Source organism: Saccostrea echinata, unplaced genomic scaffold (genome assembly GCF_033153115.1).
Source record: "Saccostrea echinata isolate AGI-Se365-2 ecotype Australia unplaced genomic scaffold, CSIRO_AGI_Sech_v1 ptg000023l, whole genome shotgun sequence".
NCBI lineage: Eukaryota > Metazoa > Mollusca > Bivalvia > Ostreida > Ostreidae > Saccostrea > Saccostrea echinata.
In genome coordinates, this window is record NW_026889772.1 from 3,476,028 (window position 1) to 3,548,116 (window position 72,089).

Here is a 72,089-nt window from a genome sequence, read left to right on the forward strand (position 1 = left end):
CTAAGACTGTTAAGAACTGCCTAAAAACTGCCAAAAAATTGACAGACTGCCTAATAACTGTTTATAAACTGCTAAAATAAGCAGTTCACTTTGACTTGGGAAATTACAAACTAATAGTGACCAACAACCCTATCTAGTATTGACTTATATTCATATCTAGTAAAAACTTGTATTCCTATCTAGTGTTGACTGACATCTCTATCAAGAAATGACCTGCATTCTTATTTTAATAGTAGTGACTTAAATTCCTATCTAGTAGTGACTTACATTCCTATCTAGTAGTGACTTACTCTCCTATCTTATAGTTACTTGCATTCCTATCAAGTAGTGACTTACATTCCTATATAGTAGTGACTTACATTCCTATCTTGTAGTGACTTAAATTCCTATCTAGTAGTGATTTACATTCCTATCAAGTAGTGACTTACATTCCTATATAGTAGTGACTTACATTCCTATCTAGTAATGATTTACATTCCTATCTAATAGTGACTTACATTCTTATCAAGTAACGACTTGCATTCCTATCTAGTAATGATTTACATTTCTATATAATAGCGACTTGCATTCTTATCAAGTAGTGACTTACATTCCTATTTATTGGTGACTTACATTCCTATCTAGAAGTGACTTACATTCCTATATAGTAATGACTTACATTCCTATATCGTAGTGACTTACATTCCTATCTAGTAATGACTTACATTCCTATCTAGTAGTGACTTACATTCCTGTATAGTAGTGACTTAAATTCCTATATAGTAGTGACGTACATTCCTATCTTCCAGTGACTTACATTCCTATCAAGTAGTGACTTACAATCCTATCTAGTAGTGACTTACATTCCTTTCAAGTAGTGACTTGCATTCCTATCTAGTAATGATTAACATTCCTTTATAGTAGTGACTTGCATTTCTATTTTGTCAATACGTACATTTCTATCTAGTAGTGACGTACAATCCTATCTAGTAGTGACTTACATTCCTATCTAGTAATGACTTACAATCCTATCTAGTAGTGACTGACATTCCTATCTAGTAGTGACTTACATTCCTATCTAGTAGTGACTTACATTCCTATCTAGTAGTGACTTACATTCCTATCTAGTAATGATTTACATTCCTTTATAATAGTGACTGGCATTTCTATCTTGTCAATACGTACATTTCTATCTAGTAGTGACTTACAATCCTATCTAGTAGTGACTTACATTCCTATCTAGTAATGACTTACAATCCTATCTAGTAGTGACTTACATTCCTATATAGTAGTGACTTACATTCCTATCTAGTAATGACTTACAATCCTATCTAGTAATGACTTGCATTGCTATCTAGTAGTGACTTACAATCCTATCTAGTAGTGACTTACATTCCTATCAAGTAGTGACTTACATTCCTATATAGTAGTGACTTACATTCCTTTCAAGTAGTGACTTACATTCCTATCTAGTAATGATTTACATTCCTTTATAGTAGTGACTTGCATTTCTATTTTGTCAATACGTACATTTCTATCTACCAGTGACTTACATTCCAATGTAGTGGTGACTTACATTCCTATCTAGTAGTGACTTACAATCCTATCTACTAGTGAGTTACATTCCTCATTGTCACCATAATCAGAACTATAAGTATAAACTGTATCACTTAATTTACAATGTTTGTTTCATAATTTAATTGGATAACTGCAGAAGATACACACACCAATTCACAGTGCCCAGCGGTGATTATTATCATTAAAGAGTTACAGGACAGTCGGAGTAACGACATGGTGTTTTAACAGTAATTTATACATCACAGACTGATCAATTACCCCACAATTTTTATCTGGAGAGCTATAATTACCTCCAAATCAGCTTAAATAAATATGTGAAAAGGCAAAAATTATCAACATGTAAGCAGGGATTTCTTTTTTAAAAAATGAATTTCAAGAAGATTGAGTTCAATTTTACATACTTTCAATTTTTTACGACAAACCGATTACAGATTTTCTTATCGATTGCCATCGTTCCGACCGAGTAATCGGTTAACCGGTTAGAAATTGCCATCCCTAATATATATATATAGAGAGAGATATATAGATATATACATACATATGTAAGACTCCAAACTCCGATGGTGACGCCAAAGTCCGATGGTCTCGCCAAACCCCGATGGTCTGCGCCAAACCCCGATGGTTTGATGTCGGTACGGACGCCAAAGTCCGATGGTCACGCCAAAGTCCGATGGCTCGTTTCCTATGAGACGAGCTGCGCCAAAGTGCGATGGTCTGACACGCCAAAGCCCGATGGTGCGGAGAAACAATTGAACGTTTATGACGTCACAATAATCCAACGTCAATCCTTGACGCCGTTGTCCTGCATTCAAAAGCCATCATTTCTGAATTCGTCCTCACATACAGTTTTATTGATTTTGCTTATTGCTTGCCCCTTCCAGAGATTTTTGGATTAGTCTCCGCACACCATTCGACTGATTAGGGTTAGTGCTTGCTTAGCACCAACCCGGAGATTTAGGGTTAGTCCTCGCACACTAGTCGAGTGATTAGGGTTAGTCTTGTAGTCTTGCACCTACCCAAGATATCTAGGTTATCGTTGTTACACATCTATCGGAGAGATTAGGGTTAGTTTTTGCATAATGACATTTTCTGTGAAGTTGATATACCTATGGATTGACAGAATCAAAGGGCTACATTTGTTATATTATTTTCTTTAGAAAAGGAAGAGACAAACAAATTCACTGTGTAGGAATTTGTAAGTTTTAAAGACCTTTGACCATTATAAGCAAATGTTTGGATTTTCCCTAAGTTACTTCTAGTAACTCAAGTCAATATCGTAAAATATAATTTTGCACGTGATAGCAAGCAAACAAATCAGATTTATTGAATTACATAGTAAAAATAATAATATGTACAGGGTGTTTCATAATAGATGTTACATTTTTAGATATAGATATTTTTCTTACCTTTCATATTTCTAATACCAACCATATATCATTTTAAACATCAAATCCTCCATTTTAATTCCACATGAAAAAGGTAAGGAAATCTTTGAATTATATTGTTTAGTTGTGACAGAAATGCCGCTGTCATTATTTGAATATTATTTTTTTTTTAAATGGACATAACTTATCTACATATTGCTGAATTGTAAAGATGTTTTATCAATACAAATAGCCAGAATTTATTCAGAAGTTGATGAAGGAAAATATTCCAAAAGAAAAGAAGCTTTCTAAGATGCTTATCAGAATGCTTGTAACAAAGTTTAGGACAGGGATGGCAATATGCTAGAAATGACACAATAACCAAGGAAGACTAAGGACTTCATGTGATCAAGAAGGGAAGATTTTCTTGTTGAATTGGGGACTTCAAATAATGCAGCAAACTCCATAGAAAAGTATCAGATAGATGTTTTCAGAAATTGAAGCCGGAAATATCAGCATTTTGTGTGTGTATTGAGCTTTGAAATATGATATGAAGTTATCAACATACAAATTCTCAATAATGCAAAGCCCCAAAGAAAGAGTTTGACCCCCTGCGTTTGCAATCCTTAAGCCTTCTTCTGTAAAGGTTTCTCAAGAACAGGGTCTTCAATCCTAGATCCTAAATACTAAATGAGCTCATAAAGAACATCACATAGAATATGAGGAGTGTCTTACCAAAAATCTGTGACAACAGTTTCATGAGCAACTTTCTTTTGTAGTTGAAATAGGCGGAGATGATAAGGAACATGTAATGTGAGGCTTTGACGTTGTGAAATTCAACGGAACAAAAATGACGCAATTTAGAAATTTTGCTTACTTTCATTAATGGTTGAGATTTTGTTCAGTGTCTAATATTTTGGTTGGTAATTTTACATAATGAATCTAATGGATACCTGCATTAAATTGATGTTAACACTTGTCTGTATCTTTTTCTTGTGTTTGATATTTTGAAGATTCAAAATGTAACATATATAATGAAACACCCTGTGTATATATATATATATATATATATATATATATATATATATATATATATATATATATATATATATATATATATATATATTACATTTGCAATTGTTTTCTTTTATATAACACTATTAAAAGCAACGCGTATCTATATCCGTATAAACACGGGTTCCCCGAGGCGAAGCCGAGGTCAATATTGATATTTTTCTGGTGAATAACAAACCATATTCACCACTGAAAGAGTCCATAACTGTTTTATTATATAGTCAGGATTTGAATGAATCAGACACTGAAGGCTGCATGACGATTCCATTTTCATTAACTACATGTAACTTCTGTCGTAGAAAAATTAAAAAAAAAAATAATGTCCAGATTACTACTTATAACTTGCGTGTTTCCCTTTTGTTGTGTGTAAGACATAGAATTAAATGTTTGGAAAATAATCCTGCGATAAACTTGCCTAAAAATATACAGCTGGCTCCGGCCGTTGCAACCATTGTTTTCAACGTTATTTGAGGTATTGATCGATTGTGACGTCACAATGCCGCTGCACGCGCACTGGTTCTCCGTTGAATACGGCTTCAAATCCAGTGAATATGTAGTATTATGAACTGTTTGCGTTTGTGTAGATTATATAGGGACTATTTATAGACTATATAATAATTGTCAATATTTGAAATAAATAATTGATTTAAATGTAGAAAAGTATAATTTTAACAAATGAAACGTGTATTTATAGTAGCTCCAACTGAGGAACCAGTCGTCTTACAAAAGGCAAGGTAGTCGTAACGGTATACTGTTCAGATTTCAATACGTGTAATAAATTACAATTATCTGCCTGTTAAGAGATATGATTATAATCTTTGATACAATGTAAACAAATATTTCCATAGACAATTTTCCTAGGTAATATTAACTAATTTCCCGATAATGAATATAAAATTCAGGATTATGTACAACCCGAGATAATCAAGTAATTTACACATTTATTCTGAAATAGACCCTTTACAATATTAATTACAGATTAATTCTATCGGACATTCATTCAATGGTCAATTACTTTTATTTTGATAAGTATACTCTTCAAGCCTTTTAGACATTCTTAGATTTCATTTTTGTCCTCGATTCTAGATCCGATCGTATCTAACTAATAAAAACTATGAAAGTACGTTTTGTATTATAAATTACTGAGCATTTTTGTACAATTCTTTAACACCTTACTCAAAACGAAATACATGTAATTTAGTAGATTTATAAGATAAGAAAGTAGTGAAAGAAATTGATCGCTATAGTAAATTAAACTTGGATAATTCCTGCACTGTTCTAATCAAAATTTCGCAGCTAGGTTAAGGACTCCCATATATACGTCAGTCTATGCAGAGGTTCGGTAAAGCTATTATGACGTCACGTTAAAACAATACAAATGAATCTCGATGAATAAATACTATATGTTCTTTTTAAAACACACTAAATACTTTCGTTTACCACAAATATTATAAAGATAAATGGATGTGCAACTTATCTTGCCATAATAGAACTTAGCGTATGTAGAATGAAAGCCAGCTTGATCTCGCTGTACTTACTGAGATGACGTCATTTCTTAGTTTGACACGCAGTTTCTCTGTACTTGAGGCGTGGATCAAGCTTTTATCGTAGCTTGTAAAAATAAAAATAAATACGAAACACGCGTAGTCGGACCAAAAGAGAGAAATATTCTGAAATATATTAATCCACATTTTATTGTCAAACTAAATCGATAATGTGTAGACTTTATATAAAGCCGTAGGGAGCACATTTCTACAGTATCGTGCTAGAATGACAGGTCCAGCCCCTCGAAAATATCAAAAGTTCAACGATATCCGCTTCACTATAAATTCTGAATTTTTAAACACATGTAGCTATTATTCCTACTATTCTGAAAAGTGCTGGGAGCTGGTTGTGCATTGTTTATTTATTCCGTAATGTAACATTATTCCAATGCAAATTACATTTTTGACTGGAGTTTATAGAAAGACGGCTAAGTTTTAAACAATTCCCGGGCATGAGGAAGTTGCTCCCAGCACTTTTCGTGTTAAGGAATTTGTCTCAAAGAAAACAGAACAAATTTTATAGTGTAAAAATGCCCGTATATCGTTGAACTTTTACGATCTTTGTAGTAGTACATATATGTTCTAATTTTAAACCTGTCACGTGACAAACAGCTGATGTAAGCGATGTCGCTTTGGCCGAACTCAGCAGAGACTCGATATATACAAGTGCAAACACCACAAATCACATTTATCAAAACTAATGCTGTTAAAAAAAAAATTAAAATTGTATTCATTTTCCCTGAATATATTACGGCGTATATTTCATGGGCGTCCTTAACCTAGCTGCGTTATTAATCACAGTACTTTTTTTTATGGAATTTGAAAAACACCGAATATTCGAATCTTAAATTCATATTCGAATATCAACTCATCGAATGAATATTCGAATGCATGTTCGAATATATATATATATATATATATATATATATATATATATATATATATATATATATATATATATATATATATATATATATATATATATACACACACACACACTCTTACCACTTTTTCAGGATATCTACCACTAACATAGTAACATAGTATTTATTTTTTCAAAAGATAGAAAACCGGATAATCAATTCAATCTTTATTCAATGACAGTTCTTAAGTTTACATAAAATTAAAGTTTAATAAGAATAACAAAAATCATCAATGCAGTACTCTTTATTATAATGCAACGTTCCAGTTCACCAAAATGACAAAGAAACAATGAAATAGACTGCAAATAAAGACGATCCGATCGTGGAAGAGGTGCTCAGAATGCGAGATCCTGATCCGCTCTGCTGTTGCTGGATACTGGGATTAACAGCATTTTCCCCCTGGGCCCCTTGTTGCCCCTTTTCTCCCTTTTCTCCTTTAGTACCTTTATCTCCGCTAGCTCCAGCAGCGCCCTTGGTTAGACCCCCTTTAGTCCCCTGAGACCCTTGAGCTCCCTTTTCTCCCTTATCTCCCGGACCTGTTGGTGGCTGTGGTCCCGTGATTCCAGCAGTTCCTTTATCCCCCTTTTGTCCTTTCGGTCCTCCATCAGGTATGCCCTTATCTCCTGAAGAACCAGTAGGCCCTAGAGGTCCAGCAGACCCTTTAGGACCGGTGGGTCCTGGTGAACCAGCTGGACCTGTGTCGCCTGTGTCCCCTACATTTCCCTTCGACCCTTTTGGTCCCACAGCGCCTTTTGGCCCTTGGTTGCCTGCCGGGCCTGTTCCACCAGCGGTTCCGATATCTCCTTTAGAGCCCTTTACACCTAAATGTGAACAATCATAATGTGCAGTTTAATTTCAGGTTACGAGAAGCTAGAAAAAGGTCGTCTGGAACGACTTATTAGAAAAGAAAACAAGTATCTCAAAGCGAACTATGTCTTGTTAAAATAGGCTAATGATTGATAAATTAATAAAATAAGAGTTTGAAGTGGGGGTGTCTGAAATTGAGTTAGTTACCTTGTGAACAGAAAAAGTAGGATGTGCCTTGTATACGAAACAAGTGCCTGTGTATTAAATTGCTCAATTCATTTTTTTTTTCAATTCTTAATTTACATCTGGTTTAGAGCTGCATATATACAAATATATACAAACGCAAATAACAGTTATGGTTCAAAATAGACAATATATAAAGAAAAAATGAAAAGATAAAAGTAAATATATAATCAGTTATACTGGAATCAAGAAGGACAGACAGTTTGAAAATTTTCTTAATAAATTTTGACAACGATCTTTGTATTTCTACATTGCTTGTGTTCATTAGTTCATTAAACTTGAAAACGTTAGGACTTTTACAATTTCTATTCTGGAGAAATATTTTTCTGTCGTTTGAGAAGTCCATCACCAAGACTTTAACAATTACAAATGGTGCATGTTAAAGATAACCTCTATTCGCTTAAGGTCATTGGATACCCAACCTCCGGAGAATGGTACACTGTTCCAAAAATGTTTAAATAATCAGTAGAGGGACAGATTCATTTACAATTAGACAGCTCTTGTGCTCGAATTTACTCGTCGGAGATAATTACCGTCTTCCATGGAAGACGGTATACAGAGTTAAAGTATTTTCCAGTCTTCGGACTTTGCACTTCCTCTCTTTTGTGATTGGTAGAAATTACATGATGTGAAAATTTCCAATTGTTTCATTGGTTAAAATGATGTTCAAGGCAAGGGAGATAATCTTCTGGTGATCTAATTTTCGTACGACTTAACAATTTTTCAAGATTTTCAATCTTTAAAAAATGGACAAAACAAACAGTTGAAAATGGCCATAAATAAATCTAAATAACACTTTAATTCTTTATAGCAATTACTAAAAGGCATTGCTATATTTTCAATCAGAAATGTTCTTTATTGCTTTTCAGCTTGTATTTATTTATTCTTGTTTTACACTGTCTTTCTAATCCCTCGACTTTCTCCGTAAACTCCGACCAGCAGCAGAGTCGAAGTTTACGGAGAAAGCCGAGCGTCTGGTTGAACTTTCACATACTAGTAGTAGAGCTAATGTCAATAAAAAGTTGGTGAAGAAATGCTCAAAAATAATACGGCCTAATAGGTGTTAGCCAGTTTACTGTTTAACGTTGTTACTAAAGACGGCCAAGCTTTTGAAAAAGCCCTACTTGTTTGACATTTTACAATTAGACAGCTCCAATGCTCGAATTAATCAACACTTACAATTAGCTCTGGGGCTCCAATTAACTTGTTGAAGATAGTTTTACTTATTGAAAATTAGATGAGATAAATTTAAGTATTTGAGGGAGACACCTTTCTACCTTTGATATTGTTGCAAGCATTACACGCAGTTATGGTGCTTTGTGATGTAGAAAGTGCCTGCTTCACCCCCTCTACTTCACCATTTAGGTAATCAAAGTAGGCGCGCCATTCACTTCCAAATAAAGCAGCTGAATAGAGCGTCATGGAAGCCAAGACCGCAAGGAAGAAAACCAACTTCATCTTATCTGCAAAATAAGATATAGATGTTATCAGCATTATCTAAATTAGAAATAAAAGTCATCATCATCAAAATCAGAAATAGAAGTCAGCCGCATCATCAAAATCAGAAACAGAAGTCGCCAACATCATCAAAATCAGAAATAGAAGTCACCAACATCATCAAAATCAGAAATAGAAGTCACCAACATCATCAAAATCAGAATTCAATGGTGTCATAGATAGCCCATATATTTCCAATAAAATGGAATGTTAATCAGTCCTGTAATTTTACTAAAAGCATGCGCGGATCTAGAGGGGGGGGGGGGTCCCCCTGGATTTGCATAGTAATGAAAAGTATATACTGAAGCAAAGAAAAAATGACTTTGGACCCCTCCCCCCTAGAAAACTTAGACCTCACCATCACTAGTATTGAAAAGTATATACTGAAGCAAAGAAAAAAATGACTTTGGACCCCTCCCCCCTAGAAAACGTAGACCTCACCATCACTACCACGAAAAAGGTGTTCTTTACGTTTGGGAAATAGATTTTAATTTTTTTTTCTTTGCTTGTCAAGGAATTTTTGGTTTGAAATTTTTTTTGACTGGGATGGACCCCCCTGGAAAAAATTCCAGGATCCGCGCCTGTAAATTGCATTAAATATGAAAGAACGGTATTAACTTGGATGTGGCGGGGGGGGGGGGGGTTAAAATTATTTTGGTAAGTAAATAAAAGGAACTATCACCTTTGTACCCAAACCTTTCTCTGCATTTATGATGAATGACGTCATAAATACTCTTTATCACATGACAAGCGCTGTTGTCTTTATAATATATCAAATATGATGCAGGGTTTCATTGGTAAAACAAATTCTGTAAGAAACATGCACTTGACGTTTTAAACATTTTCTTTATATATGAAAATATGCCATTCTATAATCAGAATGTTGTTATTACTCGTATAAAGAAAAGATTTAAAACCTCAAGTGTCTGTGGAAACAGCGCTATTTTGAAGGAAACTAGAAAGAAGGCAAATTCTTCATCTAGTTAAAAAGTTCATTTTACATTAATCGACCAAAGACAAAGGGCACCTCCGTTCTTCCTCAGAATGTATTTAACCAATGAGAGATATAATATTATTATGAATAAATTCAAAATCCCTTCTATATATCATGCTAAATATAATTTCAAAGAATTTGTCTTACTGAATTAGAATAGACTTCCCTTTCCGTGCTAACAGCTGATGTGGACAGAGCTGATGAACGCCTAGTGACTGGTTTTCTGAGGATTCGGATGTTATATTATCTTAGGTATGATGTAAGGATCGTCAGCCTCCGGCTCCTTGGCATGCTTTCATTGTGTAAACCCGACATGCTCTCTATACCGGAACCTGATGCAATCCGATAAATCTTATTCTCCGTTACGATTTAAAAACAAGCTCTCAATTACAAAAAAAAATATATCTATATATGCATGGTTTACCATTTACTTTATTTCTTAAAAAGTTAGAAAACTTCTCTCTGAAATCTGAAAATAAAGAAGTTAATGACAAGATTTGTTAAATACGTAATATATAAGATATAATTAACAGTCAAGATTATTCATTGGATTATTTAGATACCCAACATCCAGAGAAAGTGTGCTTTTATCACAGCTTCTTGTATTACGTGTTGTTTTTTAATTTTAATTTATTTGGTACATAGTAAAATTATATTTATGTTTAAAGTATTTTCAATTTTTTCATGCATACACTTTTAAAGTTATCCTCAATATCTGTCATTAGAATTTGATAAACCTTCAGTATCTGCTTAATTTTCTGTTTGTTCTGTTCAAGTCAAAGTCCATACCTGCATTTTCCTTTCCATTCCCCAAAATATCACTCACTAGATTGTATTATAATCCGATGTATTAAAGTGTACCTGATACTCTACCTGAGTGAAGTCATATATGACTTTAAAAGGCTTAATTTCAAATTCAATAAATTAGATATTAGTCGCTACTGTTCGTCTGAGGTCTGGAAAAAATAGTTGTGAATAACAGGTAAATTAATATAAGGAGATGTTTAGAAGCACTACAAAATAAAGATACGCATTTGTAAGCATTTCATGTTTGAAATCCTTCAGCAAAAGAAAACTCCTTTAAATTGTATTTGATTCCTCGTCTTTAAATAACATAATGTTAATTTTGGTTTTATATACACAATATCGTATCAATATAAAGATAAATATTAAACACTTATTTTGAAAGACATGAATCCTGTCACTTTGGAATTCAAATGCTTAGGAGTGTACTTCATTAAGAACGACTTAACGGGCATCAAACTGCATGGCTGATATTTTTTTTTCATACAGAAATGTATTTTTGCAAATATCGATTACACAAAGTGTGTTTAGACATCAGATATATGTTAAAAAATTAATTAAAATATAGATACATATTATATAGGTATTACAGTAGTTCGAAAAATCTGACGTTTTCAAGGTTTTTTTTCACGATTTTGATATTTTACGTGCCAGGAAAACGTCAAAACCGGCGCCATTACGAAAACTGGAAATTTCGTCGTCTCCAATAGGAGTTGATTTTTACGGAAGCCGGTAGGTACCAGGTAGAAAAATATTTTATCTGGCGGCCGCCAGATAACTTTCTGGCGGCCGCCAGATAACTTATCTGGCGGCCGCCAGAAAGTTATCTGGCGGCCGCCATATAATTTCTGGCGGCCGCCAGATAATTTATCTGGCGGCCGCCAGAAAATCATTTGGCGGCCGCCAGATAACTTTCTGGCGGCCGCCAGATAATTATTTGGCGGCCGCCAGAAAGTTATCTGGCGGCCGCCAGATAAAATATTTTTTCTTCCTGGCACCAACCGGCTTCCGTAGATTCTCCATACCTCGGAACCGAATTAAATGCCGTTGTCACAATTTATCAATAGCACAATGCTACTAGGACTCGACAATATCGATGAAAAGAAAACATCACTTATCATTTCGATGCAGGACTTGAAAACTTTTAAAATGCACGAAATGAAAACAAATCTCTACAGTCAAATAAAATGTTTCCATTGGATTGTATATTTTACAAACAAACCATAAAAACGATGTTGGTGAGTACTAGAAGCATTGTACTATCGATAAATTGTGAGTTTGACATTTCATTTGCTTTGCAAGTATCGAAAATCAACCTGAGAATGCCGCCTCTGGTTGGAGGCGGCGAATTCCCAGTTTTCGTAATTTCGCCGGTTCTGACGTTTTCCTGGCACGTAAAATATAAAAATGTAGTAAAAAAGCCAGGAAAACGTCAGATATTTCGGACTTGTATTACAGTAGTTACTTGCATTGAAAAATACACATGTACGTTATACACATGTAGTTTGTATGTTACGGTACATGTAGCTTCATATATATGAAAGGCTGATCCAGCATCGGCGCGCCGGTCGTACCCCCCCCCCTTTCCGTTAATTTAAACTAATATCGATCTTTCCATACTTAAGCCATATATCAGAGGAGATGTCTTAAAGATCGGTTAAATAAAATTTCCGTGAACATGTAAGTAGCATTCTTTCTTAAACAGGAAAAATCTATCGATCATATGTCATTTTAAATAAATTTTGCTTTAGATACTTTTAATTTAATTTAGTTTTAATCATCATTTCAAAGCATTAATTTTAAATATTATAACAATAAATAATTTCAAAATCTTTTTAAGTTTGTATCATAAAACTCAATCACAATATACATGTAATTTATTTTGGTAAAAAATCTATCAAGAAGAGTGAGATACGATTATATTTGAAAGAAAAATCATTTTGAATTTTACCCCCCCCCCCCTAACTTTAGATATTGCTTCCAAACAAAGAGGTAGCAATGGTTTAAACAGTGGGAGAAGGGGCAACCCCCAGAGAAATCTAACAAATAAAATTTAAATAATTAAAAAAAAACCTTGAAAATCCTATTTTGTGTGTTCGTGTGTGGGGAGGGGTGGACTTTCTCTGTTTGTAGATTTTTTTTTCAAGTGCTGGAATATTCGCCAGCGCTCGACCTTACAGCAAAGGAGTGTTAGAGGGGGCAACATCTAAATGAAAATTTACATATTAGATCTAGAGGAATAGACTATACTACAGGAAAAGAATGCCCCCTCCCCCCTTTTCGTTCTATGGACCTGTAAATGCGATGTGAAAAAAGTTCTCCATGTTTAATATAGATTAAACAAAGCTTAAAATGTTAAAATGTGGTGTAAGTGATGCTTCAATTAAGTGCCAAGTGTTAGGTTAAAAAAAGTTATGCTTAATTGAAAATAATTTATAATAAATTATTTATTACATGTACATGTACATGAAAAAATATTAAATTGTTTAGTGCCTTCAATTATAGCAAGTATTTAATCAATAAATCTATGCTTTAGTACACAGTTTTATCAGTAAATATTACATTTTTGATTTTGACTACTTTGTTCAATCAAGGTAACACAGGTAAACTCTACCTGGACCCCTTAGAGGGCCTCTTAATTGAGTGTGATAATTAAATAGTTGTTTTAGCCAGTAGACGTTCGGGGAATAAACCGTATATATATGTGATAACAGGCCCGTAGAACGCGAGGGGGCTGCCCCCTTTTTTCTGAGTATAGTATTTTGCTATAGTAAATTTTCCTTTAGATGCCCCCCCCCCGCACTTTTTGATAAAATTCCATATTTTTATTATTATTATTATTATTATTATTACTTATTTTTATTTTTTGTTTATCAGATTTTTTTTTTTGGTGGGGGGGGGGGGAGTTGCCCCATCCTCGCCCCCACCCACTTTTGAAACCGTTGCTACGGGCCTGTTTAATGATCTCAAGATTCATTTTGTTTTAACGTTTAATAATCTGGTTTTGATCGGGTATTAAGCATGTTTAATCCTCATGCTCTCCAAGATATTGATTGTTAAGATAACTAGTATGAAGTTTCCAAGATCGACTTTTACCACAGGCCATGACTAAAACCAAATCTAGTACTGTCTGACGCCGAAACGTCAGTCAACAACACGGATATCAAAGTACCACAGAACAAATAACGGGAAAATGGTTTAAAATGGTTTTTAACAAATTAAGAAGACGCTTGTAACTGAATAAATTTTCTTTTTTCAGCTTTAAATGTTCAAGTGAATTTTTTTTCCCATTCGATCATTCAGACAAATTGGTCCTTAACTATAAGAGGTAATCTGAAATCAAATTGATTTGAATAAACAGTATTAAACATTGGCATGTACATGTAGTATTTAACCTTGAATGCTGTTCAGTGAATCATCCTTACTGAAGAAAAACATCTCATATTACGTAAAATCTAAAGACAACAACAACAAAAAAAAAAAAAAAAAAAAAAAAGAAAAAGAAAAAAAGAGGAAGAAAAATACAGACTTAATTTTTCTATGTCTTGTGTGTAAAGTTCCTTGATTGATCACTTAAAAATGTATTGATACAAGGCTTGAAATTTTCAACTTTATTTCAACTTTTCGGATTTTTTTTTTTTTTTTTTTTTTGTCTTTTAAGCGCCCCTATTGTTCAATCTGAAAATTATGGATTTACATGTGAACTTAGAAAATTAATTTTAATTCAAGGCTATAACCATGTATATGTTTACTAAGTGATTCATTTTTTCTTTCTTTTTCAATCATTATAGATATCATTATTGTCATGGAACATTTAGTGTGTATATATACATTAATGAAGACATTTTTAAAAATCTACTACAAATGGGGGGGGGGGGCTCGTGTTTTTATTTCTAGAATGGATTCTTTTTATTTGTATATAACACGAAGTTATGTATAGCAAACATGGCTCAAATGAAGGTCGATTTGTTTTTTGTATGTAACGTTGTTATGGCAGAATTACAAGCTCCGGATCACGGTATCGTTATAGAGGAGACTTCCGGCGGGGCGGCCTCCAGACGGATTTCCACACACGATGATTACGTCCATCTTACTTTATCAGACTTTATTAATGCGGAGAACAATTATTCTCCCTTCAGTAATTTACTTCGATGTGTTGTCAAGTCCACGGATTTTCGTAGGTAAGTATTTTGTGCATAAAGGTACTTGTATCCGTAAGGGTATTTAGACAAAGTGAAATATGTGGAATACAGTTGCATGGCTCATATCAACCATACTTAATAATGTCTGCAAAACAGTAAATGAATGTTGAGGCAAACAAAATAAATCATTAAGAGTTTTCTTCGTAGGCTTTATTTTTACAGACTAAGTTGTATAAATACCAATTTTATTTTGTTTAATCCAGCAAACTCGCCGACAACATGAGAGTTATTCTAGCCGTGGTCCTGTTTGTGACTTTGATATATCCGGCAAGTGGGGGATGGTATGATTGGGTCGCGTTTTACAACTATCTGTACAACGAAATATCGGGAGTAAAAGCTGAAGTCATCACGCTTCAAAATTCTCACGCCACCTGTACATGTACCCCGCCGGCAGGTAATGGAAAAAGTTTAATCGACATAATATCATTTGGAGGCAGTACCTTTACTTTAAATAAATCTTTAACACTATATTGAAATGAAGTTTTGCGGGCATGACATGTTGCAGTCTTAACTTTCAAGACATGTATCATCCTCACAACCTCCGGGACCCTGTGTCAACTCGTCCCACGGCAACTTGTTGATACATGTATCTGAAACAAAGAAATTGAATTGCAAAACTATTTAAACTTGATTAACTGAGCCACAGGTATAGACTACGTATGGTAGCTTTTGTTTGGTTAAAATTAAAAAAGAATACAACTAGGTGACAGGGGCGTAGCTTGACTTAAAATTCTAGTGAGGCACAACTATTGTGGCCGGGGGTCTGGGGGCCGGTCCAGGGCGGAGCCCTGGTGGGAGGTTCGGGGGGGGGAGGGGCAAAACCCCCCGACGGAAAATGAATTTAGGAGTGTTGAATGTAAAAAACATACTTGTCCTGGACAGAAATTTCGTAATTTTACTGGTTTCATTATTGAAGACTTCAGCGTACATATGATGCTTCATATTTCAAAAGTATTTAGTAGAGTGCATAAAATTCTTTATTCAAACTTCTAAGGTTTTTATTTTTTCCACATAAACTACTTTGAAAGAGCCCGATCTCATGAATTTTGATCCCGAACATATTGATATGAAAGTACAACATTTTATAGATTTGTTTAAGGCGGATGTGCTGAAAAAATCTAGTGAGGCAGTTGCCTCATTGCCACAATGGAAGCTACGCCCCTGGGTGAGAGAGAGAGAGAAAGAGATTGGTTGCTTTTCTCATCACACGAATTCGTTTTTTCTTATTTTGGGATTTTTTTTAACCTCCAATAGCTTTTTTAAATCTGGGCATTCAAGCACTCTTGAAATTAGTATTAATCAAAGACAATCTTTTATTTTATTTTCTTATGTGTGTATTAATTGTGTTGTAGTTGAATTTTGGAGTTTGAATTGAAAGCTTCTATTAAATGTCAAACATTTCAATATATGAATTTAATTATTTCTCGGATTGTTTTGGTATATAAACGTGAATGAATTGTTAAACTTCTGCATTTAATGACATAAGCAACGTAGTTTGAACTTTATGGTCTTTTTCCCTGGAGTTGAAGAGTTCCGATACTTAAAGGAACTGTGTGCTACATTTTAATGTCTATATATGCTGTTGTACACATTTTCTAAAACAAGTTTGGATAAACAAAACATCTAGAATACATGTTTAGTAACTTTTGTATATTTTTCTTTGAATTATACAAGAATTTTCATCAATTGATATCTTTTCAAAACCCCTGGTAATTCATGCTGATTTTTTTGTCTACGAACATCTGATGACACTATAATCTTAAATTAAGATTATCTTGAAAATTATCATTAGGTAAGGTACGTTGCGCATGTCCTTAATTTTAAACAAAATTAGTTCAGGGTGCAAAGACCAGGTTACAACATCTATCTATTCATTTCACATTGATAGATTGGGCTCAATCTTCTTCACTTACTCCTTTTCAATAAAAATATTTATTTTTTTTTTTTTGATTTTTCTTTTCTCAATTGACAGCTGAGAAGGGGGACTTAGGTCCCACAGGGCCAGCTGGAGGCAACGGCCCACAAGGGGCGTCTGGGGATGTTGGTGCTCAAGGACCACAGGGAGATAAGGGTATAAAAGGAACTAAGGGATCGGCGGGGCCTAGTCTCCCGGGCCCTCCAGGTCCCCTAGGTCCTCCTGGTCCAAAAGGAAATAAAGGTACTAAAGGAGATCCCGGACCTCCGGCAGATAAAGGTGTCATGGGTCCTACCGGGCCAACAGGTGATACAGGAGACGCTGGAGAGAAGGGAGATAAAGGAGCAGTTGGTTCTGGAGGAGGTGTGGGTCCTGTAGGACCTGCAGGGGAGCCTGGTCCTGCAGGGGCTAAAGGAGACACCGGTGATAAGGGACAAAAGGGAGAACTAGGCCCTAAAGGCAACAAAGGCGAACCTGGAGTCATCAGTGGTTAATGAAATAGCGCCACTCACGTGCGCTCTCTGCGCCACTGATTTAACAATCCTTTTTTTTTTTAATATGTATATATTAGAGACGGATTTCAGATCAAAGGAGTATTTCTGCCGAGAGCACTACTTCATTTTGTTGTCTTATCAATAAAACAATCATTCCAAATGAATCGTTTATCCTTTTCTTTGAATAAAGGAATTGTGAGTATAGGAGGTGATCTCTGACCGACAGATGGTTAACGAGACTTTCCCAGATACATAGTTATGTATTATGTATTGCAGTTCGACAACAGCATTTACCTTCTGACATTGTCGATAGTATACTGTAAAATGTTTTATTGTTGTCATTTTATGAAGAAGAAAAAAGAACCACGGTGTCCAGAAATAAATATTTATGAAAAAAAGAAATACTAGTTGTAAAATGTTAACTCTTTCGTTTTAAACTCTTCTACTGATGAATTTAGAATGAAAGTGCTAACCTTTTACAAATAGCGTTGTCATATATATATATATATATATATATATATATATATATATATATATATATATATATATATATATATATATATATATATATATATATATATATTAGTGTTGTCAACGAGTACCCGGTTAACCGTCGAACGATGCGAGTATCGGTTAATAAAACTGCTACTCGGATATATAGTATTTTACATAGTAAATCAGCAGGATAAAATGTATTTTTGTTTATAAAGTCCAAATTTTATTTACCGTTATTCAACGTAAGTCTCCGATCTGATTAAAATCAGCTGTTCTGATACGCTACTGTAAGCGGTAGCGTATCAGAACAGCTGATTTTAATTAGATTGTGTAAGTCTCGATCTCGCATTTTGCAAATCGGTCTGTTTTGATTAGTATTTCACAGTTTATCTAATTGATGGCTTTGATTGCCAAGGATATAGTTTTGAGGACTTGAGTTCATTATTATTACCTCACATAAACCTATGCTTGTCCGCATTACAAGATTAAAGGAGATGCCGCCACATGCATCAAAAGCACGGAAATATTTTAAAAGAATGACTAAAATTACGTCTTTGAGGTGTAAAATATGTGAAATGGAATGAACATATAGGAATGGGGCAACAAATATGCTAAGCCACTTAAGACTGAATTTAACTCTGAAACTTATGAAAAGGACATCTCGCAAAACAACCATTTATTATGGGTATTCGAGAACGATTTTATTTAGAAGACAAGTCTGGCTTTCCAGAAAGCCTGAAATGTCATCTCTTTGGCTTCATTAATGTCACAGAATAAACAGTGGAATGTAACATTTTTTCCTCAGCTATTACAGACAGAAGAACTTTTTTCAAAGGGGGGGGGCACAGAATAAACAGTGGAATGTAACATTTTTTCCTCAGCGATTACAAGCAGAAGAACTTTTTTTCAAAAGGGGGGGGGGGGCACAGAATAAACAGTGGAATGTAACATTTTTTCCTCAGCTATTACAGACAGAAGAACTTTTTTTTCAAAAGGGGGGGGGGCACAGAATAAACAGTGGAATGTAACATTTTTTTCCTCAGCGATTACAAGCAGAACTTTTTTTCAAAAAGGGGGGGTAGTCAGAAAAAAAAAATACAACTTACCTGAATAATCTTTCACTAGGAAAAAAGGGGGTGTTCAAACTCGAAATTCTTATTTCGTGGATCGGAGGGAAGATTTAAACTTTTTGACTCTCTCGAAAACACATTTGGGGGGGGGGGGGGGAGTACATGTATGAATATGCTGCAACAAAAAAATGTGGGGAAGGTAGAGGCAAGCTGCCTTTCAGTAAATATTTGCAACAGTAATTTCAAATATTTTTTGTATATGTGTTTAAAAAATGTAACCACTGAGCAGTATTCGTAAAATTTGTAAACAATTGAACAATTGTTATACAAGAGGATGGGTAAAACCTTAGCGTTCTTATTGACTTTACATCACAGCAGCTTACTCGGACAACAGCCAAGAAGTTTAATGCGCTAACTTGAATTAGTACGGTGTCATATAGTGAGACTCCCACCCCCATAGTGAGATTTCCCCCGGAAATATGGCTATATATAGCGGTAAGACTCCCCGATGGGGGGGGGAGAATTACTATATAGTGAGTCTTCCCCCCTAAACGACCATAGTGAGGCTTCCCCCTTCCATGTTCAGTAGTATTTTATTTACATCGACGATGTATATATATTTGCATTTTGATAATGATCTTATAAAATAGATACATGTATGAATAAATATAGAAGTGCGCATTAAAAATTTATCGTGCACAGTAAATAATTGAATTGTTCCAAAATGATTCTTATCAAAAGAAATACATTTAACATTTAATAGATCATTACTCGTGGACTCTTGGAATTTGCTTATGTTAACCTTCATGGGGAATGCAATAAATACAATATAGAAAAGAAAGATGTATACTTGTAACAATAACGTACATTTTTCATTCAGTTATCTCACATCAATATACATGTGCATGTCATCCCATAATTATTTTTGGCTAACAAACTGTTAAAAGGCTATTAAGATGTTTTAATTATTAATTAACGGAGAGCTTTTATTCATATACTGAAAAATATTGTTTTACAATGAAATAAAATATTCCGGAAACTACATTTGAGGGGAAGTCTCACTATGAAAGGGGGGAGAGACTGGCTATATAGTGAGACTTCCCCGGGAGAAGTCTCACTCTATTGCCAGTCGATCTTCCGGGGGGAAGTCTCACTATATAGCCAGTCTTCCCGGGGTATATCTCACTATATAACCAGTCTTCCGGGGAAATCTCACTATGGGGAAGTCTCACTATACGACACTGACCCTCAATTGATTTCGAAAGATTTTCCACTTTTAAATATATGGTTTATCCAAAGAAATAACCCTCACATGCATCTAAATATAGGTCAGTAATAAAATTTACACGGTATAAGCTAAAATTAGGCATTTACAAATTATCTGAAAGAGTACCAATTTACCAACCCTGATATGTAATTAGGCTGTTCAAGGAAACAATCATTTTATATAATAATATTTCAAGAATAAGAGAAGTGACTTGATAGCTTTTTTGCCACTAACCAATAATGCAATTTAAAATTACACAAAGAAAATGATTGCAGATGCTATAATTATAAATTCTCAAAATACGAGTCGGGTAAAGAAATTGCGTCTTTTATACAAAGGTAACAATATTGTATTTCTGACATTTATTTTTTATAGAGCAAAAAACAAAGAATAGTGCAGACATGCGTAAAAATTCACAATGATTATATAATCTTTCTTCCAATGCCTGTAGTTTTAACATTAACTATTTGTTTTAAAAAAGATATTTTAAAAATGGCATCAGGTTATTTAATGACTAAGATACACATAAAAGTAAAATTTTCGACATAAGTTCACATCAATCGTATTTAAACTTTTAATGCGAGTATTTACTTTGATTTGTTTTTCTGTAAATTCTTAGATCCACGCCTTGGCTGATCTAATCGATGCCATGTAAAGTGTACTTTGATACACACGCACTGGCCATCATTTACCGTACGTAACAGCCTAGATAACTGCATGTTATTTGAAGACCCGCCACTTTGTTTTTCTGTAAATACTTTGATCCACTCCTTGGCCGTTCTAATCGATGTCATGTTTAGTGCATTCTGATACACACGCGCTGACCATGATTAGATAACTGCATGTATTTTGAAGACCCACCACTACCCAAGCGATATTGTCTCTGTATGGCATGTCAAATGTTGCAATATTCGATCTTTTCCATTTGTATTGTATAATTTTCTATTTGTATTGTATAATTTTCCATTTGTATTGTAAAAGTTTCCATTTGTATTCTATAATTTTTCATTTGTATTCTATAATTTTTCATTTGTATTCTATAATTTTTCATTTGCATTGTAAAATTTTTATTTGTATTCTATATTTTTCATTGGTATTCAATAATTCTTCATTTGTATTGTATATTTTTTTATTTGTATTGTATAATTTTTTATTTCCATTGTATAATCTTTATTTGTATTGTATAATTTTCAATTTGTATTCTTTAATTTTTCCTTTGTATTGTATAATTTTTATTTATATTGTATAATTTTCCATTTGTATTGTATAATTTTCCATTTGTATTGTATAATTTCTCATTTGTATTGTAAAATTATAGAATACAAAATGGAAATTTATAGAATACAAATGGAAAATTATACAATACAAATGGAAAATTATAGAATACAAATGGAAAATTATAGAATACAAATAAAAATTATACAATACAAATGAAAAACTATACAACATAAATGAAAAATTATTGAATACAAATGGAAAATTATACAATGCAAATAAAAATTATACAATACAAATGAAAAAATATACAATACAAATGAAATATTATAGAATACAAATAAAAATTTTACAATACAAATGAAAAATTATAGAATACAAATGGAAAATTAAAGAATACAAATAAACATTATACAATACAAATGGAAAATTATAGAATATAAATGGAGAATTATAGAATATAAATGGAAAATTATGCAATACAAATGGAAAAGATCGAATATTGCAACGTTTGACATGCCATAGTATGACTCTCTGATTTATGTGTAGTTTTTCTTTTTTAAGATGGCCTGTTTGACAGATCGTCCATTCTTTGTCATTGAGCAGTTTTGTTTACATCTCTATATTTAGAAATCGTGTCATTTGCCAGACCACCAGATTATCAATGGCAGCTTACACTGGGGCTTCATATCCGGGGTTACAAACTTAATGTGTCATCTCTCGAGAGAGATGACAATAATGTCTGCTCGTAATTATAAATAAAATTCATATGCAGTGCATTTGTGTTTTGTATACACATATTATACAAGTATTCAAAATGATGAGATAAATATAGAAAGTGTAACGACATTATATGCAATGTATATTATAGCTACTACCGCGAACAAAAATGTTCTAGATCAAAAGAAAATCCATCCGAGTAACCGGTTGCTCGATCGGAAAAGTAAGCGAGTAACCGTTACTAAAAATCGTCCGATTTGACAACACTAACATATATATATATATATATATATATTTGCAGTGATTTTTTTTGTATGTGTGTGGTTTTATTTATTTATTTATTTATTTATTTATTTATTTATTTATTTATTTATTTATTTATTTATTAATTCTTTTGAGACCTCTTACTTTTGGGGGGCGGGGGTTTGTTTTTAAGGATGAATTTTAAAGACAACAAGGTATTGATGAAAAGAAATTATTCTTGCTTACTTGTAAGGAGAAGTCTACAAGCAAACAGAGAATTGGTTTGAATCTATTTTACTGTAAATTCAAAGATACAATCATGGAATTGGACACAAGTTCTTATGACGTCATAATAAGGGTGTACTAACATGTCATTCGACATACCTCGGCCGATGTTTACCGAATGCTAACCTAATTGAAAACCAAACAGGAGTGATGAAACAGTGGTAGGCTAATGGAAAACTCATCAAAAAAGTAATGAAAATATAAGAAATGAATTTAATTTTTGAAAATTCATGAGGTACATGAACTACAACGCTTCGAGCCGGCATATGTCCTCATGAATCTTCAAAAATTAAATTTATTTCTTAAGTCAACTCATCATATCAGAAGTATGTTGCAGATATTGATTTCTATATTCTATTTTCATTTTTATTAATTACTTATAATAGTTTACCTAAAACATTTATACTCAGTTCTTTTAAATTAAATTGCTAAAATTGAGATATTTCTATCTCTTAACATAAAATTCTTCTGTTACAGAAATTTCAGAGCAGAATTTTTATAATCAATTAATTATTTTTTTTGCTAAAAAAATATTTTGAATAACGATAACTCCAATCTCGTGTGGCCACTGTAGCATAGGTGGGAGCTTAGTAAATATAGAGGGTCCAACTATATAGAATACACAGTGAATTTTTAAAACACATACGAGGTAATTGTGAAAACATTTTATCGCACATACCCTTATGTCGTTAGAGGGTTTTTATGTGACGAATGTTTCAAACAAGCAGCGTGTCCGTTGAGCTGTATTTTTTTTGTACAGATGGTCAATTGAAAGATCTAAGTATTATTTTAAAAACTTGTGTTTTACATACTATTAGAAGAGTTATTAAAATAGTCTATAAATTTTGTTTTAAGGAACCATGATTTAACAAGCATTGTAAGAGTATGGCATAAGCAATACTAGCCCCCTAACTAGCCCCCTACCGGCAAGTATAATATGGCTTCCCTTAAAGATTAAAAAGGCCCCAGTTTTGTCAAAAAGTATCGAGTCGGAATGAAATGATAATTTGATCTGTAACTCATAGACATTCACAGCGATAGGTACATGTATATGTCTTTGAACGTCTACATGAATTTTTGAAGAAACGGCAAAGGGGCAAAATTTGTTAATATTTCTTGTAATCGTTTAGCACACAGAGGTATTAAACAACCGAATGTACATACTAAAACCATAAACTTCAAAATACCATTTTCATGAAGGAAATGTTGTAGTCTGGTTAAATAAAGTAAAAATCAATTAAATAAAGAGGGCGTACAAATGCGAGGACAATCCCCCGCTCTGGGACAATATAAGTTATCTTTTTCTAAAATAATGTTTTCCGTAATGTCATCTTCAACACATAGTTGATTCAATCATTTTATTGAATGACTTTTTGATCTGAACCCATTCTATATGAAAATCGAATACTTCTGAAAAATTTTTATCCTTCAACAAACTCGTTAATTTAAATCACACTGATACACAACAAGACAAGCAGACATCAAACACTAAGGGAAAATATTAAGAAAATGAAAGTTCATATTTTTTATAATACCCTGACTTCATAATATATCCTGTTAAATCATCCAAAGATGATGTCATTTGACAACATTCTGATATTGAATTTTGATGTCCATATAAGTAAATATGCTTTTATATTATGTATGACTTTTTTCTTGACTATGTCGTCAAATATTTTTTCTGTGCAACAAGTTAATTTTTGAGCGTTCCTCGAGTATCTTTGAATATAGGGAAAAAAACATAAACAAATTCAATATAAATATATATTTTTGAAATAATTTCCTTTATGAACAATGAATTACATGGTTATTACCAAACAGCTGGAAATATAATGAAAAAAAATGCTGAATTACTGCAACTGTATAGAAATCAAAATAATTTGCCCTGTGAGTAGGTTTAAAGGTCACACATTTCAAACATAAGACAAGGCACGTGCTTATTCACACAATGTCAACACCATGCAAACACATCACTGAATTGTTTTATATATATATACTTATAAATTAATAAATTTTGCAAATAAACTCCGAAACGGATGCACCAGAGTTTTTACTTAATCCTCTAAGAATACGCTAGATACAATATGATGTCCGTAAACTATATTTAGATTTCACTCGCATTGTAAGTATCGTACATTAAATTAAAAGTCTACTTTTATTTTCTATTAACAGCCATGAAATAGCAAAAACGTGAGTACGGTGGCGTTTCCGGTTGGTGGATCTTAGTTTCTGGCAATTTTCAATTAAACTGACAACAAACAGTCGTTTATTTATTTCATATAACGTCATCACTGAATTATTCAATCAATACTTGATTAAAATGCCATAAAAGAAATAAGTTGTGATAACCAATTAAAAAGGGAAATGTGCAAATTATTTTTGTCATTCACCGATCTTAATATTGACGGAAGCTTCTAGAACATCATATAGCATCGAGCCCGATGTTAAAAAGAAAAACGAGACGATTATAGTTGCAGGAACATAAAAAAGCTTTTGTGTGAATGGTCATTGAAATAATGATAAATCATTGATAACACTATAAGTTGTAAATATATTTATATATCGAAAGACTATTACATATATGTAGTAGGTTTTCCTAATAAATTTATCGGTAAAATGTGTATATATTCCTCACTGAGAGCATCGTGGCAACGAACCCGAAGTACAATTTCTACTTCGTAATAAAATTGCTTACATGAAAAGAGAAAATTAATGAATAAGACATTGCTCAAATACAGTTAAATTTTTTTCCTAAATACAGTCTTTTGTATCAAATACTCGGCCTATTCATAGGGCGTTAAAAGCTAATTTTTACACAGGTACTTCCGTCTTGGTTTATATACATGTATGTACCTTATTGATATGTAAAAAACGTGAAGTACATTTTTTTTTTACATATCAATAAGGTACATATATATTTATAAACCAAGACCCAAGTACCTGTGAATTTTTACCCCCCCCCCCTTCAAAAAAAAAACAATCAATTTATCAGTAAAATGTGCATATTCGGTGCTTTTATCCTTACCGGAAATGAAATAAGAGCATCCGAAGTACAATATCCATAACATAGTATAACAGTTTTCACAATAAACATCAATTAATGAAATTTTTATTTTTTCAAGTTTTTACGAAAGGGATTTCGGGTTGGGGTTGGAGATGCACATGCGGGATTTTGGGCAAAGTATTTCTTCCTGCTATAAGCCTGTAGGCTTTCAGTAGAAACTACAATATATTTTCTGTCGGTAGTGGTATAAATTCAATTACCCGCGCTTGCGCGGGATTTCATCTAGTATATGTGTGTGTGTTATCTAATTAAGAGAATTTGTCATTGCAAGTTTCCTCACAAAAATTGAGGTACCTTACCAGGCATTTGTGCAAGATACCAGAGGGTGGTGTTTCCTTTATTAATATAGTTCTCTTTGGAAATCAAAATTACTTGAATTGCAATTTTTTGGTGTACTTATTTTTAAGACATTTTCAAAACAGTTTAGAAATCACAAGAGAATGACAATTATGAATTAATCTTGTTACATTATAAAGAGATACAAAACAGATATTTGAGGAACGTGTCATCAGACCTTAAATAAACTTCATCAATAAAAGAGGTAGATAATTTGTAGAAATGCTTTTTAATACATGTCTGTTAATGATTTGAAGAACAGTAAGACCCCGGGCTTCGATAATATTCTAAATGAGCATATAAGAACAACCTTACCAAACCTTTTACCAATTTATGAAAATCTTTTTAATCTTATTTTCGAAACTGGTATTGTACCAGAAAATTGGTTAATTGGTATTCTGAAACCAATCTACAAAAATAAGGGTAACCCAACCCATCCTGAGAATTATCGCCCAATTACCCTAAAAGCTGTCTGGGTAAACTTTTTACGAGAATCTTAAGTAATCGGCTAGAGAAGTATGCAGAAGATGTCACACTCATTAAAGAAAGCCAGACTGGGTTCAGAAAAGGTTACTCTACTTTGGACAATATCCTATTATTACAATTCTAATCACAGATACTAATTAACAGCAGAAGAAAATTGTTTTGTGCATTTATAGATTTCAAACAAGCCTTTGATACAGTATGGCGAGATGGTCTTTGGTGTAAACTTTTCAGAAGTGGGGTTAACGGTAAATGTTTTACTTTTATTAGAAATATGTATAATGGTATCAAATCTAAAATACAGATGAATGGTGTGTCATCAGAATTTTTTAACTGTAATGTTGGTGTACGACAAGGGGAAAACTTATCGCCCTTCTTATTCTCATTGTATATTAATGACTTGGAAGATTTTTTGTTAGAAAAGAATATTGTCGGTTTGTCTAGCATTAGCAAAGGTATAGAGGATGAGCTGTTTTTGTTTATGAAATTGTTTATCTTATTTTATGCCGACGATACTGTAATACTTGCGGAAACTGCTGACGATCTTCAAAGAGCATTAAATGAATTTTACGTATATTGTGAAAAATGGAAATTGTGTGTGAATATTAAGAAAACAAAGATACTTATTTTCTCAAAGGGTAGACAACCAAAAAATATTTTTACATATAACGGCAGTCTCATAGAAGTAGTCAAAGATTTTAATTATTTGGGGATTGTATTTTCTCGTACAGGCTCATGTAAAGCAAGAAAACACCTATGTGAACAAGCACAAAAGGCAATGTATGGTGTGATACGTAAAATTAGACAATTTAATCTACCCTTCGAATGTCAATTGGATCTGTTTGATAAAGTAGTTTTACCAGTATTGTTATATGGCTGTGAAATATGGGGTTATGAAAATATTGATATTATTGAACGAGTACATTTACGTTTTCTGAAACATATATTGAATTTAAAAAGTACCACTCCAAGTAATATGATTTATGGAGAAACTGGACGGTTTCCATTATATATAAATATTTACTCAAGAATGGTAAAATATTGGGCAAAACTTGTGTATGGGAAAGAAAACAAATTGTGCAAAATTGTATATATGTATTTACGTAAACAATATGATAAAGGAGAAATGATAAACTCCTGGATTTCATTTGTACAAAATATTTTGACAGATGTGGTTTATCAAATATATGGTATGAGCAATATTTCTATAATGTAGAATGGATAACTGCTACAGTCAAACAAAGATTAAAAGATCAATATATTCAAAAGTGGAATAGTGAAGTTCAAGAATCTTCAAAAAGTTTAAATTATAGAATTTTTAAAACCAATTTTGAGTGCGAAAAATATTTAATACTGTTATCATGTAAATTTAGAAAAACTTTAGTTAAATTTAGAACCACAAACCACCATCTTCCAATTGAAACATGTAGATGGAATGGTACTCAAAGAAGTGAAAGATTCTGTAGCTTATGTGATAGTAATCAGATAGGAGATGAATATCATTATATTTAAGAATGTAGTGCTTTAAATCAAGCGAGGAAAATTTTTTTGAACCCAAAATTTTGTTCTAAGCCAAACACTATGAAGTTTTGTGAAGTTATGTGCCAAAATGATGCTGATTCTTTGAAAAAATTATGTACATTTATTACTAAGATTAATAGTATGGTCTGTTCTCCCTAGCTAGCTTAATTAATCTCACCTTTTGCTTGACCCACTGTATTATATGTATATATGTTTTATATGTTTATGTACCTCATGTAACCATTTACATGGTTTTTGAGTGAATAAATTGAATTGAATTGAAAGTTACAGAAAAAAAGATACCGAAACAGCTATGGGAAGTATTTGCAGTATATCGAAGGAATTACAAAAAGGCAATAACTAATGTTTCTCCGTTCACGCATTTTTTAAAAAAACATATCTCTGTTAAATGTGAGTTCTTCAATATTCACTATTGCATACGTCTATATATTTTTTTATATCTAGCAATTATTTGAAACTGTAAAAAGTTTGTCATTAGAACCAAATTTCACATTGCTGTTTACCTCGAACCCATAAGTACGCGAGGACGGAAATACCTTAAATTTATTCTTTGGCTTAAACAGTGTTAAAGAGGAAAAAAAATGTGTGGCAAGGCCATCATTAAAAATATCTTTGTTTCTCCTAATCCGACCCTAAAATCTCAAGTTGGATAGGTAGGTAGGCAAATAAATTTTTTTTCTGACAGCAGCTTTGAAAATACATTTTGCAATTTAATGGAATGATACCTTTATAAATGAAAGAAAGTACAAAAGAAAGTAATTTGTAAACAGAATATCAAACAATTGCCGTTTAAAAGTAACATTTAAGGTAAATTTACAATTCACAACAATTATTCCTTGAAAAATATCTCAAGCAAGTATAAATCTATTGAAATCAAATATTAAAAAAGAAGACTTTAAAAATACTTAGATACGTAAAGACTGGACATCCAAGTATATTTTTCAAACCTACTATCAGCTTCAAATGCTTACGTTATGCAAAGTACTTTTTCAAGGGCCTCTAATTGTGAATTTCAATATGGGGTCCCGAACTAAGGAGCTACACTGTAATTCTAAGTCGCAGGTTCAAATCACATTGTGAGACGTTGACACCGGTCAGACTGTAAAATTTAGGTCCAGTGTCCCAGTAGATGCTGGAACAAAAACGATCCATCACTGCTCGATTGTAAAAAAGTGCCTGGTTCAAGTCTAAATTTGGAGCCCTTCACAGGGCAAATGTTCAAACAGTTCTCAAAGGAATTTAAAGTAAACAAAAAACCTAAGCACAGCCTACATAGTATAAATTTTATCCCATCAGTCCACGAACCAATCATACATGCTAGAGCTAAAAATACCTCTTTTTGGTACCGTCACAATGTTTGGAATCAATGCAAATTATTGTATAAATAAACATTGTTCTAACTTTACGTAAATCTGTTTATCAATATATAATTATTTAACATTTGTTTATTTATTTTCTTTGTCTAGTGTCTTAAGCGTAATTTTTAAAAGAAAAAAAGAAGATAATTCATTTTAATATTTGCAAAAGAAAAAAAAAACATCTAAAATAAATAAATAAATAAATAGATCAAAAAATGCATTAGCAAGAAGTTGCTGGACAATTAAAATTATTTATGACTCAAGAGTTAAAACCATGTCCTGAATTAAAAGAAGCAGTGTTAGATCTTGTGTTGTTATGGCTACTTACAAACTGTTACCCGTCATGTTGTCTTCCTCTGGATCCTGCTTTACTTCCCGTCATGCACCACGTGTAATACGATAACATGAAGGGTAATTCACGGATTTTCCGCGCACGCGTATTATATCATGTTGACAAGGACATACTTTATAATCCTGTAACAGGGGTACTCTGTCACACAGATGGACCGCGGAGGCTTTTGGCAATAAATCGGTAAGATTTTCAACTACAGTCCGTTTTGAATATATTTTATTGAATAAATTAAATATGTTGGAAAATGTGAATAATGCAAGTAATGTATTGAAAATACAATTATCAGAATAAATTTATCATTTGAGCAGTTTTTCATACTACACTTAAGTGTAGATTACAAAATATATGAGGTCTGTGATGAAGTGTAAATGAGAATCCAATTTTTAAAGAAAAATAAGCTTTGAATAAAAAAAAAAATAACTCTTCCTCCAAGAAGAATCCAACCAAGTAAAATAATTATAGAAAAATCAACATTAAAGCATCACACATCACAAGTTTAAAGAAACATTTCAATTTTGTTACACAATATATTTTTAATTTATTTTATAAATTATGAAGGGTACATGCTAATGAATCCGAACGGTAATAACCAGTCGTCATTATGTTCAAACAATTTTATACTTAGTGCTTGTGCACCTAAATTGATATGAGGCTTTGATAATTTTGGTAATATGTCGATTTGAATAACAAGTAAAAAAAAAAAAGGCAAGACCACGATTTTTGGGAATAAAGGTGTGGTTAATAAGCAGAAGTATACAAAGAAATGAAAATCCTGGGCAAAGACAGGCAACAGCATTTTTCAAATTAATTTTCCAATGTATCAAAATTAGTAAAGTATTCTCACAGATAAAGATTTCTTTCGACTTGATGAACAAATGAATACACTTAGACCTTAGTCCGTGTCAAATTATGGCTCATTTTAGAGATATTTTGAATGAAATATTTAAAAGGGCAAGCCTCTTAAAATCCTTAACATACTGTTACAGGAGCCAAGCGAATATCATTGCAAGAAAACATGAAGTTCGCGCTTGTGTTCGTGACGGTGCTCGCCCTTACTCACTCCACGTCGGCGTTCAGTGACTGGGGAAGCTACTACAACTATCTCTACAACCAAATAGCAGCCATTAAAACCAATATTATCACTCTCAATGGCCTCGTAAACGTCTGTTCCTGTGACATCGTACTAAAAGGTAAGGTTCAGACGAGCTCAGATACGGCAAACACGCTCATAGCAAACTGAGCTCACATCAAATACGCTCATAGCAAACTGAGCTCACATCAAATACGCTCATAGCAAACTGAGCTCACATCAAATACGTTCATAGCAAACTGAGCTCACATCAAATACGTTTATAGCAAACTGAGCTCACAGCAAATACCTCAGAGCAAATTGAACTCACAGTAAATAGGCTCAGAGCAAACTGAACTCAAATGCAGTAATCACACTCATAGCAAACTTAACTCGGATACAGTAATCTCGCTCAAATCAAACTGAACTTACATATAATAAACTCGCTCAAAGCGAACCGAACTCAGATACAGTAAACTCACTTATACCAAACTGAACTAATCACACACGCTGAAAGTGCACTGAACTCAGATCTACATGTGATTTGTCTTATGCTGATGTCAATTTGTGTAATTGAAAATGATTTCTGCAATGCTGATGAGATCAAGGAGATAATACATTAGTAAATTCAATTAACATTTAATAACTGTAATCTGCAACCAAATTTACGATTCCGTATCCGTATATTATTTAATCAATCTATCATTATAGTCAGTTCATTTAGCATCAGACGTCCTTTGTGTGAAATTTTAAAATGTCTTAAAATTATATATTTGTTTTATAAAAGCATTATTATTAGTTATCTTATTAATGATACTTTTGAGCTGTATTCAAACCCATGACTTATGGTTTTTAAATATATTTAGGTGAAAAAGGTATTAAAGGTGACGTGGGACCTACGGGCCCCGCTGGGGCCGCAGGAACTAAAGGAACCAAAGGTGAACCGTCCACAGACAAAGGAGATAATGGGGCGCAGGGATCAGGGGGGGCTACTGGTCCTGGCACTCCGGGATCACAAGGACCAGGGGGTGATCCAGGATCTTCTGGTAGTTCAGGAAGTAAGGGAATTAAAGGCGATCAAGGACAAAAGGGAGATCTAGGAGATACAGGCGATAAAGGAAGCAAGGGCAGTAAGGGTGCTAAAGGGGCCACAGGCAGCGCTGGGGATACAGGGGATCCCGGTCCAGCGGGACCAAAAGGAGAGCCTAGTGGTCCTTCAGGCGACAAGGGAAGCAAAGGCGCTAAAGGGGACAAGGGTGAAGTAGGCATTGTAGGCGAGAAGGGAGCGATTGGACTTGTACAGTAGATGATGTCGGGGAGAAAGGAGATCTTGGATTGATACTGTAGCACGCCAGGAGATAGGGAAAAAGGAGTTATCGGATTTATATTTACCCTTCACCAAGATAATGATAATGGTTTTGTTCTAATCTGCTTAAAAATGAACAAAGATTTTCATTGCATTCTACATGAAAATTTGGATCTCCTTTCAACTTTGGGAGAAAAAAATGGACCAATACTAAAACTTACTATGTAAAAGTGTGTGAAATTTAATAAATATTTAAAGCTGTTTCTTTCAATTATTTTGCTAATTACGATCATTTCTATTTGTCGAGATTTGTCCACAGAACCACTGTGTGGGTGTGTGAGTGGGTGTGTGTTTGAAGGAAGGAATATTTAGTCTCTTGTGCATGGTATCCTTTTGGAAAGCATTTCTATCCAAAATTTGAGAACGCAAGGTTGAAAACTAAGTTACTGTGTCATAGACACACAGACGGAGGGACAGACCACACAATTTATGTGTCCTCCTTTTATAGTCTACTTGAAAACTGTTGGCGTTATTCTATCACAATAATAAAAGTCTGTACAAATTTTAAAACTGAGATATCTGGTCACAAGAGAATGATAAGGGACAGACAGTAAATCTGATTTTTATTATTGTTTAGGACTTCCACATTTCATGCGGGTCCCTTGAAAGTTATACAAATGAAGCATACGAGGGTTGTCCCAGTCTTTATACCCAACATGCCTTTTTTTTTCTCTTCTCAAACTGAAATGCAATTAACATTTAATGTATTTCATTTTTCCTAATAATAACAGATTTAATAAGAAGATAATATAAAATTAAGAAAGCATATAAGTTTACACCAGGCACGAAAGCAAATGTATTGTCGTTTACTAATTATTAAATTAGAAATACACACACACACACACCCTCCCTCACACACACACACACACCCTCACACACACACACACACACACACACACACACATATATATATATATATATATATATATATATATATATATATATATATATATATATATATATATATATATATATATATTTATATATATATTCGTGTTTGATTTAAATTGTGTAATTTACAGGAAAGTCCTATCTTTATATAAAATAACAAAACAAATAGAAAGATCCTTTTAATTTTAGTTAGTCTGAACTTATATAAAATACGCCGTATATGACTTTTAAAATTGCTCTTGATTAGATTGAGATTACAGTCCTATACAGATCTCCTTACATTGTAGTTTAAACCATATTTTATTTGAAAATGACAAGCAGAAAATACTGGCAAGTAGTACAAAAAAATTAAAAAGGATTCGGAAACAAGTTTGAAAACTTATCCGTTTCCTTAATATTATGATTAAGATGACAGACCCTTATTTAATAGTTACAAAACACGGTTTAAGCTGCTTAAAAACTAATATTTGACATACATGATAAATTAGAAATCTGAATTTGACAATCATTGCTCTACTTCTTAGGCTTGCTATTTTCGGTACTGAGGTGAAACTGTTGTTCACTCTCTCTCATCATTTATAACCATCTTCTCTCATCCTCACTTCTTGTGTTTTGTCACTTCTATACATTTTTTCGTCTCCGAAGGGTTCATACAATATTCAAAACAATTAATATTTTTTGTTAAATACCTGTACGCCGGGAAGACGTTAACGGTTTTGACGACGCCATGCAGCAAACTCAATTCAGAGTACGTTTTGAAATAATGTCACCAGTCTTCTGTCTCTGAAACCATTTACTTGAAAATTGGACAAATTACTTAGATTTTTTTCTGATTTAACAAATATAAATTGTATTTGATGTTCTACAAATTATTAGAGAAGCAATTGCAATAGTACCAGACGTAAAATAATCTAGGATTTTTTCCGTGCGTCGACAGACCATCCCGGCTTTCTTATAAATTGTCATATTGATATTATTGCTATGAAATATATTTATTTTAGAATTCACTATTTTGAGGGACATTCGATAGTCATTTAAAATTTTGTTAGTACTGGTTGAATGTCTACAAGAATGTCTACAAGTTACAAACATTGTCTAAAACTTTTTGGGACACGCCTCATACTTGCAATGAGCCTAAGGATACTACATACAAGCACAGGGCTTTCACAACTGCTTTTATAACTAATGCTCACAATGATTACGTCATCTTCTTCTTTAATTACAAGTATAAACAGTTTGAAACATGTCTTGTGCTACGTTTTTATATTCGCACATTGCAACGGTGATGGGGTATATACACGGCGGTTCATCTAAACTTTTCACGTAGTCGTGTTCATCGTATTTTTCATGCTGCGGACATACACCTAGCCTTGAAGCATAATGCTGGTATCCACCGAGCTTTGATGATCGGGCAAATATACCTAGCCTTGAAGCATAATGCTGGTATCCACCATGGGCGGATACAGGATTTGTGATTGGGGGGGGGTGGATAACTTTGTTTAGGCAGGGGGACTGGGGGCCGCCTTAAGGCCCCCAGTGGGTCCAGGGCGAAGCCCTGGTGGGGGCCCAGGGTGCGAAGCCCCCGTAAGCTCCTGGGTTTTCGTGTATTTTAAGAGTAAAACCAGGCACAATAATAGGGGTATTGGTTAGTATATATGTACCAAAGTTTGGCATTATTAATACTAGTCATATCATACTTTGAATAGAGGGGGCCCAGGGGGCGAAGCCCCCGGAAGCTCCTGGGTTTTCGTGTATTTTAAGAGTAAAACCAGGCACAAAAATAGCGGTATTGGTTTGTTATATACCAAAGTATGGCATTATTGATATTAGTCATATCATACTTTGAAAATTTTAGGGGGGGGGGGCGTGCGCCCCCCACGCCCCCCCCCTTAAATCCGCCAGTGTCCACCGAGCTTTGATGCATAAATCGGGCATATATACCTACATGTAACCTTGAAGCATAATGCTGGTATCCACCTTGAAGCATATTGCTGGTATCCACCGAGCTTTGATGAATAAATCGGGCAAATTGATATACCTAACCTTGAACAGGTCCTGTTGAAGCATATTGGTTCCTATGTCATGATTAATTATGAGTTATCTATCTTTCCTCACCATAATATCTGAATCAAAACGTAACGAACATTAAACATACTACTTTATAAGAAAATAGCAGAAATTACAGGCACGTAGCGTCGATTCTCATTTAGGAAGGAGGGGGCAGAAATTATTTGATAGACAAAAAAGAGGGGTTGCTAAAAAAATTTACAATAAAAAGGGGACACTCATTTAACAAAAGCAAGAGGCCCATGGGCCACAATGCTCACCTGAAATATACTTTAGCTCTGCTGTTCTTCAGATTTTGAAGAGACTTCAATATTACCTTGAAAATTATGGTCCCACCCTAACTCTAAGAGGTCTCTGAATCTACACACCATAGGGATGCTTCAATATGATTAACATGGCCTTGAAGTTGTGGAGAAGGACATTCTTTTCCTGAATACATGCATTATGTAAAATACCCGGGGTCCATAACTCATCCCCCCAAAAAAAAACTTATAAGGGAATGACTGCAAATTAATGGTTCTATAGTGTTTTTTAGAAGACTATATATGAAAACTTTGATCCCTTATTGTGCCCCCACCCTACCCCCAGGGTCCACAATTTGAATAGTTTACAATCTAGAGGGGTTTTTTTTGGCATAAATGCATAGGGATTTCACTGTTCGTGACGTTTTGGGGCCTAACCATTGCATCATAATAACTGCCATCTCTCTGTGTACAGGGGTAAATTCTGGCTCCTTTCTCAACGCCCTGTCTACTAGTATACTCAGGCACCGGGTATCCCCCTTGATACATCACACCCGTGGTCGCGTACCTTGACACTACTGTGGCAACTCCCTCTAAAATACCAGCCATATATTACTCCCGTGTATTCTAAAATTTTTACTTGTAATTTATTATTTTCCATTTGTATTGTATAATTTTTCATTTGTGTTGTAAAATTTTTTATTTATATTCTATAATTTTCCATTTGTATTCTATAATACTATACAAATGGAAAAGTATACAATACAAAAGGAAAATTATACAAAAATGAGAAATTATACAGAACAAATAGAAAATTACACAATACAAATGGAAAATTATAAAATACAAGTAATGATTTTATAAGTAAATAATTATACAATACCAATTGAGAATTATAGATTACAATTGAAAAATTAAAGAATACAAAAAAAAAATAACAATATAATTGAAAATTATCCAATACAAATGGAGAATTACAGAATACAAATGGAAAATTAAAGAATACAAATAAAAAATTTACAATACAAATGAAAATTATATAATACAAATGGAAAATTATAAAATACAAATAAAAAATTTTACAATGCAAATGAAAAAATATACAATACAAATGCAAAATTCTACAATACGAATGGAAATTTATACAATACAAATGGAAAAGATCGAATATTGCAACGTTTGCCATGCCATAGAATGTTGAATGACGCCATTCATACAAACTGTTAGGTCATTGTTTTTATACTGAATTGATTAATGGCTTTTCTGTTTACCCAATCATGACAAAGAGCACACGGCGGGTGTGACAGGCCAACATGGGATTCTTACTCCTCCATGGCACCTGATCCCGCCTCTGATGTTTTTTTTGAGGTCCGTGTTTGTTCTGCTCACAAATTGTATTTTTTCAATGGACTTTTGAACTTGATTACTTGATTAATTCATATTTTACTGTTGACGAAAGAACACATCAAGAAAATTCATGTTTTAAAATTATATAATCCATAATATTAGAGGTATATCATATATGGCAAAATTCTTTTCAATATAAAATTCTAAATTTTTGTACATTCAAAATTCTACGCCGCGTAAATATGGCTTGAATATTTGCCGATTCAGTGTTTAGCAATGAATAATGAATCAATCAAAATTTTACAATGTTCTTCCACCCAGCATAGCTAGCAAAGAATTCAGGGTACACAGTAAGTAGATAATGCATAACATATCATAAAACCATTAATCCAATCACAAAGCCATTAATCCAATCATAAAATATTAATCCAATAGTTATAGTTATTATTTCAACTTTAAATTACAGTGAAAGTTTCTCGCCAGTTGAAAAAAAAAAATTGGAATATTTTAAAAGTACAAATATCTTAACCAAAGCTCTGCTACCATTCTTCCACTTCGTATTTTTTACAAGAATGAGTTTGACCCAGGTAATTTTTACTTTTTAAATTATTTATTTTCTTTAAATAATCTACATGAAAATACTCAAGCAGAGAATCTGTTTGTCAGTAGCATATAAACAAACTGGCGGTGGTCGACGGGAATTCATCTTTGGAAAGTCATCTGCTTAATCTCGACAGGTAATTACATAATGTTCAGTTTGATCTAAATCTTTATCATACCCCCCCCCCCCCGGGGGGGGGCGCTTTAGAAAAGCAGCGTTATATAGTGATGAGGGTGTGCGCCTGTCTGTTACGCTTGGGGGTACTCATCTCCTACCCACAACTCCTATTCCATTATTGAATAATGAGATTTTCACAGATTTTATTACATAATGCCATTGTGACCTATTTTACCTTTTGATCTGACACATATTTAGGCTTTCCCATAGCAAAACATGGACACTGCCATTCTATAATTCTATAACTGCCGTTCTATAATTTTGAAGGGTACCTACTGGTATCTCTTATCCACAACTCCTCCTATACCACTGAATAAAGTTTAATGAGACTTTCACAGAAAACGTATTTCATAGTGCCATTGTGCACCTCCTATTTTAGGTTTCGATCGGAGAAATAATACCCAAACATGAAAACTGCCATTCCTTCTAAAATATTAGGGTACCAATTTCATATCCGTAACTCCTCCTATACCACTAAATAAGATTAAAGAGACTTTAACACAATCTTCATACCAAAGTGCAATTGTGCACCTCCCATTTTATGTTTTGATCGGACAAGTATTTGGGTTTTCCAATAGCAAATCTTGGCTTTTGCCATCTTACTCATATGGGAGTAGGGTACCATTTTCTGAGCTCAGTGCTCACAGTACCTCTAGTTTCATTCCAGTCAACTTCTACCCGATCCTCAGTAAGATTTTCAAAGATGAAGCATACATTGGATTTAATAGTTATGTAAAGTTTGATTACTGGTAATCATAAATCATTACTTAAAGCTGAACACGACTCGTAAATAAGCCTACACCATCCTAACTACTGCGTGGCGCAGAAGTTAGAGCGTTTGCTCTAGAGTCGCGGTATAAGGAGTTGATCCTTACGTCGCGGGTTCGAATCCACTGCAGGACGTGGAGACCGGTCCTTCGGATGAGACCGTATAAACCGAGGTCAAATTAAAATTTGCAGCCCTCCACCGAGAAATGGTGGTGACTCCATATGAGTGAAAAATTCTCGAGAGGGACGTTAAACAGCAAACAGACGTGACAGAAGCATACAGAAGTCATTTTTGAGTTTTTCGCAATGACAATGGAGGAGACGTCTCCGCACAAGTGAAATTTGTAAAGCGAAATACATTGAACCGTGAAGAAGACCGAGGCTTATATAAGAGGCTGGAGAATTGCAGCTTAAATAAAAGAAATACGGCGCATAAAGATAACTCTCTGCCTGGAACGAATATTTTTCAGCTTCAAGTGTACTTGTAAGAGGGTGGTGGAAGGACTGTATACTTAGAGCTAAGTCGTTCGGAAACAAGTTCTTCAATCCCCATGAAACTTTGTGAGCAGGCTACACTATCCAAAAAGTATATCAATATACTTCTCTGATAGATTCAACATGGCCAGCTTTAATATGTTGTTGCTGCATTAATTGAAGTTAAAAGCAACTTATGGATTTAAAATCTGTGTATAAAATATGTGGAGATAACGAACAGTATTCGAGCTCAAAAGTCCATTAAACATTACAAAATAGGAGCAGAGCAAACACGAACTTCTAAGTTATCAGAGGTGGGATCAGGTGCCATGGAGGAGTGAGCATCCTCTGCTGACCGGTCACACCCACCATGTGCTCCTTGTCATGATCGGGAAATACAGGGAAAATCCGTCGACAATTCAGTATGTAAGTAATGGTCTAACAATTAGTATGAAAAAAGTCAGTCAGCATTTGACTTAATGATAGATTGTATTTGCTGACAAGGTCATTGTATCGACCATAGAACTTACGACATGATGACTTTAAAAGAGACTGCCGATATTCTCGTTTCATCAACCTGTTTGTCAATAACTTATCTCGTTTTAGAAATTGTTCATACGTAGAGCATGCTATTGCATATCGAATCAAATGAGAGATATAAACCCCGTATGCAGGTGATAAGGGTATATTGCTGCATAAGTAAGGGAAGTTGACGATTGAAAAGTCATCACGTTTATCATAAAGCTTTGTTGTTAGATTACCATTAACGTCTTTTAAATAAAATATCCAAATATGTAACAGATGTGTCAGACTCTGTGGTATCTTTTATCTCAAGCTCACCGGGATATATCGTGTCGACATATGAATGGAAATGACCATTGTTAATTGACGATACGTCGTCGATATATCTAAATGTCGAGTTGAAGGCCACAGCAAGTGTTTTCTTCTTTTCACGTAAAAGATTTTGAACAAATTCTGCTTCATATAAATCCAAAAATAGGTCTGCTAACAACGGGGCGCAATTGGTACTCATGGGAATTCCAATAGATTGTTGGAAGACCTGGCTTCAAGACCATAAACGGAGAATAGACTTAAGTCAAAATTTCAAATTAATATAACTTTTGAAATAATATTGATAATGAAACAAAAGTTTCATTATATGTTTGAACTTGAATATAATACAAACCTACCAATTTTTATGCACATATGCTAAATAAAACTCAAGATATTCAAAATCAAAATTTTGACTTAAATCTGTTCTCAGTTTATGGTCTTGAGGCCTGGTCTCCAAAAACCACATAGGTATTGTCAATCAGAAACTCGAGCGTCTTTTTAATGTCAAACTCAGATTACTTGTGTTTACAAACATATTGTTTTTTAACAAAGTAATTTTGCAAATGACCAATGACAAGGTAAGTAAATTTACGAGTTCAATTTTTATTGAAAAAAAAATCTGTCAACGATGTCAGAAAGTCTGGACTTTAATTTACTATGGGGAATAGTTGTATATAAAGTTGAAAAATCGTAAGTTTTTATGTTGATGATTTTGGTAAAATTTTGTGATTTCAAATGTTCAAAAAAAGTTCCTTGGATTATATATATATATATATATATATATATATATATATATATATATATATATATATATATATATATATAATACTAATATTATTTACATCAGTAGTCGGTAAAACTTTGTCTTTTCTATTTTCAGTGACAAGAGAGCGCTTGTCAAGGGCAATAACTCTATTAACTTAACTTTCTATTGATTGATTGTATATTTCATAAACGCCTAATCGGCAGTATTTTAGCATTTCGAAGGCCTAACTTTCTAATGCCCAGTCATATTTTAAGAACTTAAAAACGCATAAGCCGAAAAATGAAATAAATTTTTAAAGTCTTGAAAATGACATTAAATAGAAACATTTTTATAATTCTATTTTGTTGTAGAAAGCCAAATTGCTTTGCCAGAAATCAAGGTAGAAAATGCAGTGTATACCTAATCTAACAGATTTTCGACATAATAGAAAATTAAATACTCATAGTTCTGTAAACCACTCATTCAAAAAATAATTAAAATTGTCAAAGTGTTTAATCACATACATGTATTTTTAAAAGATATGAAAATGTTATTTTGTTATAAAATTAATGCTGTACGGACCCAATAAAATGTACATTGGTCCGAGTTAATCTTTCCGAATTAACCTAAAACAATTGATGGAATCTAGTTCAGTAATGTTTCTTCTATACTATTAGGAGTTTTCCCTAATTTTTCATCTATAGATTTTAGAGAAAATGACTCTAAAAAATATGTTGACTGGAAAAGTTAACTTATTTTGGTTGTTTTTGAGCTTAAAGGTATATGTCAGAAGAAAAAAAAAACTGATGTGCAAATTATCAAAACTCGATGGGAAAAACATCTTAATAATATGAAAATAAGTTTTAAAAAAATTAGTATAAATTATAATTCAATTCTTAGTCAGTTTTAATGGTTCATATGTTGTTTAAAGTAATGATTAGTAATATAACAACATAAACTGCAGGCGCGGATCCAGGAATATTTTCCAGGGGGGGGGGGGTTCCACTCCAGTCAAAAAAAAAAATTCCAACCCAAAAATTTCTTGGCAGGCAAATCAAGCAAAAAAAAAACAACAAAAAAAAAAAAAAAAAAAAAAAAAAAAAGACCCCCCCCCCATAAAATCCATTTCTCGAACGTGAAAAACACCTATTTCGTGGTGGTTATGGTGGGGTCCACATTTGGTGTGTGTGGAGGACCCCTAAATGTCATCTCTTTGGTTTCAAAAGTATTACAGACCAAAAAGCCGAATCTACCATTTTTAAGCTATTTATATGGGTAATTTCTTTATTGATTTTCAATAAGGATTTAAATTAGTTTACTCGGGGTTTCTGTCAGAAGGCGGCTATATTTAACCGAAGTTCCTTTTCTTTAAACAGCCCTTACTCTGACAACCCCTAAGGAGTTTTAAAGCACAAATAAGTCAATCAAGGGCTTTCCGAAGTCATTTCTTAATCTAATCCCCCAAAGTCACCATCGAGTCACTCATATCAAGGAAGATCTGAGCCATCCTTGCATTATACACTTCTGCTGCCCAGTTTCAAATGTTAACTTTTACTGTTTTTCATCATACAAGTACACGTACACACTACTAGCAAGAAAAAAAGCATGCAAAGTGAAATGGTAAACATTAAAACTTTCTAGAATTGCACATTATCTACTTTTATAACTGCTCGTCAAAATTCTTTACCAATCTTTCAATTTAAAAAAAAGATAAACAGTGAGTAAATATTCCCAATCCTTATTAACTAGACTTGCTCAAGTCTCTATGTTTTAGTGCTCTCTTTCATACTTTTTGATAATGTCAAACATAGAGACTTGTAAACCCTGAAAATTCACTGACCAGAATATGGTCGGTAAAGGGATCATATTACAGCACTGCAGTGTGCTGCTGGAGATTCGCTGATAAGTTGACAGGTGATGAATTGTTATTGGGGATTTCCTAAATGTTACAAAGTTGGACAAATTTCACACATTCTCAAGTAAAATGAACACAGAAAAAATATCTCGAGCAATATCTGATTGATTATAGCAATTGTCTATAAGTGAATTAAAATTAAACCAGAAAAAAGTTATAGAGGCATATTTAAAGAATAATGTTTTCTTTTGTTCACCTACTGGAAGTGGTAAATCCTTAACATTTGAATTGGCACCTTTTTTGTTCAAAGCATTAAGTTGAACTCATGATAAAACAATTGTGTTGGTCATCTCCCCTCTGACCTCTCTTATAAGAAGTCAGGTACTTGCATTACAAAAGAAAGGCTTTAGTGCACATCACCTGAGTGAATTAGACGGAGAGTTTGCTGATCCGACAATTATCTTTGCAAGTCCAGAATCAATCTTAGGAACCCAAAGAAAAGTAACAGAGGATTTGGCAAAAAGAAATCTCATAAAAGCTATTTTTGTGGATGAGGCTCATTGCATAAAGAAATTTTAAGTACATAATCTATATATAAATACTTGTAAATGATTTTAGAAAAAAAAATTAAAAATTGTAAATTAATAGAACAGCTCTCCTCTATTCTGATTTTGTATGTAGTTATATAAAATAAAAATAAATAAAATCTTTAACCTCCCAAATCTTAAACACCCCTCACACATGCACACAATACATAGGTTCTATCAATGAAACCTTTTAATACAATAATCTTTTGTTTTTAATACAGCGGTGAAGATAAAAAGAAAAAAACAGCATATCGTCCATTTTATGGAAAACTAGGGGAAATAAGATCTCTCACAGGAGAAAAAGTTCCAGTGATTGCATTAACAGCAACAGCTACCGCTGAAACAAAGGAACATATTTACAAAAGCTTATCAATGAAAAATGTTAAAGAAATAATTGTCAGTCCAAACAAGATGAATATCACATATTGGTGCATCAAGTTACAGCACAGTAGCATCAGGAAAAATTTTACGTGGCTTGTTGAAAAGCTCCAAGCAAATAAGGAAAACACAACAAGAATGATCATATTTTTTAGGCAGATTAAGCATATATCAGAAGTTTACGAGCACCTGGAAGAATCACTAGGAAAGGCATCATACGTCAATTATCAGGAAGATGGCCCTAATGATGACCGCAATAGGCTCTATGACATGTACCATCTAAAAACAGATGAAGATGTAAAGGAATCTATTTGTTCATCATACCAGAATTCGAATGGTAATATTCGTGTAGTTCTTTGTTCAACGTCCTTTAGCATGGGCCTGGATGTTAAAGCGGTTGACACAGTTGTTCATTATGGTCCTGCCAATGATACTGATGACTACCTTCAGGAGACTGGACGTGCTGGTAGAGATCCGCTGATTCAAAGTCATGCAATACTCCTGCTGTATAAAAGATCCTTGGGTAGTCGTAATATTACTACTCACATGAAGGACTACACGAAGACCAATCTGTGTCAAAGACAGTGTTTGTTAAAAATGTTTGTTAAAAATCATAAACCAGAACCAATATCTCCAATGCATAACTGTTGTGATAACTGCAGGAAAAGCTGTTCATGTTCATGCAAGTGCTCAGATGAATGTTCATGTGAAGAACCATGCAATGGTGTTGAATCCAAAATATTTGAACGAATTCTTTCCTCAAATGAAGAGGATTCAGATGATAGTCAGACATCCGATGAAGGATTATCAGATGACAGTGAATTTATTAGATATCTTTCTACAAAACCAGTTCTAAACTACTCATCTGATGAAGACTGATACATTTTAAAAAGTTTTATCCATAAAAATGTTTCCTTTTATAATCTGAAAGCGAAGCTGATATCCAGTTGCGCACACCATCCATATCTAGTTGGAAAAGGGGAATTTTTGACTTTTGAAATGAAGGATCATGTTGTCTTCCAGGTATTATTGAAAAAAGGTCAAGTTTTTGATACTGTTCAACTAATTTCAAAATATCCTCAGTGAAATCTGCTGCTGTGTGTTTAGATGTTGCTTTTTTCACATGACAGTTTGTATCAAAGCACTGTACAACAGATTGTAATGAAAGTGCACTTCGGCTTACTCTGGACACTGTTTTCTCTGTAAAAGTACCTCTGAAACTATGTGCTTCGTCCTTGAAAACTTTGTTGCAGTGTTCTATGTCCAAATCATTGGGATGATTTGAATCCCATTCCCCTCTGTGATTGACAGTTCGATTCCATATTAATCTATGAGCCATTCTTTCAGTCAAAAGCACCTTTGTCTGAGCTATTGTCTCTAAAAGCCCATAAGCATACTTCGGACAGTTGCAAGCTTTGTAAAACAGAACAAGAAACTGATTTATTCGCATGATATGCTCACCATCTCCCATACGAATGGCATCATTGTGGTTCATTCTCAGTAGTCCCAAATTCAACATTAACCGTGTATAGTTGAATACCCCATCCTCTGAGGTCTGTGTCGTAATTTCTGTAATACCGGTATCTCCATACAAAGGATCTGGGTGACCATGAACCTTGGCCTCGTGCTTTCGTAGTGATTTGGGTCGCTTGTATTCCTTGTTGCAGTAACGACATATCAAAGAATTTGATTGGGGACCATACTCTGGCAAAAGTGGTGTATCAGGAACACAGAACCGCTTTGCAAATTCAGATGCATGGACTAAAATATATTCATACATCTCTTTCTTGTCACCAATTGCCCCGTTATATATATTTTTTGTTGGGACTGAGTTCAGGGAATCCATTCCAAAGTATTGAAGACCTCCAGTCACTATGTAGGCTGTTGTAACTTTTTCTACCAGGTCAGAACAAGCATAAAAATCCTGAGACGATTGTTGAGTGACATTCCTAGAGTTCAAAGTATTTCTTGCTGCATACAAAGTTCCCTGGTTGCGGGCAGAGCTGGTGTTGTATAGTTGAGAACATGTTACCTAATAAAATAGAATACAATGCATTTGTTAATAGTTAATATTCATGTTTCACGATTTAAATAAGCAACCATACAAGATAAAGAAAACTGAATTCTACCTTTAGCAATTCAGCTTGGTTATGAAACTCTTCCATTTTCGGAATTAAGCCCTGCAAACGCTTAGAGGGGGTGCGACCATTTCGTTTCGATGATTGGGCTTGCTTATGGCGCTCAAATGTGAGATAGTCACCCCCACTCAATACTTTGTCAGGTTTCTTTTGCCAGTCATCATTTGTTTCATGTCCAGGAATGAAAGTGTGAAGAAATTCACAAATATCTGTCATATCCTCATTGTACTGCTCACATTTCATAAGTACTCCAAGGTTAATCTGGAACACACATGGTTCATTGCAGTTGATTAAATTTTAATTAATGTTGATATTGTATTTATAAACAATTTTAAAGAATATACTTCTTCAGATTAGTTATCTATTAAATTGCTAAAATAATGTAAAAATGTCTACTTACCCTGTTGGTCCGAGATTTCATTTCTTTGAGATACTCGTGACTGATGTATTTTGGCAGGACATTGATGTACGGCAAAAAATGAGAAATGAACTTTGACCATTGCTGTGCCACTAAGAAAGTTGTTTCAGATAAAAGACATTTCTTCTCATGTTCACTAGGTATCAGGTGCTTGAAATTGTATGTGTCAATATTTGTCTTGGGTCTACTGTTATCGAGATGGTTTCCAGAAACTCGATTTTCATAGGCACAGATCTGGAACATGTGCTGATCTTTGTTTTGGTTGGTAATTGTCATACTCCTAACTTTTGTTCTCAGATCTACATTGTCACCAACAAAATAGTATCCAGGGTGCATGTTTTTTCGATGTTGCTGTAGATCTTGTCTGGCACTAGCTAATGCAAGTGTGAACTCAGGGTCTCCATCGGCATCCTGGTGCACTGATACTAATTCTTCATAAACATGCACACTATTCATCAATTGATCTTCAGTTTCTCTATCTTGTTCAACAGCGACTTGCCAACTTCTAATATCTCGATCCCAGTCTGCTCCATAGCGATCTGCTAAAGCTAAAGTTGCTGGATAAGACAAGCAATCGAAAGTAGAATTTAACCTTCGAAAAGCAGACTTTTTACAACCTCCTTTCAGCAATATGATGCTATTAATGTGTTGAAAGAGACTAAGCTCTTGATTATGGATGCTCAGTAACTTTGATCCCACTGACACAATACCTGGCAGTAAAGCGTCATCTTTTTTACACTTGTTTCTCGTTTGTGATGGATTTGACACTATTGTTTCCAGAATTTCCAGGAATACTGGGGCTTCTTTCTGCCATTCCTTCAAAACTTTTTCTAAGGAAAATGATAGTACAGCCTCCTTATCTTTTCTTCTAAGAACAGAATTGAAACTCTTTGAAACAATATTTCTTATTTCAGATTGAAGTATTTGGTAAATTTTATGTTTTAGACATTCAAGGAGATTCGGAATTTCGATTAATTTTTCTGAAAATTCCTTTATATTTCCACATTCTAATAACTGGACGAGCTTCGCTGCATGGTGTTGAGAGGAATCTTTGTTTTCCTAAAAAAAGGTTAAACGAAGATTACAAATTACAAGTTGAGTTAAATTATAATATTAAGGGAGAAGGGGAAATTGAGGAGGCTTAACTGATACAGGAAAAATGTTTATGTTCAGTATTTGAATGCCAAGTAGGTCATTAAGAATATTAATGTTCTCAAAGTGTATTGATTAATTTGACTGTAATAATTTATCTTAATATTAAAACAAGAGCTAAAACAAAACAAACCTTGTAGTCATCATTTTCAGAGAAAGGTTGAAAATATTGGTCAATATCTTCAGATACAGTTTGATATTCACCTGGAAACAAATTTCGTTTCTTCACAGATGTTTCTGGCTCAAGTGCTGCTAACCTCTTTGATGTTTCCTGTCCATGAGATTCTAAAAGGCTACTTATTGTTCGCTCATAATTAGACTTGAGTTTTAAAATAGTTTCATTCACTTTATTAAGTTCTCTTGCACATTTGCGGCACACTGTATCTGTATGGGTCTCTGGATTTATGTCTATGTGCAAGTATCTTTCAATTAATACACAATATTATGTTTTAGATGATCCTTGAAATAACTTTCTTCTTAAATTACTATCCTCAGTTTTATTTCCACACAATAAACAGATAAATTTCTTTGTTCTCGGTGTATATCTAATAAAACTAAAAAACTTTCTAGGTGTAGAAGCAGCCATATGAGTTCGCCAGTTTTGAGGACTGATAACCGGGAGTGTAATTGCTAGCTGAGCAAAAACAATTTAATTTTGTGAAAGGTCATAAAACTGTCTCGAAGAGCGACACATGATGACAGATTTAATAGTGAGGCTGATAAGCCCTGTGCAGAGTTTACAAGTCTCTATGTTTGATAACATTTAACTATGAGGGAGAGCCGAGGACAACAAGACAACCAGAAGTCTCTGATGAGACTGTAGCTCTACTGGTCTGTATGTATAACAAAAGAAAAGTAGCACTTGGATTTGAAACTTTGCAACATGCAAAAATAAATAGAATTATGTATCTTAATGTAGTCGACTTCTGTGCCAAGTTATATTGAAATCAAATGAAAACTGTAGGAGGAGTAGCGTTTTGAAAGTATTTCACGGAAATTTCTATTTTTAGTAACCATGACAACACCATTCACCGAAATAAAAAAAAAAACAGAAATACATATTATGTATCGTAGTGTATTCTAACTGTGTGCCAAGTTATATTGAAATCATACCAAAACTGTAGGAGGAGTAGCGTTTTAAAGGAATTTCACAAAAATTTCTATTTTTAGTAACCATGACAACACCATTCACCAAAAAAAAAAAAAAAAAAAAAAAAAAAAACAGAAATACATATTATGTATCGTAGTGTATTACCATGACAACACCATTCACCAAAAAAAAAAAAAAAAAAAAAAAAAACAGAAATACATATTATGTATCGTAGTGTATTCTAACTGTGTGCCAAGTTATATTGAAATCATACCAAAACTGTAGGAGGAGTAGCGTTTTAAAGGAATTTCACAAAAATTTCTATTTTTAGTAACCATGACAACACCATTCACCAAAAAAAAAAAAAAAAACAGAAATACATATTATGTATCGTAGTGTGTTACCATGACAACACCATTCACCAAAAAAAAAAAAAAACAAACAAACAAACAGAAATACATATTATGTATCGTAGTGTATTCTAACTGTGTGCCAAGTTATATTGAAATCATACCAAAACTGTAGGAGGAGTAGCGTTTTAAAGGAATTTCACAGAAATTTCTATTTTTAGTAACCATGGCAACACCGTCCATTGAAATAAAAAACTAATGCACTAAATTATGTATCCTAGTGTAGTCTACTTGTGTGCCAAGTTATATTGAAATCGGACCAAAACTGTAGGAGGAGTAGCGTTTTAAAGGAATTTCACAGAAATTTCTTTTTTCGTAATCATGGCAACACCGTAAATTGAAATCAAAAACCAATGCACTAAATTATGTATATTAGTGTAGTCTACTTGTGTGCCAAGTTATATTGAAATCGGACCAAAACTGTAGGAGGAGTAGCGTTTTAAAGGAATTTCACAGAAATTGCTATTTTTAGTAACCATGGCAACACCGTCCATCGAAATTAAAAACAGATGCACTAAATTATGTATCTTTGTGTAGTCTACTTGTGTACCAATTTATATTGAAATCAGACCGAAACTGTAGGAGGAGTAGCGTTTTAAAGGAATTTCACAGAAATTTCTATTTTAAGTAACCATGGCAACACCGTCCATTGAAATCAAAAACCGATGCACTAAATTATGTATCTTAGTGTAGTCTACTTGTGTGCCAAGTTATATTGAAATCGGACCAAAACTGTAGGAGGAGTAGCATTTTGAAAAATTGTTTACAGACAGACAGACAGACAGACGGACGGACGACGGACACCTTACTCTCGCATAAGCTCTTCTGGTCTCTGACCAGTAGAGCTAAAAATGAACAAAGAATTTATTTGATTAAAAAAACAACAACATAGAGACTTGAGCAAGTCTACTTATTAACATGTACATAAAAAATTAAAACATGCTATTAAATAGAATCAGCTATTTAAAACTACTGGAAAGAAGATGTGTTTGTGAAACACTGATGCTCCCATATGGCAGCACAAGGCGTGATCAGTATACTACGTACATGTGTATCCGCAGGTGGCAGGGCAATTTGTGCATAGCACCTCCAGGACCACGACACTCCTCCCCATTTTGATAAAGTGCATCCCAGCCCGTTACAATAGGATAAACTATAATGTACATAATATTAATTACTAGCAGGGACTACCAAACTTACAAATATTACCAATTACACATTAGTGTCCATAATAAATGATTGAAAAAGTAACAGTCAATATCAAAGTTCACAAAGTAATAATCACATCTTGTCATGGGCATCCCTCGTCCGAGTCTTCTAAGGTCCACCGTTGTCTCCGTCTCACCGAGTGGTTCCACGACGTCATCCACCATCCTCGCCTCCTGACAAGGACATCACAACGTAGGACAGACATGATGACTAACTTTGACATAACGCCCACGGCAGAATACAAGATCTGGATATCACGGTTATCCCTCGATCAGGGAAAAATCCTTGTGCGAAAAATTATTAAAAAAAAACATGCTTCCTTAGCAGTAGAAACCGATACTTACAATCTATCTAGCGAACATTTGTACATGTCTCCGCCTCCTTGAGGGACCCTTATCCTCTACTCTAGTGATCACTAACACTAAGCTACATTCGGGACATGTATACTGGGGTATGGAGTTTGCATAAGCCTTGCTAATATCTACACACTCCGGGTGAAACCAATCACGGCAACTATCACATTGTATCATAGATCCCTTGGAGCTAGTTTAAAACAAACACAGTATTGTTTTGACTTAGTTCCCCTAGTAGCCCTAGGTCTCTTAGGCGTACTGGGCACATCGGGCCTACTTAACCTTTCCCTCACCCGTTTCCGGGTACCCATGTAAGGACCTACTTGCTCCGCTGGCTTCGGGTCGGCTCTATAGTTTTTAATTTGCGTCCCCGGTCCCCAGGACTTAATCCTGAACCCATGCCCCCAGCGGTGTTCCCGGAATAGCTACCTCACGCACAGGAGAACTACTGTACAAATGTCTTGGTCTGCGTTTTCTCCTGACAACTTTCGCTTATATGACACAGACCATTTCGGGAGCTGTCTCGACTCCCACTTTTTGAGTTTATCATAGTGCATCACCTTGACCTCTCTCCGAGACTTCACTGCAAACACTGTGTCGGATTTGGCCTCTATTACAACACCCAGACCGATTCTACTTTTTTGCCCGCATTGCAGGTATCTCTCCACCTCGCCCTCCTCCCCATTTTGAAAAGACTTCGAAGAGGTGGGCAGACATCAAGGTTGCTGGTCTATTAACCTCTCTACCTTACATTGGTGTCTACCCTGTATGGCGATTTACTACCGACCGCATGCTACAGCTAATGGACCTAAGTATTTGTCCCATTACTTGGGCTGGCCGTCAATGTAGCAATGGACCGCGCACATCAAGGTGCGGTTGTACTTTTCTACCTGTCCGTTGCCAGAAGGTTTATATGGTGTTGTCCTGGCTTTTTGTACTCGTAGCATGGTACAGATCTTACGGACCAGCTCATTCCAAAGTTACCGCTTTGGTCCATAAAGATCTCGAAGGGAATGCACTCAGCACATTTAGTGACATTTAGTGCACTCTCTCCATCGGGCTTCCGGCCTGATAACTCTAATTCCGATCTATTCGGCAGAGAATCTCTCTTGTTTTTGGCACAAATGTTACATGTCCTGACTTAATGCCCCCAATCCGCCACAAGTAGAACTGTTGCTCAAGACGTCCAATAGTTCTCTGGATCCACTTGTGATCAGATGACGGAATTCATGACACAGGTGCATAACCTTTGACCTACGACCTCTTGGAACTAGAAACCTACCAGGCATGTCCGAGTCCTCAGGTTCCCGCTAAATAAATCTAATCTCGTCTAGGTAAAAACAATCTCTCATCAATACTTTTCCAAGATTTACGTTTCAAGCTATATTCTAAGAATCGCTCGAATACCTGTTATAGGTTGTCTAAATGAGCTCGTGTTGAAACCCACAGCACTAATACATCGTCTAGGAATGCTTTTTAATAAGCTCTTTTCCAGTTCGGTCCATGCAACAACAAGTTGATGGCCCAAAGGAAGGTCGCGGTGGCGTTGCAAAGATCTTGTAAATTTTAAATTACCATAATTGGTTATGAGGGCTGTCTTTCTCCGGTCTTCCGGAGCTATGTTGATCTGCCAATCGGTCACATTGGAGTCTAGCTTGAAGAACCAGCGGTTTCCCGCTAAGGTGTTCATACACTCCTTGATGAGTGGCAAAGTGTACGTGTCCTTAGAAGTCACTTTGTTTAAAGCTCTGTCGTTCACGATACAATGATAGATTGTATTTGCTGACAAGGTCATTGTGGACCATAGAACTTGCAAAATGTTGACTTCAAACGAGACTGTTGATATTCTTGTTTCATCAACTTGCTTGTCAAAAGTTTACCTCGTTTTAAAAATTGTTCGTACGTAGAGCATACTTTTGCGTATCGAATCAACTGGGAGAAATAAACTTTATATGCAGGTGATAAGGGTAAAAGGTGATTTAATTGAAATGTTTCTTGATTAAAGGTAACTTAATGCCTACAGCAGCAAGAAATTGTTACTTTAAAACACAGGTATATTGTTTTCATAGGTACATGTACAATAATCAGGCTCTCTTATTAAGACGTCTTTAAGATATTTATCTGGCAGTCTTAATTTTCCTTGTCTTTCCTTAATATAGCAGTATTAATCAAATTTTAGCCACACTATTTAATTTTTAGAATAAGATTGCTATAAACTTTTCACATAAGGTCAAATATTTAATGTATGCAAAATGTGTCTATATGGTTACCACTAATAACAATATATTCTAAATAATTTCTTCACAGTGGCAACGAAGTGCTAATGTTTTTGAGAGGGTAGTTAATTGGTTTTCTAAGTCTTTATTAAATCTTTTTTGCTCCTCCGGGGGCCCAATTTGGACTAATAAAATCTTGTATCTTGTATTAAGGCTCAATAAAGACTAAGAAAACCTAGGCAACCACGACACATAGCATTTCCACATTTTGATTGACTTATGTGTCTGATACCAAATTATAAACAAAGTTTCATTAAAATCGGTGACCATAGGTACTAAAAAAAGCTTAATTTGTTATAGAGAATTGCTTTTAATGTGTCTTATATGTCTAACAATGAAGATGCTCATCAAATGATCTAGTCGTACAGCTTCAAATGTTAATATTTCAAACATGTCTAACAATGAAGATGTGAGCATTCTGTCAGAAAAGCGACGCTGCCACAGATAAACACACTCGTGTACAATTCTTGGTTGTTTTGAAGAAGTGGCCAGGACAGGAAGATTTTGTTATGACTGGGGCTACAAATCAATAAAACAATTTTTGAACTGAAGTGTCTTTGATTGATGTTACAGATAGACGATCTACAAGGCAATGATACAGCTATCTAATGTTCCCTAGCATATGCTTGTTTTCACACGCCCGTCCTTCACGGCGCTTATCGTCAAGTACATCTGTTATTATATCTCAATTTATCTGTAAAGGTTCCGGGTTTCCTCATACAAAACAATGGAACAATTTCCAATTGATGGATTTGTTCGTGTCCGGAATAAAAAAACAGAAATTTGGGGGAACATTCTGAAAGTGATACACGCGTGGGATGGTGATTTATGAAGCTACTATTATCAATTATTTATGGACGCTGATCCACATAATATGCTTATTTCTTTCATTTCTATTACCTTGTAGAATTATTATGTAGTCGTAATGGCTTGTTTTACAAATCCAGATTGTCATGTTTTGTTGTAATTAATACGAAATTATTGTTGCATTTCCATTTTATTTTGAAAATATTAAATAAAATTAATAAAATATAAAATTAAGTGTTTAGAAATAAGACAAGAGCATTATAGACTCGGCAGCAATACAGAATGAACATTTGCATTGATAGAACTATATATTTCTTCAATGTATATACATATTTCTACACAAACTTTTCTATCAAACAACTTAATACACGTGCCTTAAACCACAGAAACCCACCAATTTAAATAAACATAATATTATTAAACATTTTAAAATATCCTCCTAACACAGCACATTAGAGCTCAATATATGCTCTCTCTCCTTCTCTCTATAGATGCCTCAGTGCTACAAGATATATATATATATATATATATATATATATATATATATACGTGTGTGTGTGTGTGTGTGTAATATTAGATATGAACACTTTTAAAAGCGTGACAAAACATTTTACCCAACACTGGCTTAAAATACATGATGAGGGTCAAACATGGAAAACTTGATACATGAATCATAGTTCAGATGGAAAGGCCTTGTCACTGGTAATGTACATGTCAAATATGAGCACCTATGCTAAAGTTTTAAAAGAAGGTCAAACTTCAAGGTCACGGTGTCAAAAATCATAGTTGATTTAGAAATGTTTTACCACAGTAATGCACATGTGAAATTTGAACGCCCTATCCTCTCTTATTCAAAAGTTATAACCAATGTTAAATTTTCAAATTAGGTCATGGAAAATCAGTCAATTTGGAAAGGTCTTGTCAAAGGTAATGCACTTATCAAATATAAAATCCTATCTCAAATAGTCTGGGCAGTTCTGTCCTCATTTTTCACTAGTCTGCTAGTAAGTTCTTGGATGAGATTATCAACGAAAGGAAGGTACATTGCCCGTTTCCAGTATCTTGCTTTAACAGCAGGTACATTTACTCTATTTTACTTTTAGTACATTTACTCTATTTTACTTTTAGTACATTTACTCTATTACTTTCAGTACATTTACTCTATTACTTTCAGTACATTTACTCTATTACTTTAAGTACATTTACTCTATTACTTTTAGTACATTTTCTCCATTACTTTAAGTTGTTTGTTTATTGTTGTTTAACGTCCCTCTCGAGAATGTTTAACTCATATGGAGCCATTACTTTTAGTACATTTACTCTATTACTTTGCAAGCAGCAAGCATCCGGTATGAAACATTTACCGCTTCAACAGTATTACTGGAATGCTTGTTGGTGACTGAAAAAGTACAATATCAAGGTTAATGTATGGGTTGTGGATCTTATTACATTTGGCTCGTGAAACGTCTAACACGGAATCCGTGACAAAAAACAATACACTCAAATCTTTGTTTTAGTAAAAACACACTCAATTCCTTGTCTTTTAAACTGCAGTTATACGGGCCTCCTCTGTTACGTTGTGAAACACGGGACAGTCAACTATCAAAAAAGGAATTCAACAATAAAAAGACTATTCGTTCTCACAAAGCAGCTCTCCACGAAATAACATATCAGCAATATTGAAATTTTATCCCTGCCAAAGTAAATGAAACCACGGGATGTAAAACATAAGAATTTTTATACATGAAGTTAAAAGTATGTAATTCAAATTCGTACGAATCAAAACTAATAAATAATCTAGACGTATTTCCCCAGAGATTATACTGACCCTGATACGATGCCGTGCCTATTTGCAAATTCTGTGGACAACTACTGAGAGAATGGTCCCATCTCTTGGCCGAAATCAGTTCAGCAATTCCCCACAATATATAATGATTGTTCAAATGAATAAAAAAAAAACGCAAGGGCAAGAACAGAAAAGAATTCCCCATTACATTTAATAACGATTCCAGGATAATTGATGATCCTGAAGAAAATATAAAGACAAAATTAATACATATCATTTTTTCATAATTTTCCCTTGAGTCGCCTACGCTTTGCTTACTGCGTCGAAAAATTTAATCTTTTTATTTATTTAATGGCAACATGTTGAACGAGGCTTATGGATCAAAGGTAAAGCCTGTCGTATATATGAAAGCTTATAACAGTGTATAATGCGTCTGTTTATCAGTAGAGTAAGAAAGAAGTACATATCCCCGCTAAACTACGTGCTTTTTCAAGAATTATGTTCTAACAGACATGTTCCTTTTTTTACTTTCAGGTTTGATGATAGATTAACATTTATTTAGATTGATTGATTGTATGTTGTTAACGTCCCATTCGAGAATTTTCACTCATATAGAGACGTCACCATATACTGGTGAAGGGATTCAAATTTAGACCTTTACTCAACATTCAGGGCCATTGAGCAGAGATGGATCTTTATCGTGCCAACACCTGCCTTGACACGGGACCTCGGTTTATAAGGACCCTACATTTATTTAGAAGAATGTGCCATAATCTAGGTTTGTCTCACTTATTGAGATTTTTTGCTACATGAATTAAGGTAGTTTTCCTGATCAACGTTTGTCCGTTGTACACCTGCTTTTTTCAACATCTTTACTCTTCATCAGAACATCCTTAGGTAAAGATGGTAAAGGAAACATTAATTCTTCGATATAGATGGTAAATAGAAAATCCTTACTTATAGATAGTAAAGGGAAAATCCCTAGGCACTGATGGTAAAGGGAACATTCTTAGGTAAAGATAGTTAAAGGAATACCCTAGAGTATAGATCGCAATTGAGGGAAACATTCTTGGGAATAGATGTTGAAAGGATGGTAACGAAAACATCTCAGGGATGAAGGGTCTGGGATGGATCTTTCCTCCCATAAGCAAGATTTTTTTTTAGAATGAAATGGAAAGTCATATTATCAAACATTGATAGCATGTATACGTGAAAACCAAGTAAAATTTGGTGGGAGCAAGGTTCTCTGATCAATTTATTTGGCACCAATCAGGTCAGCTGATCATAGCTAGTAGAACAAATTTTACGAAAGGAAAATGTAACATAACATTGAAATACTTTGTCAAAAATTGTAATGTTTAAATCTGCTTGTAACAACACGAAATGTTATAACGCAAAATGTAATAAACTGGAATTTTTACAAGTCTCTGATGAGACTGTAGCTCTACTGGTTTGAATTTATACCAAAGGAAGAGAAAAATTGCACTTGGACTTGAAACTTTGCAAGAGCAATAAATAGAATAATGATCCTTGGTCTATTCTCTTGTTGTGGCAAGATTTATAGCAAACAGCATAAAACTATTGGAGGAGTAGCCTTTAAAAAATATTTTACAGAAATTTAATTTTTTTGTAACCATAGCAACCTCATTCATCAAAATAAAAAAAAAAAACGGAAAAGGCAATTATGTATCCAAGTGAAGTCTACTTGCATGCCAAGTTATATTAATATCGGACTAAACTGTAGGAGGAGTAGTGTTTTGAAAATATTTCACAGAAATTTCTATTTTTTAGTAACCATGGCAACATTGTTCGTTGAAATAAAAAAAAACAACATAAATATGTATCTTAGTGTTGTCTACTTTTTGCCAAATTTTATCTAAATTTGTAAATGGCTAAAAAATAAAAGAGTATAATTATATAAATACCATGCAAACAAGTATTGATCAGAATTGTTTTCGCTGTCAATGCAACACAATCAAAATTAATTTTATCGTAAAAAAAACAACCAACAAACAAACAAAAACAAATACTCTATGCGAGGATCGTACCAAAAATTATCGATTTCTCTCGTCTTGGACGGGTTACACGTACATGTACCACTGTGCTGGCGCCAACTCCTATTCGCATTGGGTAAATCAGCGCATTTACACAATGTGATGGGGGGGGGTCATTTTCATGGTCTTGGGGGTCTTCTCTCCATATTTTACAAATGTTTGCTCGTTTTGTTGTGTTAACATGTACACAAGTTACGTTTTAAAATCGTGGAGAGATGGCCCGGAGATAACAATTTTACAGAAAAACGTGTTTAGAAATTAAACATTTTGTACCAAATGACTCATCTGGCCATATTTCGTAGCATATTTTAGCAAATCAAAACACAATGTCGGGAAAATATTTCCTTTTCCTATATCACAGGAACCCGATATATCAAAAGAATGCCAAAATATTATGTGACATATAGATGAAATTTTCATTTTTCAAGTGCTCCAAGATTCCTAATCAAATAAACTCTCTTTCCTTTTGCATACATTTACTAATTTATTATTATTCAAACCCGGTTGGAATTGGGATCTACAGCAGTGTTGCTAAAGCTTTTTCCCAAGTTCTGTTTTATTCAGAGAAGTGACCACTAGTACCCTACCCTCAAAATTTAGACCCCGCGACACAATTTTATTTATTATTTTGAAATTTCAATTGCGTTCTAGAATGCAGTTCACCTTTATATTGCGAGCTGCGTTCAGAAATCTGATTGGAATACAGTCTCCAAGTGTACATGTAAAACTCCTGCTGTCCAATAACTTGTTGCAAAATAAAGTAAAACTTTATCATAGAAATCACAAATATTTGTTGGAGAAAAATTTGAAGCGTTCTTGGCTATTGCCATCTTGGACAAGGGTAAAGCACTTTATACACTAGTCCATTTCTACACAGTGAAAACAAGTGAAATGGACTATTTATTGATTATCATTATTACATTGTTTTACGTCCCATTCGAGATTTTTTCACTCATGTAGAGACGTCATCTGCTTCAGGTGAAGTGCCAGAAATTTTGACCTTTGCATGGCGCTTAAGGCGTAGCATTGGGGATCTTTATTGTGCCAATGCCCATCGTGACCTCGGTTTTTAAGGACTCATCCACAAGACCCAGGACTTTAACTTCTAGTGCCTGGCGCCTTGGGAAGGAACAGTCACCATGTGTGTTTAACGTCCTAGGTTTGAAATTGAGAAATTGAATTCGAGAATTGATCCCGGGAACGCCCACTAGGCTATTTAGAATCATGGTACCTCTAAGATTTTATGCCGGAATAAATTGAATTGAAATCACAAAATTCAATAATTGGGATTTCTAAATAAAAAGATCATTATTTAAACTTCTCTACAGAAGAGCAGAACAGAAAAGAACAATAATATTATAGTATGTAACTGGAGTCTTAAAACACAAATTCTTTGGTTGAACAGTGTACTTTTTTTCTAAATGATTTTTTTCTTTATCCTTTTATTAAATTAATTTATTTATTTTGTTAATAAAAATCACTTAGTAATTAAAATTTATAAAGCCATCAAAGTTAAGTGTCATTGACTGAAACGAAATTTTAATGCACCATTAATTTGGTCGATTTAGTCACGAAAAGTAGGTTTTATATATTTTATATAGGTGTATGTTTTTTTACCTACAGAAATTTTCAGAAATAGAAGCATAATTCTAAGGAACACGGTATTGAACAATAAAGGATAATTATCTTGTAGGTATCATATAAATATAAAGGATCTAGGACAATCCTTGTGTATTTGGTGAGTGCACAGAGAAGATAGGCAAACAAGGCAAGGAAAATGCTTATGGCGCGGACAAAGTAAGAAAGTGAAAAATTTAATCTCAATTATAACAAAATTTTGTTTGATATTTCATTTAACATAACCTATAGTTTATGTAAAATCTCCACAATCTGCACCAGTCTCACAAAGATTGTAATTATTCGTCAATGAAACAGCTGCATACACACATTAAAGAAGGCAAAATGATATACCTTCATACTAAAAAACACAATTTTCAATATGAGAGGGTCTTCGCTCCATTTTTTGAAAGTTAATTCCCAAAGTATGTGTTAAAATGTGCATTTTCGCTTAAATACATGGAAAAAAAACCCACTATACCTTAAAAAATACACTTTTATGACACAACATTATCCTCGCCCAATACCTTATACCCTTATACATATACTCAAATTTCAAAGAACATTGTCAAAAAAAGAGTTACTGAGAGTTGTCCCAGCCAATCAGAGTGCAACACACTTGCGCGTGCGTTCATGCTAATTCAACTGTGTCATCTTCTCTTGACTACTACTGAGTGCGTTCAGAGTATCTCCAGTGGTACCATCACCTGTTTGCCAATGGTAACAATTTGTACCGTTGGTACCATTGGATACATATGTACTCTGAACGGGTTTTTGGGTACAGTTGGTAGGAAACTCACCAATGTTACCAATGGCAACATCGGTGTACCATTGGTGCCATTGGTGTACCATTGTTAACATTGGCTGATTATTTAGAGAAAAATGTCAAACAAAGATATAATTGTTGCTTCGTGCATCATTTTGCAGCAAAAAGATGTATTCACAAATACTTTCATTAGTACAGTAAAGTACTTCTCCCTTACAGATTATTTTCTCCTGCAAAGCATGCGTAGATCATCGGAGGAAATGGCTAGAGTGAGTCATTACTATGAGATAACTATACCCTCATATACACTGGATGAATTTAAAACTCATTTCCGTTTGTCCAGAGACACATTTGAAAGTACTTGCCAGAGATTGTCTACGCTTACAACAATCAAAAGGGTCCTACCCCTAATCTTGAAAAAGAACTGTTGATGTTTTTGTGGTACTTAGGAAACCTTGAGAGTTTTCGATCTATGGCTGATCGGTTTGGTACATCTAAAGGAAGTTTTCACGCTAGTGTTACTAGAGTATCCTCCTCCTTGATAAGTGTTATGGCAGAGGTAATTAGATGGCCTACATCACAAGCAGAACTAAATGAAACATGTCAAAAATTTGGAGAAAACTGTCAATTTCAAAATGTTTTGGGTGCTCTGGATGGCAGTCACATTCCGATCAATGCCCCCAAACACCAGCCACAGGCCTACTTCAACAGAAAGAAATTTTATTCAGTGGTACTTCTGGCATGTTGCAATTCTAATATGGAATTTACTTATGTTTGGACGGGAAATCCCGGAAGCACACATGATGCTACAGTTCTGCGTATGTCGGATCTGTTTCAAAACAGTGATGTAAAGATTCCTGTTGGTTTTGTCATATTGGGGGATTCAGCCTTTCCTTTACTGCAGTGGCTTATTACACCCTTTCGGAATTGCGGCAACCTTACTGAGCTACAACGAAAATTTAATAGGGAGCACAGTCGTAGCAGACAAGTCATCGAAAGATCATTTGGCTTATTAAAGTGTCGGTTTCGGAGACTTTTGCGATTTGAGACCTCCAATATGAAAATCCTAGTAGAGTCTATTCTTGCCGCTTGTGTTTTACATAACTTATGTATTTCAGACACAGACTTTATCGAAGTGCCAGATGAATTTGAAGCTTGCTATGACATGCCACCTGCCCGTGATGGTCATCAACTCCAAGGAATTCAAACCAGACAACAGATGATGAACCAATTGATATGAATATCAACAACATTTTCTACAATTAATAGACTGTTAATTGTCTTAAGTACTTTTATATTATTGTAATATCCCATGTTCATTGAAGATATTCAGGACATTAAACATTTCTTTACATAACTTTATTAATTTTACAAACCATATATAATTATACAATTTCTTTGTATAGCTAAAAATAAATAATCGAGTTTAAAATGTTTAAACAAAAAACATGAAATAGATCATTAGTGTATATCTATAATTAAATGCCAGCGGGTCAAAATAATCATTATTATAATGACAAGTAAAAAGAAATATAGAACACAACTTCTGTCTTAATTGATACTAACAAGCTTACTTAAGCAATTGTCAAAAAGATAAATCAAAGTGAGTAAACACCAACAGTGTGAAACTTTTGAACAATCTGGCCTCAAAAGAATGTGACCTCTAAAGCATGAGGACAAAACATTTGTAATGTGTACCCTATTTGCCTAATTTTTCAATGAGTTTGGTTAAGAGTTCCTTGTTGCTGTTTTGCATATTTTCCATCACCTCGAAGAATTTTTTGTCTCTCTCCTCAAAATACTCTTTCATCTCGTCAATCTTCCTCTTCTTTGTCTTGGCTGTAGGTATGGGGGTGGTTGGTCTCGAAGCACTGCTGGTGCTTGCATCATCTTCCTGTTCAATTGTGTCTTCATCTGACTCATCATCATCTTTTCTCATACCAAAAGAGCTACGCAACACTAATGGTTTAAAGGATGGATCCCCCTCAAGAATACTCTGCATTTCAATTTCATATCGAAATGGTTTAGGGGTTTTATTTCCAGTTTTTTTGCATTCTGACAAAAACTTTCTGTAACTTCTTTTTAATGTATAGAACTTTTCTCGACACTGATTGGAAGATGGACAATTAGTTTCAGTTTTGGATATCTCCTTCGATATCCCGGCCCATATCTTCTTGTTAATAGAAAATGACTCTGGTGCAGCTTTTTTCTTTTCCTCTAAAACATTTAGAAGCTTTCGGGTTGTGGTTAACTTCCACTCATACCTTGAACTCCTCATACCTGAATCTTCACAATCACTGTCATCTTGGTAGATAGGAGTTTGGGGTTGACTCTGTGGGATGGGATTGTCTGAGGTGCTGGCTTGACTAATTACATCACAGGATGCAGAGCTGCATTCACTTCTAGTTTGAGTTTCCTGAGGTTCTTCATTTTGAAATAATACCTGTGGAATGACTATTTGGCCATTAATACAATCAATGAATATTGGATCCTTGGGTGGTTCCGGTGGAAGCAACTTTTCTAGCTGTTTAGATACCACATCAAGATCTAGTATTAGTAAAAAAAAAAGAAAATTATTTTTAATAAATTATTTTCCATTAGTCATAAAACGTTTTCATCATCAGTTTTTGGTTTGCTCAGGGACCTATATAGTATATAGGTCCCTGGTTTGCTCAATGCAATAAGCTGAACATACTCAAAATTATTAATTTATTATTAACAGAATGTATTTGCATCGTTTATGTCACTATCCGGTAAAGAAAAAAAACAGTTAAGACTATTAAACATTTTTGAGACAGATTTTTCGTTAAAAAGTGTGTAGGCAAAACTGTTGTATTGTACTTCAGAAAAAATAACATGTATTTGAAATAGATAACTAGTAGGTTAAATAATTGTATAACACGAGTCGTATATTCTAGACCTACAAACAAAACAGACACACAAAAATACCCAATGTTCCAACTTACCTCGATATATATATTTATAACAGCAAGCGGTGCGAAGCGCCGCTCGCGCAGCAAGACTAACGTGTAAGAAGACAGAAAACTCGGAATGAAATCTGTACATTGGTCAACAGTTACATATACGACTAAAGAGTAGAAAGTGTGCATACTTACTGTCAGATATAAACTGTATATTTGTAGCTTTGGTTAATATACGGTAATTTTTTCCCGCAACAACAAGATTTAATGGAAATAGCTGAGATAAAAAATCTGTCGCTTTCAGCACGTACTCTATACCCGCCATTTTCGTGACGTCACTAAAAAAGTTACCATTGCAAACAGAGCTCTAGTTCGTCTGCAGAAAAATCTACCTATGGTAAATTTTGTCGGCAAACTTTGGTACCATTGGCATACCAATGGTAAGAAATTCTACCAGTGGTAACTTTTGTCTACCAGCGGTAGTACTCTGAACGCACTCACTATTTGTTTATAAAAAAGCATTTCATAAAAAAGTTTGACAGTTAAAGCTACTTCATTTCACTCCTCACAAGCGCAAGAATGTGCTTTTCACGAATGACCTTCGTTCTGCACATATACACAACATGCCTCTTAACTCTAAAATGATTTCATCTCAATCGGATAAGTAGTTACCGAGGACATGTACACTTGCAGATAAAAAAGGACACAGAAAAAAAGAAGAAACCAAGTGAAAATAATATGTTCCCAGATTGCGTTTTGGGAACAATCCTTGCTGCTGTATATTGAATCCTCTGTAGCTGTGACATTGGTCTCCAGAATTCCATGCAGAAGCACATTTCCACAATCAAATCAAATTTCCATATTCAAGGACATCTTCAGTTATGAATGGACGAATGCGATTGGTATTTCGTAGATGGAAGATGCATGATTTTGACACCGCACTAATATGGTTCTCCGTGGTTAGTGACTTGCTGAAAAACATTTAACGCAATCTGATTCACAAATAACACCGCCATCAAAGTCGATTTGGTGTGTAAAAGATCTTTTAGGGTTGACTCTTTGGTGTAAAAACAATAAGCTCAGTTTTATCATGGTTCAATTTTAGTAGTCAATTTGCGTTTATCCAGCTTCTCACATTAGCCAAGCACATTTCAAGTCGGACCATTACTCATTTGATTTTATAACTAGATCTGTGTGTCCTCTGCTTCGGAGTGGAACAGCATGTCATGAGCACAAATTTTACCTATAGGTTTCGAGAAAAGGCAATACATTACTAGTCCGAGTACTGAGCCTCGTGGTACTCCGATCTGCAAAACAAGATCTTTTGATGCGCTTCCACCAATGACCACGAAAAGAGAAATTGAGACGTCTAAGCATGGACGTCAAACGCAGCTGATAACAATGTCATTGTGGAGGCGAAGAAGTGCCGTCTTTGTAGAGTGACATGCTCGATCTGCAGACTGTAATGATTCTGTAGATTGTTCACTTCCAGATGATGCTTGAGTCTTGTTAATACTACCTTTTCTAAGATTTTTAAACTGAATGTTAGGTTGGAAACTGGCCTATAGTTTTTCAGTTCTTTGCAATCAAGGCCCTTTCTTCAAAATAGGGCGAATTGTGGCCTCTTTGAAGGTTGTTGGTACACAAGATCCAGAGGGCGATTTGTTTATTACTCATGTCGCTATAGGAAGCAACTCTTCAACATATGGTTTAAGTAAAGATCTTGTTATACATCTAGGTCAGTCTCACGGACCTTAGTTGGTGCTCCTATAATAATGTAGTAGATCTCCTTATTGGTGGCCTCAGTAAAAATATTAAGTCTAACAATTTGATTTAAAGACGTTAGTTAACATTTGACTTCACGGATTTTCCCGTTATTTCCCGATCATGATAAGGAGCACACGGCGGGTGTGACCGGTCGGCAGGGGATGCTCACTCCTCCATGGCAGTTGATCCCACCTCTGATGTTTTGGAGGTCCGTGTTTGCTCTGCACCTATTTTGTAATGTTAAATGGACTTTTGAGCTTGGATACTGTTCGTTATCTCCATAATTTCATTTATTACATGATTATTTTGTTCGTTTAGTACAATTTTTTATTTAAGTCATTGTACGTTTCTGTTAACTAAGCCAGTGAGTAAACGTCATCCTCAAAGAGAGGAGCTTCTTATCTAATCCTTTTAATATAAGTTCAAACCAGCTCAATCACAACAAATCAACGTCAGGAAATAAATCATACCTAATCAATAACGATTAGAGAAATAATACATTTAATCATAAAGAGAACTGAACCTTGCAAATATGTATCTAAATTCACAGCTGTCGAACGTTTTTTCCGAAAGCCTGTCATTCGCAGAGACAAGTCAACAAACTTTGCCTGTCCGAATGAAATTAAGCCTGCCCGAATGTTAACAATTGAAATATTTATTAAAAAATTGAAATAAAACACAAACTGCAAGTTTTAGAAGTGTATTCAATTATAACAACCTTCAATAAGCATTTTCATACTCAATTTCCAGCTCTCTCACAACCTCTCTCACCATTCCTTCATTTTCATCCAAATCTTGCTCACACTCGGAGTCTGTGTCACTCTCTCTTCATCACCCACTCTCTCATCTTCAATTCTTTCATCACTATTGCCTTCACTTTCTCTCTGACTCTCTCTCTCTTCTTCACTTTCACTCTCAATTTCATTTGGAATGGACTTCTTCATAGAGTTTCTTCTATAATGAAACCTTCTCCTCTGTCTAGTGGGTGAAATCTAAAACCTTAATTTTAAACCTTAAATTAAAATAATTTGATTAATATTACAATGAATCTGTAATTATTACATAAATAGACTCGTTAGACGTAATCCTTTAAATTTTTTGTATAACTATTGTTGTCTCTACATTGAAGGCATTTCCCTTTAGTTGATACCCTGCATACTCCTCCATATTTTTCCTCAACCTGTCACTGTTGCTAAATAAAATAAATATAAATAATTTACATTTGCTGTATATTTCTACATTTTTTAACTTTTCTTTTTTATGTACACATTTTGTACAACAAATTAATTACTGTATATTCAATAGAAAATGTTTAACTTACTTGGCATCATACAATTTGAGAAAATCAATTGCTATCTTTGCATCCCCAATAGTCAAGTCCTGTCTTTGGAGTGTGAGAGACAATCTCACTAATGAACTTATAATTTCATACATATTGTTTTTGAAAGAATGATTACTTACAGCATAGACACTTTAAATAACATGATTTTTTCTTTAAAATTTGAATCAAGGACTTTTGGAATCTAAATTATAAGGTTTATATTGTAAATCACCTGCAAAAGAACAGCAAATGTGATGATAGAAGAAGACACAAGTAGATGCCTTTGCATTTGAATGGGAGGTGTCCTGGAGGTCATTACTTATTACTTGGAGCTTATTACGATAACGTCCGAGAGAGTTTTGGCCTGACGTAATAATCTCAACAAGGCCATTATGACGTCCAAACATGTTTGAGGCCCATCACATCCAAATCCTACTAACTTGTTCATATGGTCAGCTAACTGGTTTTCTTCAATTTTCTCTTTAACAAATGTCAACAAAATCCTGTGCACAAGTTGACCTTGACTCACCAATGCAAAGGGATTTCGATTGTATTTTCCCATAAATACAGCGTCAAATAAACGTGGTCTCTTGTTCTACAGTTCCACTATCTGTCGATACATCCACTGTAATAGATTCCAAAAAAGCAGTGGCAGTCCAACGATTGTTGTATGTTGTACCGTGTTCTAATCTTTTTCGGACATCGAGTGCATTAATCCATGTAAAGTCTTATATTGGCCTAATCTGTTTAATAAGGGCGTGAATATTTCTGAACTTCATTTCTAAAGATTTTCGAATAGGTTGGTTCATTGACACTATAGCTCTGTGTGCCTCAGATTGCTTGTTTTCACGCACATCCTCGTTTGCATAAAACCGTTCAACTGCCTTACGATGATACAGCGATTTTTCTTGGTCAATTATTTCTGAGTATCGAAAATTTGTTGATCCAGTTAAAGATTTTCGAACATCTCTACAATCGCCTACCTCATACTTGATGCAAATGTTACATGACTTTTTTCTCCGTCAAATTTCAACCAATCTCTTCCATCTTTCCAATCTTCAAAATTTCTTTTTCTGTTTTTAGCTCTACTGGTCAGATTTCAAATGAATATAACTTTTGAAATAATTTTGATTATAAAAAAAATTTTCATCATATGTTTGAATTGAAGCGTTTTGCACAATTGAAAATTTTTAAGCTAAAACGTTAAATGAAACTGAAGATATTAAACAAGATGTGTTTGTGAAACACTGATGCCCCCGTATGGCAGCTTATGGCAAAGGTTAAAGTTTCTCAAATGCAAGTCAAAATCCAGGCCAAAAGATAAAAAATGTTTTAATTTGAAAGCCCTAGCTGCAACTGTTCAAAAGTTATGGCGAAGGTTAAAGTTTTTTAAAAGTAAGTAAAACATCAAGGTCAAGGTCAAAGTTGTTGGTATCCAAAGGAAGGTCCTGTCACAAGGATTACATATGTAAAGTATGAAAGCCCTAGCACCCACCATTCAAAAGTTATGGCCAAGGTTAAAGTTTTTCGAAAGTAGTTCAAACTCCTATGTCAAGGTCAAAGTGGTTGGTATCCAAAGGAAGGTCTTGTCACAAGAATTACATATGTGAAGTATGAAAGCCCTAGCTCTAACCGTTCAAAAGTTATGGCCAAGGTTAAAGTTTTTCAAAAGTAGGTCAAACTCCAAGGTCAAGGTCAAAGTTGTTGGTATCCAAAGGAAGGCCTTGTCACAAAGAATACACATGTGAAGTTTGAAACCCCAAGCACCAACTGTTCAGAAGTTATGGCCAAGGTTAAAGTCTCATAAAATTTTGCAAAAGTGGGTCAAACTCCAAGGTTAAGGTCAAAAGGTCAAATATGATGGTACCCAAAGAAAGGTCTTGTCACAAGGAATACACATGTGAAATATGAAAGTCATAGCTCCAACCAATCAAAAGTTATGGGCAAGGTTAAAGTTGACAACAGACAGACAGACAGATAAACAGGCAGACAGGACAAAAACAATATACCCCCGGGATCTTTAGATCCAGGGGCATAAAAATCAAAATGTTGACTTAAATCTGTTCTCAGTTTATGGTCTTTGGGTCAGAAGAGCTTATGTGGTAGTAAGGTGTCTGGCGTCCGTCTGTCTGTAAACAATTTTTCAAAACGCTACTCCTCCTACAGTTTGGTCTGATTTCAATATTACTTGGCACACAAGTAGACTACACTAAGATGCATAATTTAGTGCATCGGTTTTTGATTTTGATGAACGGTGTTGCCATGGTTACTAAAAATAGAAATTTCTGTGAAATTCCTTTAAAACGCTACTCCTCCTACAGTTTTCATTTGATTTCAGTATAACTTGGCACACAAAAAGATTACACTAAGATACATAACTCATTGCATCGGTATTTAATTTTGATGAACGGCGTTGCCATGGTTAATAAAAATAGACATTTCTGTGAAATTCCTTAAAAATTTTACTCCTCCTACAGTTTTAATTTGATTTCAATATTACTTGGCACACAAGTAGACTAAATTGAGATACATTATTTAGTGCATCGGTTTTTGATTTTGATGAATGGTGTTGCCATGGTTACTAAAAACAGAAATTTCTTTGAAATTCCTTTAAAACGCTACTCCTCCTACAGTTTTGGTCCGATTTCAATATAACTTGGCACACAAGTCGATTACACTAAGATACATAACTTAGTGCATCGGTTGTTGCCATGGTTACTAAAAATAGAATTTTGTTTGTGAAATTCCTTTAAAGTACTACTCCTCTTATAATTTTTGTCTGATTTCAAAGGTACTTGGCACACAAGTAGACTACATTGAGATACATAATTCTGTTTTATCGGTTTCTGATTATGGTGACGTGTTGCCATGGTTACTAAAAATACAAATTTCTGTGAAATACATTCAAAATGCTGTTCCTTCTATAGTTGGGCTTTAATTTCAATGTTACTTGTTATGCAAATGTGATACATAATTGTCTTTATCAGTTTTTTTTTATTTTGATGAATGATGTTGCGATGGTTACTAAAAACAAAATTTCTTTTATTTTTTTTTTTAAAAGGTTACTCTTCCTACAATAGTCTGATTGCAATAAATTTTGCCACAAAGAGAGACTAAACCAAGGGTTATTACTCTATTTATTGCTGTTGCAAAGTTTGATTGATTGATTGATTATTGTTGTTTTACGCCGAGTCGGCAATATCTCAGCCATATTTCGGCGGTATGAATTTCAATACTGTATAAACGGTTTTGAAAGTTTTTGGGTTTCTCTGGCGGCCCCCAATGAGCCTACTCTTTTTTGAAAACCAGAGAAACGATCTTTAGCGTGCCAAGGGGGTTGTAATCCTTGACACGGGGCACCGTTTTACGTCCCATCCGACGGACTTTAAATTTATGGCCAAGGTTAAAGTCTCATACAAAATAAAAACAGTTAAATTGAAAATTACAAATATGCCAATAAAAATATATACATTTATATCTTATTGTAAAAATCAGTTTCTTGCAAGTATTGTAAAATTGTACTAGGACTTATATTTGCAAAAAGATCATGCATTGTTTGAACACCATTAAAAAGTTTATTTCGAACAGGCGTAAAATCAGAACATTCTAACAGTATATGGTTTATAGTTATTGCACAGTCACAAGATATGCATTCAGGTTGTTGTTCCCCGCTCAGTAAATATGAATGGTAAACCTGGAATGCCCAATTCTTATTCTTGAAATAATGACTTCGTCCTGACGTTTCAGGCCAAAGTCAGATGATTGATTAACTTTGTTTTGTATGGTATACAGTTTATTATTATCACAGAAATCTCAAAATATTTGCCAAAGAGAATTTATGTAAAGTTTCACTAAGTACTTAAGATCAGTGTAAGGAATTTTAAAAGGTACAATTTCATATTGAAGAGCAGTTTTTGCAGAACTATCAGCCTTGTTATTACCCGGAATACCAATATGACTCGGAATCCAATAAAATTTGAAGTCGAAGTGCTACTTTTCTCTTTCTTTGTTATAAGTACAAGCCAGTAGAGCTACGGTCTCGTCAGAGACTTCTGTTTTTTTTTTCGTAGTTAGTCTTGTCCGCGTCACTTTGTTTTTTTAGAGCTTGTCCTGGTTTTGCACCAGATGTAAACTTTATCGGCCATGACGCCATGTTTAGCGCGATTCAGTTTGCCTGGTTCTCTGTTTCTTTATTGTTGAGACAGAGAACCAGGCAGTTTCACTCGTAGATCCTCGCGTGCCTTCCACCTCGAATAATAGAGTATTGTATTGTGTACGGAAGTCATCCGGGGATTACCAAAGCGTACTATAAGAAACGACAACTTTTATGATATTGCACTATGCGTTTTTTCATCTGACGGGGAAATCAACATCGGTCATGCTGTCCGACATTTAACCAATTTATGTCGGACACGTCCAAATTAAGCCGGTCTTGCCGGCATGACCAGCAGTTTTCCACAGCTCTGTAAATTACATTACCCTAATTAGTAAATGTTGATTTAAAATAATATGTTTTACGGTGTGACCGTTGGGGCGAGCGCAGTTGAACATCAAAAAGCTATAGCAGCTTACACTTGTAACGTTAATCCGCCTCTTCAAACGTCAAACCGCACTAGACAAAGTCTAGACTGTGACGTCACATGACGTCGGAATATTTACGAAGACAGCGGAGCGTCTGGTTGAACGAGACTAAAGATCTTGTGCAATAAAAAATGAAATACGTTGTAGAGTAGATGTATTTATTTTTTTTTCTTTTAAGCTCTCTGCAAAGAAAGAAAAGTAAACGTATCTCTCGGTAATGAATAATTATCCTTGGTCTTTTGTATGTTTTGTAAGAATTTCGCATGGAACCCTGGTAGCGAAGGAATTCTGGGAATTTTGCACCAGAAAATTTGCCTGACGTATGTACAGATTTCATTCCGAATTTTCCCAGTTCTTACACGTTAGTCTATTGAGCTCGCTTCGCGCCGCTCGCTATAAATATTCAACTCAAGATCCCGAAAAAGCCCAATCATCATCATTAACTTATCCTCGTAAATTCATACCTCAAGTAATATTTTATTATCGTTGGACATCCTGATCTTATTCTTTTGCTTTAGTTGATGATTAATCACAATGTCATTCAGCATCACACTGCAAAATATTGATAGAAAACCTTTTGTAAAGAAGACATCATGCATCAGTCGATGACATATTGACAACATCCTCTCTCCCATTTTGATTATTTCAGGTAAAAAGTGAGAGTTATTACAGGTTTCACTACAATATACGTATTTGTTTCCATTTAATGTAAGTTTCTGAGGGATTTCAACACCTTCTGTAAGACAGTGTTAAATTAATGTCCGACTTAGTAGTAGTTTTTATCAATGAAATGTCAAAATAACGAACAGTGATCATTCTCAAAGGTCCATTATAATACAAATTATGACGTAAACCAACACGTACCTCCGAAAACAGAGGTGTGATCAGGTCCTATGGAGGATTAAGCATCCCCACCCGACCAGACACCATATGGTCCTTGTCATGATTGAATAAACGGAAAAATCAGTAGACAGTTTCAGTATGAAAGTAATGGTCTAACAATTTGTATTAATATTGTCAGTCAACTTTTGTCAGATTGTACATATAGAACCATACAATTTGTGAAATGTTGATTTTAAAGAGAGATTGTTGATATCCTTGTATCATTATCTTTTTTGTAGATAGCCTGCCTCGTTTTAGAAACCGTACGTGCTACAAGCTTTTGCGTATCAAATCAACTGGGAGACATAAACTCCATATGTAGGTGATAATGGTATATCGCTACAAAAATATGGGAAGTTGACGAGGGAAAAGTTCAAGTCATCACGTTTATCATAAATTTTAGTTGTCCGTTTGCCATCAATATTGTGAACAGGGAAAAACGGACCCCTAGAAACACCAGATGTGGGATCCGGTGCCTAGGAGTAGTAAGCATCCTCAGTCGACCGGTCACACCCGTCGTGATCCCTCTGTATTGATGAGGTGAATAGAGTTATCCCTAGTTAAAATTAGTGTTAAATGAATGACCTAGTAATTAATTTAAAACATGCGAGTCAAAATAACAACCAAGCGATATGTAAGGCAGAAAAATCTGGATCAATGAAGAGAAACATTGAGATCGGGCTAGATCATAGCATCTTCGAATTGGTGAATTTCCTCTCACCATCACTAAAGTCAGCAGCTGCATAAATGGTATTCTCAGTATAATGTTGATCATTTACAAATCACAGAATGTTGCCCAGAGTCTCCAGTCCTACATGGAAGAAAACAGGAAACCAAGAAAATGTTAACATTCAAACAAAACACCATCCGGATTGCCATATATATTTTAACGTTACCTTCCTTCCTGAATCATACATTTACAGTATTCCTTCAAGGCCCCGAAGAACCCAAGAAGGTAAGTTCAAAACATGAGGTAAAATGACCGACGTCTAGAGTGCACAATGGACAATTTCTTCGAATCCTCTTCAAAGGAAACCCCATATGGAGAGGAAACCCTTTTATTGATCTGATGTTTAATCTCGGAAAAGCATATGAAAACCAAGTCATGTTTTGTAAAGATATCTCTAATTTCGTTTGTACATGTAACACCTTGACTCTTGACGACTCTTCAGCATTTAAATTTGTGCAAATCCCCACAAACAAGTCAAATAAGTATTTAGACAGATCCAGTTCACCTGGTGCAACCGAGTTGTTAACTAATAAAATGCAATTGAGCATTTCTAAATAGTTTA

The 72,089-nt window shown here is 34.3% G+C and overlaps 5 protein-coding genes across 6 annotated transcripts; 2 read left to right on the plus strand and 3 right to left on the minus strand.

Moving 5' to 3' along the window:
- Positions 1–6,693: 6,693 nt before the first annotated feature.
- Positions 6,694–9,186, minus strand: LOC133191610 (collagen alpha chain-like). Its single transcript, XM_061327357.1, has 3 exons — positions 9,153–9,186; positions 8,790–8,975; positions 6,694–7,283 (listed from the first exon to the last, which is right to left on the minus strand). The coding sequence occupies exons 1-3, from the start codon at positions 9,184–9,186 to the stop codon at positions 6,730–6,732; spliced, it is 774 nt and encodes a 257-aa protein (XP_061183341.1). The 3' UTR covers positions 6,694–6,729.
- A 5,566-nt stretch (positions 9,187–14,752) lies between these two features.
- On the plus strand, positions 14,753–32,223 carry LOC133191611 (collagen alpha-1(I) chain-like). The gene is made up of 4 exons (XM_061327358.1): positions 14,753–14,988; positions 15,213–15,403; positions 16,982–17,383; positions 31,784–32,223. The coding sequence occupies exons 1-4, from the start codon at positions 14,753–14,755 to the stop codon at positions 32,221–32,223; spliced, it is 1,269 nt and encodes a 422-aa protein (XP_061183342.1).
- Positions 32,224–44,134: 11,911 nt separating this feature from the next.
- Positions 44,135–47,562, minus strand: LOC133191089 (uncharacterized). Of its 2 annotated transcripts, none has more exons than XM_061326776.1 (4): positions 47,162–47,562; positions 45,788–46,864; positions 45,379–45,648; positions 44,135–45,281 (listed from the first exon to the last, which is right to left on the minus strand). In XM_061326776.1, the coding sequence occupies exons 2-4, from the start codon at positions 46,259–46,261 to the stop codon at positions 44,145–44,147; spliced, it is 1,881 nt and encodes a 626-aa protein (XP_061182760.1). In that variant the 5' UTR covers positions 46,262–46,864; positions 47,162–47,562; the 3' UTR covers positions 44,135–44,144. The 2 variants fall into 2 exon arrangements, with proteins under 2 accessions (XP_061182760.1, XP_061182759.1); XM_061326775.1 differs by having other exon boundaries at positions 47,091–47,562.
- A 12,235-nt stretch (positions 47,563–59,797) lies between these two features.
- On the plus strand, positions 59,798–60,565 carry LOC133191612 (putative nuclease HARBI1). The gene has a single exon (XM_061327359.1). It carries the CDS (start codon positions 59,798–59,800, stop codon positions 60,563–60,565), a length of 768 nt encoding a protein of 255 aa, XP_061183343.1.
- Positions 60,566–60,814: 249 nt separating this feature from the next.
- On the minus strand, positions 60,815–62,747 carry LOC133191348 (uncharacterized). The gene is made up of 2 exons (XM_061327094.1): positions 62,442–62,747; positions 60,815–61,872 (listed from the first exon to the last, which is right to left on the minus strand). Exons 1-2 carry the CDS (start codon positions 62,569–62,571, stop codon positions 61,025–61,027), a joined length of 978 nt encoding a protein of 325 aa, XP_061183078.1. The 5' UTR covers positions 62,572–62,747; the 3' UTR covers positions 60,815–61,024.
- Positions 62,748–72,089: the final 9,342 nt, after the last annotated feature.

What these genes read in the sequence shown, in the direction of transcription:
- LOC133191610 (XM_061327357.1), bottom strand. Translation starts at nt 9,186, where the DNA reads ATGACACCATTGAATTCTGATTTTGATGATGTTG. An exon ending in TTCTGATTTTGATGATGTTG is followed by an intron (nt 8,976 to 9,152) that starts GTGACTTCTATT and finishes CTTATTTTGCAG; the next exon opens with ATAAGATGAAGTTGGTTTTC. An exon ending in TGCTTGCAACAATATCAAAG is followed by an intron (nt 7,284 to 8,789) that starts GTAGAAAGGTGT and finishes GTTCACATTTAG; the next exon opens with GTGTAAAGGGCTCTAAAGGA.
- LOC133191611 (XM_061327358.1), top strand. Translation starts at nt 14,753, where the DNA reads ATGGCTCAAATGAAGGTCGATTTGTTTTTTGTATGTAACGTTGTTATG. An exon ending in TACATGTACCCCGCCGGCAG is followed by an intron (nt 15,404 to 16,981) that starts GTAATGGAAAAA and finishes CTCAATTGACAG; the next exon opens with CTGAGAAGGGGGACTTAGGT. An exon ending in GGGAGAACTAGGCCCTAAAG is followed by an intron (nt 17,384 to 31,783) that starts GCAACAAAGGCG and finishes AAATATATTTAG; the next exon opens with GTGAAAAAGGTATTAAAGGT.
- LOC133191089 (XM_061326776.1), bottom strand. Translation starts at nt 46,261, where the DNA reads ATGAATAGTGTGCATGTTTATGAAGAATTAGTATCAGTGCACCAGGAT. An exon ending in TGAAATCTCGGACCAACAGG is followed by an intron (nt 45,649 to 45,787) that starts GTAAGTAGACAT and finishes TGTGTGTTCCAG; the next exon opens with ATTAACCTTGGAGTACTTAT. An exon ending in ACCAAGCTGAATTGCTAAAG is followed by an intron (nt 45,282 to 45,378) that starts GTAGAATTCAGT and finishes CTATTTTATTAG; the next exon opens with GTAACATGTTCTCAACTATA.
- LOC133191612 (XM_061327359.1), top strand. Translation starts at nt 59,798, where the DNA reads ATGGCTGATCGGTTTGGTACATCTAAAGGAAGTTTTCACGCTAGTGTT.
- LOC133191348 (XM_061327094.1), bottom strand. Translation starts at nt 62,571, where the DNA reads ATGGCGGGTATAGAGTACGTGCTGAAAGCGACAGATTTTTTATCTCAG. An exon ending in TATACAGTTTATATCTGACA is followed by an intron (nt 61,873 to 62,441) that starts GTAAGTATGCAC and finishes TACTAATACTAG; the next exon opens with ATCTTGATGTGGTATCTAAA.